This window comes from Lissotriton helveticus, chromosome 2_1 (assembly GCF_964261635.1).
Source record: "Lissotriton helveticus chromosome 2_1, aLisHel1.1, whole genome shotgun sequence".
Classification (NCBI taxonomy): Eukaryota; Metazoa; Chordata; class Amphibia; order Caudata; family Salamandridae; genus Lissotriton; species Lissotriton helveticus.
This window is the reverse complement of record NC_136059.1, coordinates 1,874,327,494-1,874,399,582: the sequence shown is the minus strand read 5'-3', so window position 1 is coordinate 1,874,399,582 and position 72,089 is coordinate 1,874,327,494. Positions and strand designations below refer to the sequence as shown.

At 45.2% G+C, this 72,089-nt stretch overlaps 1 pseudogene; it reads left to right on the top strand.

Annotated features, from left to right (window-relative positions):
* The first annotated feature begins 17,081 nt into the window (after positions 1–17,081).
* LOC144820334 (proteasome subunit beta type-6 pseudogene) lies at positions 17,082–49,834 on the top strand (annotated as a pseudogene).
* Positions 49,835–72,089: the final 22,255 nt, after the last annotated feature.

Here is a 72,089-nt window from a genome sequence, read left to right as displayed (position 1 = left end):
CCGTCCATCATCACCTTTGGTTTTTCTTTGTTCGCCCTGAGTTGGCAGGGTATGCTCAGACGTGAGTCCCTTGCTCACTTTGCCACTGGAGTTAAGCAAGCCCGGCTGAAGACGGCTGTAATGCCAGAAACCGGTCCTGGGAAGCTTGATTTCGGTCCAGGGAAGACATGGCTTGGCAGTTCGGGCTGGACTGTTCCCATGAGGCACAGGGTCAGACTGATTTGCATATGGCCATGTCTGAACTGGGGTGGCGAGTGAGCTAAAGAACGGTGATGGATTAAACCCAGATCAGTTGACTGGGGGTGAGTGTTTGTATTGTCAACGCTCCGTCCATCATCACCTTTGGTTTTTCTTTGAAACTAAATGTGGCAAAAACTACTTTGTGGACTCTGGCATCTCAAAAACAAACATTTACAATGCAATAGGTCTCACATTTGTGAGAATTTGAGCCATTGGCATTGTAAATGACAATGCCTTTTATTTACGTATTGGTTTTGAAAACATAAATAAAAGGCATTGTCAACGCCATTAAGAGCAGGGGCACCTCCCTTTGCCCCAGGAACAGACATCTGCTGTATAGCACTCACATCCTCGCCTGTGCCTGCCGCCAAAGTAGGAGCTGGGCAGGTGATCACGGCTTGTTGTTGCCGCCATTGCCATCACTTTTCGGCTGGCCTGGAGCTGCGGGTACCCTGAGCGAACGTCCATGGATGGTTGCAGCATTCCCCCCTCTACCTGCTGATGAGTGCTGCGATGTTTTGACTGGGGGGCTTTGCCGAGACCTGTCTCTCTAGATGCAATTTTACCTCCAAAAAATACATCAATTTATGCCGTAGATGCCTTCAGGATCACAACAAGGCTCCAAGGTTAATTGATGGTTATGTGCTTTACATCTCAATAGTAAATCCAAATTATCTCAACAACACATTTATCAAGCCTCCAGATAAAAGTATCAAATATACCAGATACATCATCACATCAAAGCAATGCAACAGGCAAAAATTCATCTAAACATAGCATCCAACCCTCATTGAAACATGGACTACAAACAAAGAACAAAAGAAACAGCCACGTCTTCCCTGGCGCACAGGTCCACATACATACTGCTTTATACAAATTGATAGCAGGATTAGATCAACCTGTTGACCAATATAATCCATCAGTAAACTAAATATTAGTGTAATCTAAATTTGCCAGCTACCTTAACAATGGTCAACAAAAATCCCTGAACTCTAAAGGGTGCCAGGATTCCAAAAGGAGTAAGCGGCCTGTCAAATGCGCTATACAAACGCACTAACATTGGAAGCACATGGCTTCAGGAGTGATTTCTTTTCGAAATGCAGCAGGATATTGTCAAAGAGAAAAGTGAGTTTTGGCAGGATGGACATTATCACCAAGTTAACCCGGCAGAATATTGTGAGTGGGAGGTTCTGCCATCTTTTTAATAATGCGTTTATCTCCTTTCCTACTCTTTCCAGATTAACAGCCGCTATCTTCTCAAGGTCCTTAATTATTTTAATCCCCAAGTATCATTTCCTCCACGCATTTTATTTCTCCACTGTCCTGATTCCATATCATTACTTCTGTTTTTTCTTCATTTGCCGCATATCCCGCCAGTTTACCAAATTCCCTTACTTCAACCAAGAGATGAGGTAAAGTTGATACTACATATAAACCATAAGGTTGTCTGCATAAAGCAAAATCTTCCTAGAATATGCCCCAATTTTAAAGGTTTTAATCGCTTCATTGAACCTCAGACTTTGAGCAAAGGGCTCTATGTACAGATCAAATAATACAGGAGACAAAGGACAGCCCTTTCTTGTACCTCTCTCAATTCGCACAGGAGAAGACAGGCCTTCATTAACACCTTCAATGCTAGAGATATTCTCCCTTGGTGCTGTTCTCCCTTAAATCCCATTGTTCATGACGAGCTCAGCTCGTCATGAGCACACGAGCAGTGTACTGCATGACGAGCTGAGCTCGTCATGAGCATGGAAGGGGTTAACTAGAATCTTTGCAGTTGGAACGCCATAGATTTTAAAAATAGTGTATCAGATTTCCACCAAAATGGTCAAATGTGGTCTTTAAATACTTCCAATTGACTCGATCTAATGCTTTTGCAGCATCTAGTGTGACAATTGCGATAGGAACATTACATGTTATAGCTAAATCTATAGAGCCTAGCAGGGAAAGATTAAGCTCATTTATGAACCTCCCAGGTAGAAAGCCATTTTGATCTTGGTGGATCAGCAGCCCCAATACCTTATTCATATGTGCACAAGAGCTCCAGAAAATATCTTATAATCATTATTAAGTAATGGTATTGAGCGTAATGATTGACAGTCAGTCGGATTCTTGCCTGGCTTCAAGATTAAGGAGATTACTGCCTCGTTCATTGTCACTGGGATGGGGCCCCCATCTATCAAGATTGAATTAAATAGCTTTACCCACACCGGAATAGTCTCTTCCTGTATCAAAGAATACATCTCCATAGGAATCCCGTCTGGGCCCGCAGCTTTTCTCTTTTTTTTGGTTTTTCAAAATGTCCAGAATTTCACTGCCATCTATTTCTCGTCCTAAGTAGAGGGCATGATCAGCTGTAAGTTTAGGAAGCTGCTTACTTAAGAGCCATCCTTGTATTTCTTGCTCATTTACCTCTAAACATCTGTATACAGCTCCGGAAAGAAGTTAGTGAACGCAGCTCTGATTTTTTCACTCTCCTCAACTATAAGTCCAGACTCCTCTTCTAGGATTTTGCCTATAAAACTTTGATTCGTATCCAAACTTCATTTCCAGGCCAACAACTTTCCGCAACATACCCAACATAACCCTTGTATAATATCCCTGGATCTGCTGACCTCCCACTGTTGAATTACTATCTCCCCCAATTTAGTTCTAAACTTCAACCGTAGCCCTTCAAGCTTATCTACCCATTCCTTTCTTTCTCTTTCCAAACCTCTGTTGTCTTTTAATAGGTTTTCCATTTTGCATATCTCCTCCTCTATTGTGTTAAGGTGTTTTTTCTCTTCCCTAACCCAGTGTACTGTTACATTTTTGACAATACCTCTCAACCATGCCTTGTACGTATCTCACACCGTGTGCACGGTAGCTGACCCCCAATTCCATGTAAAAAAATCCTTTGTGTCATTCCGCACCGAGTCTATTATCACGGGCTGTGGCATAATCCTTCTATTCATCGAACGCCTTCTAATTGTTTGGGTATCCTTACACTCCTTTTTTAATAACAATGCTGCATGATCCGAGAGATGTATGGGCATATGGTCTATCCTGGCTACCAACTCCACTTCTTTCTTATCGATAAACACATAATCTATCCTCGAGAAATGCCTGTTCTTTTTACTGTGAAAGGAGTACCCCCTAGCTTTACCTTTAACTCTGCGAAAAACATCACACAAGTTAAAATTCTCCATCATATCTAATAGATATGCCCTCATCTTAGGGGAACTAATTTGTGTCCTAACTGACGACCTGTCAAGATCATTTTTCAATGGAACATTGAAATCCACACCAAGAATAATAGGAGATTGAAAGTCAACTAGATTAGAAAAAAGCTTACTCAAGGGTGATACGTCATCTATATTTGGGCTGTAGTAACTCGCTAGTGTATATGTCGAGAGCTGTTTTAATCTCGGCAATTGTTCTTCGCCCTCCCTCATCTGCTTTATATCTGAGAAGCTCAATCCCTGAGTTCGCCCTTAATAATATTACTATCCCTTAAGTACACTGAGTTTGGTCCGTAGATACCCACTTTCCAATCCACCTTTGTTTAGACAAAAATTTCCCACATTCTCGCCTCAAAAGGTGTGTCTCCTGCAACATAATTATTTGGACATTCTGATCTTTTAAATATTGCGCTATAATTCTCTGCCTTCTTTTAACCCACAACACGTTCACATTCCAGCATAAGATCTTTCCTGTTCGTGCTTTTCCAATACCCTTATTCGATATCTCAGCGGACCTTGTTTTGATTATTTAAAACAGGCACTCATTTTATTGACTTGAGGACAAAACATTTTAAAAAAATTTCAGGCTCCACCACGAGATCCTCAGGGCTCTGTTGATGCTCTATAAGGGGCCCACCTCTAGGGCGTGGCTTGGCGCCGATGGTGGAGGTCGCCTGAGCGCCGAGCTCCATGATCGAGCCTCCATTAATCCTGACATAATCCGCCTTCGAACCCCTGTCTCCCCTTGCAAGACGGGGGACAGGGTTCCCCTGCATCGGAGCAATAAATCGCTGCTTCGGTGGCCTGAAGGACTGGGCTATTTAAGGCCCAGCGGTGCCAGGGGACAACACCTAGAACCTTCGTGGGATACCTGTTCTGGCGCACTAAAGACAGAGACACGGGACACTTCCTTGTGCGTCAAAGATCAGGGTTTATTACTGCAGGGAGGCAAAAGTCACAAGAAGTACAACAGAGTGTAGGTTCTGAGAGTCTGCTCTCCTTGCATATGTGAGTCGCTCTCTTTTATACAGGATTTTGTCATTGCACAATATGTAAGCAAAAGGTTACAACTCATTTCCCACAGTAAAGTTCAAAGGATCGCTTTCATGCATTCAGAGCACCGGAACATAATTACATTAACATCACCAGTTCCAACTGTAAAAGCACATCTTCCCACCATTAGGTACATTCCACTTGAGTTGTAAATAAACAAGAGAAAGAGACAAGAACAGCTGCGAGGAAGTCAGACAACAGGGAAGAGGGAGTGTGAGGATAATATTGGATGCGTAATCGTAGCCTAAAAGGACTTGATCCCAGCACGTGCGAGGCTGAAACAATAGACCGGCACGGCAGGATCACCTCCGGGCGGAGACAACTGCTTTAGCAGTGTCCTCCCCCTACTCATAAAAGACGCATGAAAAGGCATATGCTTCTTCGCTTGGGAACAAAAGGGAGTCACGATTCGGACAGTTGCCTGTTCGCTGACTACGTGAGGGCAAGAAACAAAATGGGTGCCGTATCTAAAATGGAACCCGAGCGTCCATTTGAAGAAACCTGTAATTGTAAGGAACTCTTCTGAGTAGTATGGCGAAAACGCGTACACTTACACAACTCGTCATTTACGGTTCATTGATACCCCATTCGTCCATATTCGGCGGTGCCCAAAACGTCGTAACGATTTTACGGAACCTCAGACGCTCCTTTTGCCCTCATGTAGGCAAGAACTAGTCGAAATCGATCTCGATATTCATCAGATCATTCAGATGTTGTTGGAACATAACTCTATCCATCAATGTCTCCTTGGAAACAGGTGGCCTTCTTATACACGTTGTAGCACAAAGGCCACATAAGGCAGGACCACACTGTACACAAAGACAACACGTGAACACAAATGTCACGACAACCCCTATAATCATCAGAATCTTCCAACCCCAAGTCGACATTAGACCCCAAAACCATCCTAGAAGCGTCCAATCTCCTTCGTCCTCGTGTATGGACTCCGAGATTTTATGCAACTTTGAGATGGCTTGATAGACAGTTGGAGCGTTATCAGGTATAAAAATGCAGCAGCTCGAATGGATGACCTTACACACACCACCTCTATCTGCTAGTACAACGTCTAGAACCATACGGTTCTGTAACGTCATAAGCCTATCCGCTTGAAGCTCTGCTGTCAGGTTACCAAGGGCACTTGCAGTTATGTTAGCAGTTGACTCTACTACACGAGTTAACTGTCTCAGATTTCTGCTATTGACTATGGGGCCCCAAAACGGTAGAAAACCCTTGAAGAAGTCTCCTGCTTCTTGACCGGAAGTATCCTCTTTACTAATGACACCTCTCACAACTCTGGTTTTGTGATAGTCGGCAGCAACAGTGAAAGTCGGGGGCAAGAGATTTGCAATATAGCAGGTACCTGAGAAGTCATGTGGTAACCACGTATATGCTCGGTCATAACATACAAAATAGGTACCCTTGGCAGTCAGAAAGACAGGGGAAGAGAGCATCGGTAGAACGTAAGTATCCACACAAGCACTCTTCCCAAGCTGGGCTCTTGGATTTCGGCCACGACCTTGCAGATAAAAGTGGCCTAGGTGAGGTACAATCCAGATTGGAGATGAGCTTTTAAGCTGCCTAGCACCCACTGATATACTATACTCAGCCTCACTAAGGTACTTATAGGTTCGCACCTCCTCTTCTGGGATAAGTGACGTATCGAAGATATCTCTATTTAGATCGGCAATAGCTATCATTAGAGACTTGTGATACGGGCCAGGACCAAAGTTTGCTGAGCGTGGCTCTCGATGGGGGTAGGAATCTAGTGAACTACGGAACATGGTTTGGAATGCCCGAACTGACCCTTGGGGGCTGTACGGAAGGACCAAGTATGGGATACCCCTGTCCATTGTATGTGGCATTAGCCCACACACCCAACAGTTTGTAGTATTTACCACCAACTGATGCTGATGCAAAAGTTGCACAAAGGAATTGTTTCTAAATTCCGCACGTCTGACTTGTTCATGTTGAGGCAGTAGGTGAAAAGAATGTGGAGAAACAGTAGAGACGAAATTTAGATCATGAGAAGGAGAGGTGGGTAAGGCAGAAGGCAGCAATGATAGAAAACCAAAATATACTCCACCCACCAGCAGCATAGAAACAGTTAGGAACAACGTGAAAACCTGTAATAAAAAACACTTTGTCCGAAATGTGCTGTACAATTTAGATCTTTGCACCGTCTTTTCCTCTATCTTCGTCAGCTTGGAGAACTCCATCCTCTAACAACCGTCCGCAACGTTCTTGACGCACTTCGTTCTGGGTAGCGATTATCAATTCCCAGGGGTTCCCGGAAATCGACAAAAGAAATTGACCTAATGTCAATAACTGCTAAACAGAAGGACGTGCACATGCGGCCCTACGGCCAACCCAGATGGCAGGTTTTAATCAGTTAAATAATCAATTTCATATACGTCTCCTGGCTGTTCTGGAAAAGAAATACATACATAATAAAATGTCCACAATGGTCAAGGCAGAATGTGAGGGGATATTTTGAAATCAGAATGATAACAATTTATTCATCTTTATTGCGTGTACGAAGAAAGTATCGGTTTCTTCCGGGTCGAGTCTGATCTTCAAACAGTGGATTGAATGGCGAAAGAGTGTTCGATTGCCCGGGCAATTGTTCAGTACTTGTATTCCCCAATGTTGAAGGAAGGGAAATTGTTTGAGAGGAATCAACAGGGGTGTCAGATAAAACTGAAGTGTTCCCTATGGTCTGAGCTTCGCTAAATGGGACAAAGCGCTGGGGAACATCAGTTTCAGACGAGAAAAAACCTTTACGTATCCATGTGTCTGCCGGCAGAGGAAGCGGAACCTTCTTGGTGTGGGTGGCATGCACCCAGTGTTTCCGTCCCTCCAGTCGAACCGCCGTCCTCGTTGCTAGTAGCACCTGGAAGGGTCCCACAAATCTCGGCTCAATATGGCGTTTTCGTCCGAAATTTCTAGTGAGGACCCAGTCCCCTGGTTGGAGCCGGTGACCAGGACCCTCTGTTTGTGACGGCAGAGCCTCAAAGACCTGTTGATGAATCAAACTCAATTTAGCAGTCAGATCATATAGATAATCAATTAACATTGGATATTCAAGTCTGTTCAATTCTCTAGGCCTCGGAACCCCCCAAATGTTCGCAGGACGGCCGAACACAATCTCATATGGGCTAAGCCCTACTCGAGAGTGTACAGTAGCCCTGGTCGATAAGAGAGCTAGAGGCAAAGCGTCAGGCCATGATAAACCAGTTGTTGCCTGAATTTGAGCAAGTTTTAGTTTCAGGGTGCCATTGTATCCTTCCACCAAACCCGCTGACTGAGGATGATTAGCACTATGAAATTTCTGGGATATTCCTAAACCACGACACACACTCTTCATCACGCTTCCCACAAACTCACTTCCGTTGTCCGACCATACAATCCGAGGCATGCCGTACCTGGGGAAATACTCTTTGAGCAGAATTTTAGCTGTGGATAGGGCAGTATTATCCTTAAGAGGGTAAGCCTCAATCCATCTGGAGAACGCACAAACCACAACCAGCACATACTTTAAATTATTGCATCTCTCCATGTGGATGAAGTCTAATTGGATAACTTCGAAAGGACATGTAGGAGGGGCAAAATGACCAGGTGGAGTGTGGGTGCCCTTACCGGGATTATGCATCAAACATACCATGCAATTCTTAACCACTCTCTCTGCACACTTAGTAATCCCATCATTCTTCCATACAGGAGACAACAACTTGCATATGCCCTTCGAGTTAATATGTGCTGTGCCATGGGCCATTGTAACAACAGCAAGCACATATGCATCCGGTAACATCCATCTCTGTTTCTCTGACAAATCAACCCAACATCCATCCTCATCTAATTTTCCCGTGCTTTCTTTCCACTTAGTCTTTTCCATTTCAGTGGCCTCATTCTGTATTTCCTTCACACTCTCCACTGTGTCCTCACACATACTAGTTTCCGCAGGCCATCTCACTGAACTTGTAACATACATTCGGTTTGTCAGATCTTTCGCTGTCTCCTTAGCAGTCTCATCTGCAAACGCATTACCACGACCAACATCATCTGTCACTTTTCGATGCGCACTACATTTAATTATGGCCTCCTGTTTAGGCAATGTGAGTGCATCTAAAAGGTCATTCACAAGCTGTCCATGCTGAATCTTTGTGCCATGCGACGTTAAGAATCCTCTTTCTTTCCACAATCGCCCAAAACTATGTGCCACACCAAAAGCATACTGGCTGTCTGTGAACACATTCACCCGCTTTCCTCTGGACAACACACACGCTCTCGTCAAGGCGACCAACTCAGCTGCCTGAGCCGAGTTCTGATTTAATCTCGTAGATTCCACAACCGTTCTCAGCGTCACTACAGCATACCCAGTCGTCACATCACCATTCGGTAACTTAAAACAGGAACCATCAACATACAAAGTACCATCGGGATCTACCAACGGAGTATCTTTTAGGTCAATACGACCTTTCGTTTCCTCTTCGGTTCTCAGATAACAGTCATAAGGTGCTACATCACTCAAATCCGTATTGATCGGCAATAATGTTGCTGGGTTCAACACATTACACCGTTTTATCCGTATGTGACTAGCCAGTAACGTCAGCTCATACCCAGACAACCTTGCGCTCGTCAAATGTTGAGTTTTCGTTCGGTTCAAGAGAGTGTCAACTGCATGCGGAACCATCACCGTAAGCATATTATCCATGACCAGACCTGCGGACTGTCGAATGGACGCCGCAGCTGCCGCTGTTGCTCTTAAACAACTCGGCAAAGCTCTAGCTACTGGGTCTAAGGTCGAAGAAAAATATGCGCATGGGCGCTGTTTGTCACCAAATTGTTGCGCCAGAACACTCAACGCACAACCATCCCTCTCGTGAACGTACAGTGTAAACGGCTTACTGTAATCAGGAGTACCTAACACAGGAGCCGAACACAACGTATCACGTAATTCAGAAAAACCTTTTTGACACTCTTCAGTCCATGGCAAAGGAGTCGGAACATCCTTGCACGTGAGAGCTAACAATGGTTTTGCCAATAGTGAAAAATTTGGGATCCATTGTCTGCAGTATGACGTGATACCTAGAAAGGCACGTACATCTCTCTGAGTTTTTGGCACAGTCATTCGGGTAATCGCTGCAATTCTCTCTGGGGTCAACCTTCTCCCTTCTTTTGACAATAAGTGACCTAAGTAGGTTACTTCTTGGCAACAATATTGCAGCTTGGAAGGTGACACCTTGTGATGTAAGTCACATAAATGCCGCAACAATGATACTGTAGCAGTTCTACAAATATCTTCGGTATCAGCGGCGACCAACAGGTCGTCAACGTACTGAATCAAGGCTGCGCCTGCCGGTAATATAAATGAATCAAGTTGACTTTTAAGGGCTTGACTCTAGATCGACGGACTCTCGCAATAGCCCTGTGGTGCGCGTTTCAGTCTAAAACTGTGACCACCTAATGAGAATCCGAATAGAGCTCTGCTTTCCTCAGCAATCGGGATACTAAAGAAAGCATTCTTTAGGTCGATCACCGTGAACCACGAGGCAGACACTGGAATCAGGGTCAACAAAGTCGTGATATCAGGGACCACGGGGTATTGTGGAATCACGATTTTATTTACTTCTCTCAAATCGATTATGAAACGGTACACAGGAGGTTTAGATGAATCAGTTCGTTTTAAAATGGGTAACACAGGACTATTACACACATTTCCCCGAGTTTCTTCAACGACATCCTTTTCGATCAGATCGTGTACAATCGTTAATAGCGCCCGTTCTCCCTCAATGGAGATACGATACTGTGGTATACGTGGCAATCGCACATTTGGTTTCAGCTTGATCATATAAGGTGGGATGTCCAAGAGACCCACGTCATTGGGACCTGTGGCCCATAGAGACGCGGGAAGGGAGCTCAATTCCGGTGGGAATTTATCGATCGACAAGTACATAGGAGAGATTACTCTCCAACCTAATGTAAGCTCCACTCCTTCAGGAGAGCAATACAAAGTCACGTATAACCGTTTCAGCAAATCCAGACCCAAAAGATTCTCACCACAACCAGTAGATAGAATCAATGGAGCCTCCAGTTCACGAGGGCCAATTGCAAGGGGCAAAGGGCTAGATACAGGATTGCTAACAGGGGCGCCAGAGAATCCAACGGAAACATTTGTTAAGCCGGACAAAGGTGCGCCAGGGAGTTTTGAATGCATGATGGAACTTTTCGTCGCACCAGTGTCCAGCAGGAAAGGCTCAACTACGCCAGATGTAGCAACTGCGACGTAAGGCCCACTCTGATCAACCGGAACTGATACTACTCCCTCTCTCTGTCGGTGGCTGTCCTAGTAACGGTCGTTTACAACAGTCTCATGTTCAACGTAATAGTCGTCTGCGTAATACTGCGCTGATTTATCGGACCTTACATTTCGCTGGTCAAAACAATTATTCGCGTCCGAGGACGTAGTAGGGCGCTCAGTCTGATTTTGAAAGGCACCGCGACCTCTACCTCGAGATGCTTGTTGAGGACCACCACGACCCCCTCGTGCCGACACACCATTAAGGCGGTCACGCAAAGCGGGACAATCATATTTTATATGTCCCTCTCTTCTACAATATGCACACTGGTTATACCCAATCATAGGTCTAAAGTCAGAGGAGTCAGGACGTGACTGTATTCTGGAGGATTGTGATTGTGGTCTATATTGCTGTTGCAAATCAGTGTGATTTGAACGCGGAGGATACGCTTGCTGCAACAAAACCTTCGTTTTGAGGTCCTTCGTTTTCTTATCTACACGATCACTTTCTTCTTTTTCCCTATTCTCATAATATTGAGCCGTTGCTAATATCTGTGCAGTGGTTGAAACAGCCCATGCACTTTCTGAATTTTTCAATTTGTTGCATAGTTCAGGCAACAAATTCAACACGAATTTGTCAACAAACAACCGTTGGCCTCCCTCAGTGACCATATCCTGACCACTATGATCGACAAATGCCTCTTCGAATCTAGTAAAGAAATCAGAGACACTCTCGTCCTTCTTCTGCTTACAAGCTGCTAATTTATCCCAGTTTACCCTCATCGCCGGCATAAGCGTTTTCATGAACGTAATTATTCTCTGGGGCAGATCCGAAATTACCTGCTCAGGCTTAGCCCCACCAACTTGTCGGCGATCAGCCGCTATTATTGCAGCCCAATCACCGCCTAACTCATTCGCATGATTTTCCTGACGAATTTTCGCCCAAACCGGCTGTGGTACAACATTACCGAACAGCATGTCGATGTCGGCGAGGTTCATAATAGTAGCATCTACCAATTGAGACAACTCCTTATAGTAACCCGCCGGATTCTTGCGTGGATCAGGCAAGGACTGTTTGACCTGCAATACTTCTGATCGCTTCCATGGGAGGTGTATCCAAACTCTCTGGAAATATGGAGGAACCACAGGATTAGCATTAGGATCACCTGGCATCTATACTGGCGGAACTTCTCTCATAGGATACTGACCAGGAGCCGCTTTCCAAGTTTCTAAGTCGTCATCATTAAATGACACACGAGAAGGCACTGTGGATCTAAAGGATAACAATCGCTCTAAGGCACGTCGTACATCGCCACCTACAATCATACCGTTTGAAAATTGACTCTGAAGTTCAATCATATCGGGCGGTACGTTATCTAAATTGTCATTATACCATTGTTCCCTCAAAAAGTTACACATTTCTTCGAACACGAATCTCTGTGTAGGCTCATTAAACTGAGAAAACGTCTCGAAAACCATGCGTGGAGGGTAGTTGGCAGGATGTCTTATCCACCTATGTGCCAATGTCACTAACGTCTCTTTCTCCCTTCCACTAGGGATCTGACTCCGTCTTTGGGGATTTTCAGAAGTATCGGATGGAAATAACTGACCAAAAAGCGGTGAATAAAGGGTAGCAACAGTGTTAGGGATACGATTACGAACAGAAGGAGAAAGGAGAACAGGAGCCACAACGTTTGAAGTGAAGGCAGACACAGCAGAAGCAGGCAAGATAGTCGGGGTGGCAGGGACAAGAGGCTGAGAAGGTACAGGCAAAGGAGCAGTAGGAATAGAGACAGGTGGTGGGACAAACGTAGGACCAACAACTGGCTAACCCGCAGCCGCCGGAACAACAGGAGGGACAACAGGAGGAACAACAGGCGGAACTACAGGAGGAACTACAGGGGCCGTAGCACCCTGTGCATAAGGGGGCGGCGATTTCATCAAATATGCTAACAAGGGATCCTCCTTTGAATCCTCTTCTTTCTTATCCTGACTAGTTGGTAAAACCGGATAACATTTGTCTATCCTTATATGATGTAATCTAGTAGAAACTTCTATTTCTTTTTCTTCTTTATCTCGCTGACATTGTTGTACAACTTGCATTATCGGGACCATACCGTCTCTTCGATTCTTTTTAGACTGTTTGATTTCTTTCTGCTTGGCCTCTTTACGCCACAACCGAAAGGAATCAAACATAGCTGGCCTAGCTTTCTTTTTAAACAATTTAGCTTCAAGATTATCTAAAATCACAAGTTCAAAACTTCCGTGTGGTGGCCAACTAAGGACACCATCTTTTTTCGTGTAACGGACCCAATATTTATTATATATAATAGGGCCCACACCATGTCGACTATAGAGCTCATATATCGGAGTTCCAACTGGAGGTATCGGACACGAGTCCTCCAACCGGGAATCCTTGTTGCAACATTTAAAGAAACCGAGAAAACCACTATGGCTAGGCATCATGTACACTAACCTAGTATCAAACTTCAAGGGTTACCGAAGCACTAATTCTTCGTGAAAAACAAAACCCTCGGTTTTTGGCAATTGCAATTGTCAAATAACAACTAAGAACCAACAACTAAGAACCACAAATGCACTGGAATTATGCAAACAACAAAGCTTCAACAAGCTGTAACAACAACTAAGGACTGGGAGCGACCCACAAATACTTAACTGAGGGCTTCAATGGCGTCACCAGGAAGGCCCGTCTATCGTCTCGCTGTACGAAAGGTCTACGCCAGGCGTCAAAAACAGGTCGACAGTCAGGGCATCGGTCTGTCGCAGCCGTCAGGAGGCGGGAATCTTCGCGGGAAAAATCTTCGGACCACTTATTTCGACAACAGGATCGATGAAGCGGGGTGCACCTTTTCCTCGGAGATTTCACACGAAGTTCCTCACAATCGTCAGGCTTTGGACCGGTACCGCCGATGTCGCCCCGCGTTGGGCGCCAACTTAAGGACTGGGCTATTTAAGGCCCAGCGGTGCCAGGGGACAACACCTAGAACCTTCGTGGGATACCTGTTCTGGCGCACTAAAGACAGAGACACGGGACACTTCCTTGTGCGTCAAAGATCAGGGTTTATTACTGCAGGGAGGCAAAAGTCACAAGAAGTACAACAGAGTGTAGGTTCTGAGAGTCTGCTCTCCTTGCATATGTGAGTCGCTCTCTTTTATACAGGATTTTGTCATTGCACCATATGTAAGCAAAAGGTTACAACTCATTTCCCACAGTAAAGTTCAAAGGATCGCTTTCATGTATTCAGAGCACCGGAACATAATTACATTAACATCACCAGTTCCAACTGTAAAAGCACATCTTCCCACCATTAGGTACATTCCACTTGAGTTGTAAATAAACAAGAGAAAAAGACAAGAACAGCTGCGAGGAAGTCAGACAACAGGGAAGAGGGAGTGTGAGGATAATATTGGATGCGTAATCGTAGCCTAAAAGGACTTGATCCCAGCACGTGCGAGGCTGAAACAATAGACCGGCACGGCAGGATCACCTCCGGGCGGAGACAACTGCTTTAGCAGTGTCCTCCCCCTACTCATAAAAGACGCATGAAAAGGCATATGCTTCTTCCGTGAAGCTTGGGAACAAAAGGGGTCACGATGCGGACAGTTGCCTGTTCGCTGACTACGTGAGGGCAAGAAACAAAATGGGTGCCGTATCTAAAATGGAACCCGAGCGTCCATTTGAAGAAACCTGTAATTGTAAGGAACTCTTCTGAGTAGTATGGCGAAAACGCGTACACTTACACAACTCGTCATTTACGGTTCATTGATACCCCATTCGTCCATATTCGGCGGTGCCCAAAACGTCGTAACGATTTTTACGGAACCTCAGGCCCTGGGGGCCCGAGGAGAGCCGGGGGCGCGTTGACCGGGGGACCTCCGGAGCCGGGCTCAAAATGGCGCCTGCGAGGTAGAATCGAAACCCCGAGCAGCTGGGACTGCGGAGAGTCTTGTGGGCCCCTAAGATTCCCAACGCCAGCACCTGAGCTTAATTTCATAGACCGCGGATCGGCGGGACGTCGGAGGAGCCGCGTTGGTGCCCCACAGAGAGAGGGTGCTCGGCGCTTCACCGTCGCTGGCCGCAACTGGGCAGGCGGGGTGGCCGGATTGTCCCCCCGGGACCCATCGGAGGCGGCGGCGCTGCTACCGAGGAGCGACTGGAGTGTGGCGCAGGACGGCGGTGTACTGCGAAGTACACTGGGCCCCACCTGAACACCGGCAGCGGGGGTCGTGGGCTGCCCTCCCCCTCCCCTGAACTATTATCCGGCCTGAAGCGAGGGTGGAATCTCGGGATATCCCCGATGGAACAAGAAGTCTGCTCCCTGGCTCACCCGCGGAACACTGTGCAGGGACCCTCTGACCCCCCCTGCTTTTTGCTGCACCTGGTGAGTCTCCTGGGGGGTCGGATCTAGAGCGGTTGCATTGCGCCAGGGGAACCCAGAGTGCTGAGAACCGACCATAACGTGGCGAGCCCTTCTGGCTACCCCTTGGATCCCGCACTGAGAGAGGGAAGAGCATACTGTGAAGGAGGTGGTCTGCAGCTGGCAAAGGGGGCCCGAAGGCTGCAGGGAGGGCATCATAGAGTGGAGGAGCGTTGTTCCAACACGACGCTGCAGCACGGCTGCTGGAGGGAGACCACAGGGGACTTTGTGAGGGTGCACCTAGAGCAAACGGAACACTGAAGGACGATGAACGCATGGCACCTTGGCAGATCTGGTCGCTGGGGTAAGGCGTAAGGAGCTGAGAGCGGTCGAGTGCCCTGGAGTGGACATCTCTGCGTGGGGGGCGGAGAGAGGCCAGACTGCGGCTACGACGAAGGGAGCACGCAGACGAGAGACGCTTGGAAACGCTTATTAAGGATTTGGGACGTATTTGTGTGCTCCCCCTCCTCCCTCCCCCTCGAATCCCCTGGTCTCTGAACTGCTCTTGAGTGCCTAGGAGGTGAGCGAGCAGGGCAGCACTGGGAGGCACGGTCCTATCGATGCTTCCAACGAGAGTTGGCGGACTGATCCACTGGAATTGGGGGCCACATTACGAGTGACCTGTGACACAACTGTCCCAAGAAGGGCACTGAACTGCTTCCTGCCTGATTGCGATACCCAGCAGGAAAGCCGGTATTGGCTGCAAAACGACAATGCTCTAAATTCTTGACATCAGGACACTGTCGAGAAGCGATCTGTTCCGCTTGGGTATGCTGCAGCTGCTGACCGTGTGACTATACCTCTGGCTAGCCCCACCTTGGGTCGGTGTATTGTGCTATTACTGGTGGCCCCCTACACTCATCGCGCCTTGACTGTGATTTGCATAGCGGAGAAGGGGAGAACTGGGGATCGACTAGTTGGGCGGAGTTCCTAGAGTTGGGGCCCCATTGGCTTCTCCGCCGGCGGTGAACCGATTGACGATCCCCCGATATGGGGAAGCCTAGGGGGAACAAGGGCGGCACCCAATCAACATCGGACACTGAGGCAGCCGATAAGGGGTAACCATCTGACCCCGGACAATTGCGGAACCCCCAATTGCAACTTCACTTGGACTGCATCTTGACCGCGCTAGCAGACACCCGCACAGTGGCCACGGGGCTGGGAATGCTGAGGGCCGACCATGGAAAATTGTCTGATAGGGTCAAGACAGTGGAGGACACAATCCATACCCTCGAGCCGGAGCATAAAGACCTCAAAGCCACCATGACCGATGTGCTGGACCGCATGGATGTGCTAGAGAGGAGAGCAGAGGAGGCCGAAGGGTGCAATCGGCGGAACAACATCCGGATAGTCGGACTGCCGGAGAAAGTGGAAGGGCAGGACATGGTATGTTACCTCGAAAACTGGCTCCGGACGGTGGTGGCTCCGGAGGGTTTATCCACGTTTTACACATTGGAGCGGGCGCATAGGGTTCCGGCCAGGCCACCGCCACAGGGCCGGCCCCCGCGCCCGCTGGTAGCCCGGTTGTTGCATTACCGGGATAGAGACCTGCTGCTCCAGCAAGCACGTGGAAACGGTCCCTATCAGGTGGAGAATAGTAAAGTCAATATTTTCCCTGATTATACGTATGAAACACAGCGCAAGCGGACCTCTTTCCTGGCTATAAAGAGAGAACTAAGGGCTGAGGGTCTACAATACTCCCTCCTCTTCCCGGCTAGGCTATGAGTGATTCTGGACGGAAAAACTAGCTTCTTCGACACACCGGAAGATGCCTGAGCCTGGTTAGAACTCTACAAATCCGGCACGACTGTCCGAGACCGAAACCCAGGAATGAGCTCGGAAGGCTTACCACTGCGGAAGTCACGACCGATCCGCAATCGGCGGAGGGGACTGCGAAGGCCTTCACTGTCGGAGACAGCAGCAGAACGGCGAGAGGTCCTAGAGGTGGTGACAGCCCTGTCGGGTGCACACAATTCTCCATCGCGGGATGAGGTGGAGTCGGAAAAAGGCGATGATCATTCGGATACTGTGGGCTCCGACACGGACAGTGTGCCCTTGCCCGTGGTTACCCCGGCAACAGCGGAGGGAATGCTGGATGAAGGGTAGACACACCCGGTGAGCTGTATGAGGCCGCTGTAAAGACTGTGGCGAACTGACTGCTGTGAACTTTGGAGGGGAGTCGCTGGCTATAGATGGGGGATGGGAGGTCATGGCAATGTTTGTTATTTAGGGCTCTATCGATCGGCAGGGAGCTTGGGGATTGGGCGGCTGCCCGTTGGCGACCAACCCTCCCTCAGTGCCCTTAAGGCACTCCCGCAGTGACCACTGCTGGGTTAGGCAAATGCTGGTATTTGAGTGTGTTTGGATGGGAACTAGCCGGAGGGCACTAGGACCTGTTCTGGGGAGGAGGGGGAGTTGGGGCTGTTTGGGGACGTTAAAGGGAGGGCACATCATCGATGTTGACATGTTGACACGCTTACGAGGTCTAGAGAGCGGTTGGAGGGAGGTGCACAGGACATTATGGGACAATGGGTGATTCCGCTAATTTGAGATGTATAACCTGGAATGTGAGGGGGCTTCATACCATGACGCGATGCCACAAGATCCACGCTTACCTAGTGCGCAGGGGGGTACAGATCGCATTGCTACAGGAAACACACTTGACGAAGGCCGAAGGGCTGGCATTGCAGCGTAGATGGAGGGGTCAAGTTTACAATACTACATACTCAGCATTTGCTAGGGTTGCGCTGTTGTGGGTTAGAGCGGGGATCCCGTTTCAGGTAACCAAGCAGGTTATAGACCCGGAAGGGAGATTTGTAGCCATAGAGGGGAAACTATGAGGTAGGGACATTGCTTTCTGCAGTGTATACGCGCCCAATGTCGATCAGTTGACCTTTCTAGCGAGACTATCCAGATCCCTGGCTCATTTCCTCGCCGGACCATTATTGATGGGCGGTGACTTTAATTCGGTGACTGACGTCTCTCTTGATAGATCACACCCCCCCTGGCGGACTCTCCGCAACGCCGCACAGCCAAAGGCAGGTTAGAATGGCAAACGAGATGGGGCCTGCTAGACGCCTGGCGCACTCAGCATCCGTCTGATCGTGATTACTCTTATTACTCGAGTATGCATGAGCTCCATGTAAGATTGGACGCGATGTTGTGCTCCCCGATACTGATACCGGCGGTAGTGCGAACTGAGTATCTGGCGAGGACAGTATCAGATCATAATCCTCTCTTACTTGCTTTGCAGTGGCTGCCTAGTGTCTCGAGTGTCCCCACTTGGAGATTGCGTCCAGAATCGCTGGAAGATCCTATTTTTCACAACGCACTAGAGGAGCGGATTACACAGTATTTCGAGGAAAATGCTGGCACGACTGCGGCAAGGGCAGCGGAATGGGACGCCTTCAAGGTGGTCATAAGAGGGTTTTGCATAGGGAAGCATGTGGGGGTACGGAAGGTACTCCTGGGTGATTTAGATAAGGTTGACAGGGCACTCAGTGAAGCAGAACTCCTGAGACCAGGTCACCCTGAGCTACAAGAGAAGGTTAGCGCTGCGAAAGAGGCAGTGGCAGCAGAAACAGAACACTTGCGTAGCTTTGACTATAAAGCGTACACAGCGCGAAGCCTCACAAAGGGCGACAAAGCAGAGACCCTGTTGGCTTGGCTTGCTAATCCTGCGAAAAGGGGTTCCCCTATGGTGTCCATGCGTACAGCGGGCGGTGCAGTGGTCTATACCCAGGATGAGATATCACAGTGTTTTGTGAGGTATTATGAATGCTTATATACCAGTAAATTAGCGGCCGACGTCCCGACCATGGATCTCTTCCTGGAGGGGCTCTGCTTCCTGACACTGGATCGAGAACAAGTGAAGACACTGGGTAGGGACATAGAGCTGGGAGAAATACGAAGTGCCATAAAACGCATGGCACGCAATAAAACCCCAGGTCTGGATGGATTGCCCATAGAATTTTATGGGACATACGCTGAACATCTGGCGCCCAGACTGCTGGAAGTATAAGGAAGCGAACCACCTAGGGCGACTGCCACAGTCTATGCGAGAAGCCTTGGTGATTCCATTATTAAAGCCAGGGAGAGAGAGCAGTGATGTGGCATCATATAGACCACTATCGATGCTGACCACTGATTATAAACTCCTAAGTAGCATTCTGGCATCTCGACTACTGCCGTACATGACCACACTGGTCCACGAGGACCAAGCTGGCTTCATTCCGATGCGTAACACGACCACGAACATACGCCGATTGATGCGGTTGCTGGAGGGGGACCATGTAGAGGCAGCCAATTATATTATCGATAGACATAGAGAAAGCGTTCGATAGCCTTGAATGGGAATATCTTTACAGGGTGATGGGACGCTTCGGAGTGGGGTACGACTACCTGAAGTGGACGGCGGTGCTTTACACATCGGCGGTATCCAGAGTGAGAACGGGCACGCTGATATCGCCCCAGTACCAGATGGAAAGAGGTACGAGGCAGGGTTGTTCGCTGTCTCCAATGCTGTTTGCATTGGCAGTGGAGCAGTATGGCATTCTGGGCGACTCTCCCACTGTCGCACGCGGGCCGGATAGCACTACTAAAGATGGTGGCGCTTCCAAGGCTATTGTACTACTTTAGGACACTGCCGGTGTGGGTGCCTGCCGCTACCTTCAAACTCCTCAAGTCAATGATAGTGTCCTTCCTCTGGGGGACGGGACGCCGACGAGTGGCACAGACAACGTTGGTCAGACCTAAAACGGAAGGTGGATTGGTGGTGCCAGACTTTGAGTTATACTACCTGGCAGCTCAACTCCAGATTTATACGCAGGAAATAGCGCGCAAATTCAGAAGACCGGAGCTTAAAAGGGGCCAGGCTATGCCTCGCCATGTCATATCTTTCATAGCGTTGCAGCAGAGGCTGGACCTCAGGAAGAAAGAGCGATCAGATTGTGCTGGAACCGCACACAACGTAGAGCAGGCGTACTTCACCCGTATGCCCCCGAAATCCCGGATGCTAACGGCGCTGCCACACGGTGGCGACTGGTCGCAGTTGCAAGATTGGGAGGAGGCGGGAGTCCAAGTACTGGGGGACCTATACAAAGATGGAACGTTGTTGCCATATCCGACACTTTCGGAGAGGTTTGATCTGCCGAGAGGGGGCTTTCTGCTTTCTGCATACAGCATTAACACGGGCTATACAGTTGCATTGGAAAGAGGGGCTGACAGAACCAAAAACAACATTGGCTTGCCAATATACTATGATGGCAGCGGGAACTTTTAAGGCAGTTACGTGCCTCTACTCCAGAATGATTAATGAAGGGCTACCACCCCTGGAGACGTTGAAGGGGAAATGGGAAACGGACATAGGAAAGGATATTCCCGAACCGGCATGGGCGCAGATAGTGCGGAAAGCCTGGAAGAGCACACGGAATGCACGATTCCAGCTGGTGCATTTCTATATCCTCAATCGAGCATATTTGACTCCAGGGAAGATCAAGAAATACTTTAATATAGAGTCCGCAGCATGCCCCAGATGTGCGAGAATCAGAGTAGAATTAGATCATATGCTATGGACATGTCCAGTGTTGGAGTTATATTGGAAGGAGGTGAGAGATACTCTAAATGCGGTAACAGACAGGGGCTTTGAGTTTGACATGGCCGTAGGGATCCTGCACTGGTTTCCCCATACCCCCAGGACCAAAATCACAAGTACATTTATTGACATGGGGCTTATACTGGCGAAGCGCGAAATTACACGACATTGGAAGGGGACAGTGGGGCCCAGTGGCGCAAGATGGAAGAACGAGTTCCTCAAGTGGGCTGGGGCTGAAAGCGACTTGAGATTCCGAAATGCGCGTAGGCAACGCAATGAGAAGGCACTAGAAACGGCTCAAGCGTGGGACGCACTGGCGCAGTCGCTGCGTGATTACGGGACACTAGAGGAGGAAACGGAATAGTAACAGGATTGATGATCTTCCCCGAGACATGACCGGCACATCATGCAGGACACTACCTGATTACCCCTATGCACACATTTAGTAACGACTGACATTACATATAAGCATCGATGATGGGGTTCCAGGGTGGGGGGTGGGTACACTGGGAGCTCATTAGTAAACTGTGACAGGGCATGTTGGGGCCAGCCCTTAATGGGGGTTATGAACATAGTCTGGATTGCAACATTAGTTCACTGCTGAGAATGTAATTGGGGGAAACCATGACGTGAGCTTGGGTAGCATAGGAACTGCAATTTATTTTGTATGATGTGTGAAACAAAAACCCAATAAACATTTGTTAAAAAAAAAGGGGCCCACCTCTAGACAACCCCAAGTCTGGTCTTAGGAAACTACACAGACTTTTGGGGTAATCAAGCGGGGGAAGGAAAGGGTAGGAACTGCAGGGAGGGAAATCTGGGAAGAGAGAAGAACACTGGATAAGCACAACGTCCACAGATAATAACTGAATACAACAGTGATTGTGGTGTGTAACTGCCTCCTAACCTCACCTGAAAAATAAGATAAGTGGAGCCTAGACCATAGAAGAGAGCGGAGGACAGTGGCAAGATCACTTCATCTTTTCAGGGTTTGCAAGACAAAAGGAATAAGAAACGTTTATGTAAGGAATAACTGTGATATTTACATTCTCATGGCATGCATCTCTCCTATTCCCATGACACCTACCAATGTGGTTGAAATTAGGTTTTGGCGCCGAGCCAACGATGGCGACGTACCCTCTCTGACCTCTCTCCTAGAGCAAAATAAAACAACAAGACAATCGTTAAAGTGATGTAAGCCAGGAACAATAACCTCTTGTTCCTATTGCTATCTCAAATGGAGTAATACATAAGAAAGCAAATGTCGTTTTCTCCTTCTGTGCAAACATGCTCCTCGATACTAGGAGCAATACGAGACTTCTCTGCAAGAGATCCTAAAATCGTGGACCCCGACCACCAGAGGAGTAATGGAGCCAAATGTACTGAAAACCCAATCGCAGGCACGATATGAAAGACTATTGAGAGATAACCTATTCCAATGGATGATTCATACAACAAAAGAGTCAACCAAAAGGACTCCTCTGCACAAGACCCTCAAACAAGTCTTAGCCAACAGAGGAGTTTCTGGCCAATCACGGACTATGCAGAGTTGATTCCGTGCAGACCTGGGAAAGAATCACTGTTCTTCCATGAAGCGAAAGTCAAGGACAATGGACGACTTTAATCTCGTCCAAGCAGAAAAGTAAGCCCTCTGTAGGAATGGGGCAAAAGCACTCTTACCGCTTTAGTGAAAACGAAGGATTACCAAAGGAGCCAGCTGAAGCCGCGGAACAGGAATTATCGGCACCGTGTCTTCCTTGAAATCCCCTCTAATACTGTTCCGGGTTTGCGTAGCGTCACGTGCGGCGTGACCTGCACAGCATGCCGGGAATTGTAGTTCCTGTATTGAATCTCCCTGTCACTGCTAGCCGCAACTAAAGCAGGCAGTGTTTACCAGCGGCCGGGAAATCGCGACACTCCCCACCACTTGTGCTCCCTCCTGTGAAAACCCTCCCAAAAAATATTTTATAGGCATCCTTGGAACCTATTGAGCTTATGCTTACGGTGAACCAGCATTACATGTATTACCATCACCGCCTACCTTCTATCTAGTACTTGTGTATTCCCTGATTTCACTTCCTGGATAAAGTTATCTACTTCAACTGGGTCTGAGAAGTTTGTTTATTTATTTATTATCTTATATAGCGCCTGAATCACCCCCTGGAGGGGTATCTCTGCGCTTGTGGGCAAGTAGGGGAAGATGCCGATGCTGTGGGAGACCTCTAGAATAAAAATGTTTTCAAGGACCTTCTAAAGCGGAGGTAATCCTTGCACTGCCTAAATGCCAACGGGAGCTAATTCCAATTCCGAGGGGCAAGGTAAGAGAAAGTCTTCCCCCCGGTCCTAGCTTTGCAAATAGGCGGTACTTTAAGAAGTGATTTTGTGCTGGATTGCAGGCCTCTAATGGAGTGTAGTGACTCAGCTTCTCCGTCAAGTATGTTGGCCCGTTGCCATATACTGCTTTATGGGTAATGCAGCAGATCTTAAATAGTATTCGCTTGCGCACCGGGAGCCAGTGCAGTTTCTGCAGCAGGAGATTTGACAGAGATCTATAGTGGGCGTTCAATACCGGACGCGCTGCTGTAGTCTGCACTACTTGCAAACGATCCAGTGCAACTTCATTGGCTGAGATCAGTAATGCATTACAATAGTCCAGTCGACTTATAACAAGAGACTGGACAAGGGTCTTCCGAGTGTGATCAGGAAGAAATGGAAACACACGTCTCAGAAGGCCTAATACATGGAAGCATGAGCTAACCATTTGAGACACCTGCTCCTTCATATTTAGGCTCTGTTCGATGCGTACCTCAAGATTCTTTACTGATGACTTCGAAGCGGGGGGACACCCAGCTCCCTGGGCCACCATTCTGGTGTCCATAACAAGGTGGCTTCTCCAAAAAACATAATCTCTGTTTTCCTGGCATTTAGCTGGAGATAGTTGGTACTCATCCACTGAGATATTGCTAACATGCCGGCAGAGAAGTTGGGTAGGGCTGTGGTAGAATGTTTGTCAAAGGAGAAGGTGAGCTGGGTGTCATCCGCATAGGGTATTGGAACAAATCCAAATGTCCTCATAAGGTTGGCCAAGGGAGCAACGTAGATGTTGAATAAGGTAGGGCTTAAGCAAGATCCCTGTGGTACTCCCTTGGACAACTTCTTAGATTTGGACATATATGGGCCCAAGCTGACTGTCTGGGAACGGTCGGAGAGGAAGCTGGTCATCCACTGCAGTGCCTTATCTTTTAGCCCGGACTCCTCTAATCTTCTGAGCAGAATTTGATTGTTTATAGTGTTGAATGCCGCAGAGAGGTCTAAAAGCACCAATAAGGTGGATTGACCTCTGTCAAGTGATATCCTAATATTGTCCGTGACTGCCACTAGGGCTGACTCCGTACTATATTTTGGCCTGAAGCCCGATTGTGAAACATCCAGGCAATTTGACGCTTCGACATAGGCTGATAAATGTATGTTAATGTGTTTTTTCAGCATTTTGCTCAGGAGCGGGAGGAGAGATATAGGTCGCAGGTTAGAAAGATCTTTCATGGAGGCCTTGGTTGTGAATTTTATTCTGCCAAATCACTTTTAAAAAAGCCGGGAACCTCAATTGTACAGATGCCCCCAGTTTCTTCAACTCATCAATTCTGTTGCCCAGTTTCCACTGTCAATCAGCTGTCTCCTTTGAGATATCTGACCTAACTCTGTAGGACGCACCTAGTGCTTGGTAAGATTTTTCTTTTAGCGCTAGCCCCAGAATTTTTTCTTTTACTGAGTATGAGAGAAAAATTACCAGGATCTTTTGTGGTTTCTTTCGACCTGGGTGTAGTTTGAAAGGATCTCTATTCACTCGCTGGATTTCTGCTTCTAAGTTTAACGAGGGGACCTCCTGCGGAAACGAACAACTCAGCAAATTTATCACAAATTATTTTATATCTGATCCTTCCAACCCCTCAGCTACACTCAGGATTCTAATATTATTTCTCCTGCCATTATTTTCCAGCCTTTCAAGCCTTTCCGCTAGTACCCTCTCTCTTTTTTCAACCGCTCCATCTCTTGTGTATTTGATTGCGTTTTAGCCTGTAGATCTTGGAAACCCAACTCCAATTCTTGCGTTCGTATAGCAAGACCTTCTATCTTTCCTTCCAGGCTCAGACATGCTCCCTGAATTTCCCCCTGATTTGCCTCTGAAATATCAAAACGTTCTTTAATCTCCAGCGAGAGGCAGCACAGCATCTCCTGCATTGCATCCTTGCTCTCTGAGATACTGGTACTATTAGCCACTTTCTCCGGAGTAGATGGACCATCGCATCCCTGACATTGTACTAAGACATTATCTCCTTCATCACAGGCCTCAGACGGTAATCCCTCCATACACAAAGGCGAAAATCTATTGTGCATTGTAATCTCTGAGAGAGCTGGAGAGATATCAGGCTCACTGGAAGGGACGGTCTTTGCGCTGAACTTCTTTTCCCTGTTCTGCTTTTCTCTTCCCAGAGTATTTTTTCAATCCATGCTGTCTGTACCACCCTCCGTACCTTTAAGCTCAGACCTAAGCTTAAAATAAGATCTCAACAAGGGGGTGATTTTCTGAAGATTTCTGGCTGTGGCTAATTGTTTCTCCTTTAGCGGGACAGTGTTCTCTGATTTAGTAGTTACTTTTTTTTTGGGGGGGGGGGGGGGGTGCAGATCTTTATTAAGGCCAGTATTTATTTTACCTTTCCTCTGACTTGCCTGTAATTTTACCGTAGGTTGCCAGGTGATTTTTACAATCCCTGCAGCCTCCTCCAGTACCCAGGGGGAACAAATACGTGATGTTAATGTATAGCGTCTTTCCAGTGGGGCCTGGGAAATATCTATATTCTTGGGGTAATTTGCCAGTGACCCGCTAGCCTCTCCTGCGGAGTCTCTACCCTTAGAGCAGTATGACCATTTGTACCCATGTGTTCGTCTCACTTGCTTCCCTTTTCATGGTTCAATGGATTGCCCACATTTAATTTCATGTCACCTACCGTCTTTCCAATATTTAACTGTTCAGCCAGATTTGCACAATTCCTTTTTGAACACCAGCTGCCTGCGCTGCTTGTGCTGACTCTGCCAGCTCTACAGTCCTCACTTCCTCGCAGCTGCAAAGCCAGGCAAAGCACTTGCAGCGCACCTGCCGCCACAAACCAAGAAGGAGATCCTGGCGCCACCATTCGCTTTCAGAGCCTCAAGAACCTCCGAAAATCCTCCACTGAAGGGATTCTCCCCGCACTCACCCCGCCGCCAATCAAATGAGCTTCACCGGGAAAAGCCGCGACCAGAAGGGGGAACGGAAGACAGATGGCAGCGGTAAGCACAAATTAAAGATTCACGGATCACCCCTCGCTAAGCTCCCGAACGGCGTCTCAGTCGGCAGCCATGTTTTCCTCCTTCCGCCCCTGCCCCCACAAAACGCACTAGATTTCTTCCTTCACATGGGCAAGCCGAGGAATATGCCTCTCATGGTAAAAGCTGAGACGGAAAGTGGAGGTGGGAGGTTTGGGTCTTCCTGACTTTCAGATATACTGTTGGGCGTTTTAGCTTAAAAACAGCAGAATGCTTTTACAAAGACCTGATGACTCTCTAATAGGGGCTATGACTCTCTAATAGGGGTTATGTTTAAATCCTGCACTACTTCAAGAATGGAACCCTTCTGTAGCATAGAATTCACCTCTATGTCTACACCCTTCTGCTGGTCTAAAGTAAAATACAACTCTCTGGGGGAAACAGTCTGAATGGATACCTCAAGAAAATCTATCTTGAATCCCTGAACGGTTTCTAGAACCCATGGCTCCTGTGTAATTGTTTCCCAAGCCTGGGAAAAAATCTGAGACGGACCCCCACTCTTCCCAGGGAAGAAGAAACAGGAGACATCTTTGTCCTCACTCTGGAAACTGATTGAGCCTTGTCCAGGTGATCTGAATCCTCTTGCACAGTAGGCTTGTCCTCTTTGTGGGTAGAAGCACACCTACACACCAGACTGAAAGCCCCTCCGAAGCCTCCTTGTCTAAAATGAGGCCTCTGGGAGGCTCGGCGGGATAAAAGGCCACTTCTGCCTGACTAAAAACACCATGGTTAAAGACCCTATTCATGTTGGTTTTGGCCTTGTCAAGGGCCATGAATGTTACCAAAGAGGAGCCCTGGGGTTCTCTAAAAGTTCCCTCTCACCAAGGTCACACAACTTCGGCTTGATCTTCATTAAAATGACCCTACGTCGCTCGGCATTCCGAAGAAAAACTAATGCCCTTTGGCTCCCACCCGTGAGTAGTTTTACATCTACAGGGATCTTATTGATGTAAGTCTCCTCCGTCATGTCAATTATTCTAGCAAGGGGACCTAGCACATCAAGGAGGCTGTCCTGGAAGGCTTTAAGGGACCTTTAAATCCTAGGATCCCTGCCAAATTTAAAGAGAGAAATAATGAGCTCTAGATCCAGGTTAGGGGTTAGGCAAACTTTTTCCTGGATCACCGGCATTGAGCACTCAGCTCTCTGAATATTGCGGGCTTCTTCCTCCAGAAGGTTTCTGATCAATTCCTTGATGAATTTTCCCACATAATCACTGAAGCCACCTGTCAGTATTTCTGAGGTGCCTATTATTTTGTGGGAAAACATTTCTTCACAGATACTGCGCCAACAACCAAGGCAGAGGCATAGCCATAATTTTCAAGGAAACCATCCGCTGCACCATCACCAATGATAACCCCACACCTCTCATTGAACACATCAACTTCATATTACAAACTGACATGAAGAGCACGATAAGAGGGATCCTCGCCTACAGACCCCTGACACCCTGAGCAACATTTTGTGACGCTATACCCAACCTCATCACCCCCCCTAGCAATCGACTCTCACCACTACATCCTACTTGCCGACCTCAACTACCACATCGACAAACCCATCAATACCAACTCCATCACCCTCCTGGGGAAGCTGAACAACATCGGCCTCAGCCAACTGGCCACCAAACCCATGTACAAAGCCGGCACACACTCAACCACATTTTCACCTCCAGCGAAAACCTACAAAATCCAACAAGACCCCGAAACATGCCAGCTGGTACACCCAGAACTCAGGACCACAAGGCGCTTCTGCCACCAACTGGAGAAACAATGGTGTGCCACCAAGATCCCAGCTGACAGAGCAGCTCACAAAACAACCCTCAGCAACTATCAATGGCACATCAAAGAAGCCAAGAAAGCACCCATCACCACTCGCGTCAACTTCGCAGCCAACAACACAAAGGAACTCTTCAAAATAGTCAAAGAATTCTCCAACCCAACAGCCTTAGAGAAAACCATCCACCCCTCCCAAGAACTCTGCGACACCCTCTCAGACAACTTCCGCAGCGAGATCAGCAACATCTACACCAATTTCAACAGTCAACCCACCACCCTCAACTCCAATGATCTCAACCAACCAACGAACACCAGCCAAACCATCCCCATCTGGTCACCGCCCTGACCTTGTCAACCATCATGTCTTCCATCCACTCCGAGGCACCCACCGATGCCCTACTCTCACCACCTCTACAACCTCGCAATGAACCCAATCGGCACTCAACTCACCAGCATCCTCAACACCTCCATCTCGACAGCAATCTTACGGGATAGATGGAAACACACAGATATCAGACCCCTCCTAAAGAAACCCTCCACTCACCCCAGCGATCTCAAAAATTAACGGCCGATCTCTCTGCCCCCTTATTCACCTAAAGTACTTGAGAAAGGCACCAACCAGCAGCTCACCGATTCTATGGAACAAAATCGCCTACTGGGTGACTCTCAATCAGGATTTCGTGCCAACCAGAGTACTGAGACCACACTGATTGCCACCACAGATGACATCAGAACACCCCACCCTGACCGTGGAAAAACTGTGGCCCTGATCCTCCTCGACCTCTGCGCACCATTTGACACAGTCTCCCTTCAACACCCTCATCAACCGACTTTACAACATAGGCATGCAGCAAGACTCCCTCAGGTAGTTTGCCTCCTTCCTTACAGATTAACACAGAGCATCCCACTGTATCCCTTCACCTCCGCACCCAAACACATCATATGCGGCGTGCCACAAGGATCATCCCTCAGACCCACCCTCTTCAACATCTACATGACCCCCCTCGCAACCATCGTCCGATACCACTGACTCAACATAATCTCCTACAATGACGGCACTCAACTGATCCTCTTGGTCACTGAGTACCCCTCCAATGCCAAAATCAACTTCTGCAATGCCATGACCAACGTAGCCAAATGGATGAGAGACAACTGTCTCCAACTCAACTCTGACAAAACTGACGTGCTGATCTTCGGGAAGAACACCTCTGCATGGAACCACAGCTGGTGGCCTGCAGAACTTGGACCCACGCCGACCGACCATGCTTGCAACCTCAGCATCATCCTCGACAGCCAACCAACCATGAAACGACAAGTCAATGTCGTTGCCTCCTGCTTTCACACACTTTGCATGCTCTGCAGACTCTTTAGATGGATCCCAACCAACACCAGAAAGACTGTCACTCAGGCTCTTGTCACCAGCCACCTTGACCTCAGCAACGCCATATACGCCAGTATTTTCGGTCCTTCACTATCCCCTTGGAGTTAGACAGAGCCTCATCCTCTGTAAGGAGGTCATACACGTCCAAGTCCCCCTGGCCTAAGTCAAAAGTTTATTAGTCTAGGGGCCCCTCATTCGGACGTTCTTACTTTCTCATGTTAGAATCTTGTGTGCCATTATGTGCACCTGACATAAACATGCCGCTTTGGACACCTTTCAAATTTGTGCCACGTAGGACACCCAATACCTTCAAGGTGCCTAGACCTCCTGATGTCTTTGAGGTGCTTAGCCCTCCCATGTATTTTGAGGTGCTTGGACCTCCTGTATTACTCGGAGAAGAAGCCTTTTTAACATTCTTTGTCTTCTTTACTCTCTTGCCCCCTTTCTCGCTGCAATCAGAGTCTCCTCTGCAGCGGAACCACGATCAACCTCCTCATCAGACGCCAGTGTCTCTTCTTACTAATGACTTGACCTAAGGTCTTGCGTACGCAAGAACGCATCTCTTGCTGTATGAGCCTTTTGATTAAGTTCTCATTTAATTTAGTATGCAGGACTTCAGGGATATCAATCTCCTGATCTGACATTTTTTTTCTATATAAATATATAAGGCAGGAGGTACTCTTCCGAGCTCTAAAGCGATTAATATTAGTAAATAATAACCAAAGGGAGCTTTTCCAGATTAACCTTTTGGTTACCCTAGTTACTACAATGATAAAGGAGAGGTTCTTATTCCATCCTTTTTTTTTTAACTACTGGATGGACAGCAATGCCCTTATTAAAAAGGACGAGGAGGGCAAACTCAAATCAAACTACAAAAATCAGGCACTAGAAATCCGTAGGAGTTGCAAGGCAATGAGAGGTGTACTGGAGAGACAGCTGATCCCGGAGACACTGCAACTGACTTTGTGACATCACAGTGTCTCTTGGTGATCAGCAGCATCCCACTTAGTAATAGGGATGTAGCCCAATCCAAAATGTAGGCCCGATAAGCGCTGTGTCGGCAGAGCCATTATGTTGTACTTTGTATAAGAAGACACTTGTAGTCTGGATGTAAGTTTCTTGAAGTCTTCTTTAATAATCCATGTCTAGCAACATCAAACAGGGATCATGCAGGTACAACTGTAATCCAGCTCTAGTAACTCCTATGCCAGCCCCTGCCAGCCCCACCAGGAGGAGCCTGCCTAGCTGCTCAGCCCATCTCCAACTGTCACACACTCATACACACAGGCACCCAGGCATTCCATTCATCACAGGCACACCAACATTCCGTCACCATCTCTTGCTCTGGCTGAGCAGCTAGGAAGACCTAGGCTGATTCACATAGTAATGTAAATCTTAGAATACAACATTATCCCTTTCCTTTAAAAATGAAAACAACACTTGCAATCTTCAAAGAAAGGAACTATAGACAAAAAGCGAAGATGTCCATATCTAAGGGATGAAAAGAAAATGTAAAACATCACCAAAGAGAGAACAAAGCTAAAAAGAAAAGATGGGCATGGTATTGACATATTAAACATGCATCAAAAACACCATCTTCACTAATGAAAGTTGTTAAGATTCATTCATTAAATATAAAGCATCACACAATTGCAATATGGGAAGGAAAAATAAGAAAAACAATGGAAAGCAATATCACATTACAAATAACACCGTCCTTTCCCAAAACAGAACAGAACATTTAAAAAGAGAAGGGTGGACACACCCCACGACAAACACCAGAGGCAAGAAACTAACATCAAGGGTGTACAAACACTACCAACACACGTGTACCATAAAATGGATCACATAGAGAGTACACACACAGTGAGGCGCAGGGCGACTTACACACAGCAACATCTGAAGCACGGGGCGACTTACACAGAACGACTTGTGACGCGCAGGACGACATACACACGACAACACCTGAAGCGCAGGACGACTTACACAGGACAACACGTGAGACGCAGGGCGACTTACACACAACAACATCTGAAGCGCAGGGCGACTTACACAGGACAACATGTGAGGCGCGGGGCGACTTACATACATACAACACGTGAGACGTGAAGCGCAATGCGACTAACAAACACACCACAAGAACATGGGAACCACCCACCAAAACCATAACCACCGTCAGCTAAAGGGGAAACCAGTGATGTCCACCCTCGCAGAGACATAAATATCCCAAGACATAAATATCCCAAGCTGTAAAAAGCGTAAAACTGTGGCATCACTAAAAGAATTAACACCTAACACAAATCCACAACCACTAGAAGAGGTGGTCTAAACCCCACACCGGTGAGCGATCTCTCACCTGAAACAAGACAAAGCAAAAGTGCTAGCGTAAATGAGATAAAATAAAAAAAAAAAAAACGTACACTGCTATTCAAAATTTAGCATGAATTCCGAAAATCTCATTGACTCGTTCTGTTCTTTTCTAATATTCCAAATTAGCATGAATTCCGAAAATCTCATTGACTTTTCTAGGTTCCCTGTAATACTTCCCAGATCCACTGTTATACTTCACAGATCCATTAGAAGGCAGAATAAACCTTTGCAGTACATTGAAATGTAGAAACGTCACCGTATCTGTAATGACAGAAGAATCCCCCGACGTGAAGAATGACGAGTTGAGTGTCCGACACTTACATTTTTAATTTTCATACAGCAGCCGTCTGCCATAACATCCCGCAGTCCCGTAGAGGAGAAAATGTGTGCACCATCCTAGGCAATCGCACACCTCAAGATTGACAGAACCTCACGATAAACCACAAGCACAGTGGGACCGGACAATGTTACTTGGTCAGACACAAAATGGAGGCACGTTTTGGCGTAGTCCCGGAAGGCTCACGGCACGTTGGAGTGCCAAAACGTCGGGAAGATCGTCAGAACTGAGGCAGACCAACACGTCAGAGCTCAGATGATGCATGACACACTGATGAGCAAGCTGCTCGCGAAACAGAAGAGCAGGTAGGCGCGTGCATTGTTTTTTTAATTCAAAGGTGTCAGTCAGTTGAAAAGCTAGTTGGCCGAGGGCAAAAATGGACAGAAATATAGTTTGCTTCATAGTTTTGTCAAACCGTGCACAGTAACCAAACAGCGTGAAACAGGATGTGCCACGACCCCCTCTGTCCACAATAGTCAAATATAACTTTTGGCCACAGAAGTGCGAGTTTCCGCACATCCAACACGTGTGCACTTAACTCCAGATCGATAATCTTGCTCAGGGTCACACCAGTATCCTCCTTGGAAAAAAAATTGTTTCTGATATTGTAAATAAATCCGAGTCCACCATACACAAGTTAGACATAACTCAAAGTTTCCACTCATCCATTGCTGAAAAGCTTACAACAGATAAACCGTTTTTCATAGTCATGCCTTTATCCACTTTGAAAAATGACCATGTCTGTGCTAAAAAGGCACAAAGCTTAACGCCACAGCAACGCTCCTTGCTTCACAGAGTTAATCCATAACTCAAATCTTGATCAGCCACAGGCGCTCCTTACTACACAGAGTTAGACATAACTCTAAACTTGACCAACCACAGTTCTCTTGCGCAGTGGATACATCCATACTGCAGGGTAAAAGTCTACACCAACATACCCAAACTGCAAACAGGCCATACCTGTGGACAAGTCCATGGAGTAGGATCAGGCAACAAGTTGGGGCTGTCCGATGACAGGACACTGGTGGGGCTGACTTGCCTGTTACTCCATACTTTTTCTTTCTTTTTTTTTTCCTCTGATGTTGCGCTGGTTACACTGTTTTCTTAGGATTCTCTGGATTTGTGTTCAGTCCTTAAGTACGCTTGGGTCTTGGTCCTTGGTCCTCGTCGCCAAAAATATGTTGTACTTTGTATAAGAAGACACTTGTAGTCTGGAAGTAAGTTTCTTGAAGTCTTCTTTAATAATCCATGTCTAGCAACATCAAACAGGGATCATGCAGGTACAACTGTAATCCAGCTCTAGTAACTCCTATGCCAGCCCCTGCCAGCCCCACCAGGAGCAGCCTGCCTAGCTGCTCAGCCCATCTCCAACTGTCACACACTCATACACACAGGCACCCAGGCATTCCATTCATCACAGGCACACCAACATTCCGTCACCATCTCCTGCTCTGGCTGAGCAGCTAGGAAGACCTAGGCTGATTCACATAGTAATGTAAATCTTAGAATACAACACATTACCCAGCGCTTTCCTCGAATATTGTTTTCCTGGTGTCTCAAGCTTGTGGGATGCGTTGGGTAAAATTTGCCTTCAGTGATGAGGAGCAAATGGCAGTCGCTGGCTATCCATGCGGGGGCCGTTGCCATGAGGAGGCATGGCCCTCCCCCCGAGCAAAGCCAAGCAAAGGCAATGCAGGACCCACAACGCCTGTGGGTCTGCGAGCGATGGGGGTAGAGGCTTCAAGAGGTGCCTGTGAAAGCCCCGAACAATGACCGGAGTCGGTCCCCGTGACAGATTTAGAGGTGTTGGGGCGCCTCTGAAAGACCTGAACAACGACCGGAGCCGGCTCCATGTCCTGCCAACACTATCGGCAAGGCCAGACTCACGATAAGAGGGAGAGTGTTGGAGGCTAAATGGAAAATAGTAAAACATCCTTAAATCCCAACGTTAGATTAGAATGAAACAGGAGGAAAAATAAGCTAGGGGATGTTTCCATAAATTGGAAACTACCCAAAATGTTAATAAAAAGCATTAAACAAAAATTGATAAAGACATTGAATGAAAGGCACTTATAAGTGTGGAACTGCATTTAAAAGAGGCAGACTGTTACGAGCATGAGTCTGTTATAAGCCTTGAAGATTCTGTTCTGGAATAGTTTCGATATGATGTATAACTTTAAAGTGGCTGCGTGAAGTGGCATTAAACAAATAATGCATAATGGTAGCCTCTGGTCTTGTAATGAAATTGCTAATGAGCAAAGTATTGTTAAACTATACGGTAAAGAACTCTCTGCTCAGAGTGAATTATGCCCAACCTGCATGGTGAAGTGGGTGAGAGGAGGAAGAAGGATGTGGCAATATGCCCAATAAAGCCAACTTCTTAACTGAGGAACCAGATTTGAGTCTCTGCATCAAATCATCATCCTGTGATTCTGGGCAAATCACTTAATCTCCCTTGTGATTTAAAAAAAATATATATATTTTTCAGTTAACACAACATAAACAAGAACACCCAATAGGCATCATTACAGTGTATGTATACAGATCGAGGACCTCATTATCGGCACTTAGGACTGTAGGCAGCATCAAGGGAGGAACGGACTCATGGGGAAGAAACACAATAACAGACAAGTAAAACATTGTGGGGAAGTAGCCAAGCCCGGCACATCTGTAGGTGGTGAATATCCCTAGTGGCCACTCACTCCCTCACCATCAGACCCCGACCCAACTGGTGTACTCAACCCACCTCCCTCACTATCAGGCTCATCATGGGAGGAAAGCTCCCCTTCTCCTAGCCCTGACGCACACATGACTCGCCAGGCGTATAAGTTGTCCTGCAGTTTCTCGTCCCTCCAAACGAGTTGCATGTGAGTTTACTCAGCCAGGGACCACTCCCGGACATCCCTAAGCCAAATGGGCACCTCCGGAGCCCTGTGCCCCATCCAAGTAATCGCCACTCTGCGTCTGGCGAGCACCAACATTAATTGTAAGAGTTTATATGAGAGGTTCCTTTTCTTGGGTCTGGGGACTAACGCAAGCAGAAAATGCAGGGGTTCCATCGCTATCCGAAGGCCTGTAGCTGTGACTATGCGTTCCACCACCCCCAACCAGAAACGCCTAACCGAAGGACAGTCCCAGGCTAAGTGTAGGAAGCCCGCTCTCTCTGCGCTACATCTAGGGCATCCATCTCCTCTATCCCCAGAGATACGCCTCAGGGAAACTGGGGTTAGGTAGGTGCGGTGTAAAAAATTAAAGTGTATCAGTTTAAACCGTGCTTTGCACGAGACCTTGCGCGTGAGGGAGCCTATGCGCTTCCACTGCCCCTGTTCCAGTGTAGTGCCAAGGTCTGCCTCCCAGGCCGCCTGGGACGGTGGCACCGGGAGGGTGTAATCCTGTTTCATGGCCCTAAACAGAAGAGAGATCAGTTTGCACCCCTTGCCACAGGAAAGAAGGATGTCCAAGGTGTGAGTCAGTGGTGGTGCGTCCGGGTACTGGGGCCAGTTAACCTTCACCACATCCTGGAGTCCCCGATAGTGCAAGTATTGTCCCCTCCCCAGGCCGAAGGCCTCTTTCGCCTGCTCATAAGTTGGGAAGGACTCGTTGGGGTAAAGGTCAGCCAGAACCTCGCAACCACCCTCCCGCCAGGAGTAAAAAGACATGAATTTCTCTATGTCAATGAAGGGGGCCAGTATCCAGACTGGGAGCTTCCTATGGAAGGGTGCCCTCCGTAAGACCCTCTCAACAAGCCGCTGCCAAGTGCCGGCCGTGTGAACAACATAAGGAAGAGTCGCCCCCCTGCCCTGCATTATGGCGACCTGTAGCAGCTGGACGTCCGCCCTACCCGCAAGGAGGCGCGTCTCCCAGTTGTCCACATCCGTAAACCTACGGGCCGTATGCTGCAACTGTGCCGCATAGTCATTTAAGTCGAAGCGTGGCGCTTCCAGACCCCCTCCTCATAACTGCGGACAACAGTGTGGAGTGCTACCCTACCACGCCGACCCGCCCAGAGCAGAGAAGTGAGCCGCATATTGAGAGTGTGGAAAACTCGTTGGGGGAGACGACATAGTGAGTTCTGGAGGATATATAACGTCCGAGGAAGCATCACCATCTTGGCGACGGCCAGCTGTCCCATCAGAGAGAGTGGCAAAGAATTCCAAAAGGACACCGACTGCTGTAAGGACGTGAGTATGCGATCCACGTTCCGGGCCAGCAGCTGCAAATCTCTCGGGGGCCACCTGTATTCCAAGATAGCAGAACCCCTCTCATTCCCATCGCAGCCCGAGGTCTGGTAAGTCTCCCAAGGGCACCGAGTCAAGGCCCGCGAGCGGAAAAACCAAAGACTTACTGCGGTTAAGTCGCAACCCTGACGCCTTGCCAAACCAATCTAAGTGGTGCAGTAGTATCGGCAGTGCCTCCCTGGGAGCAGTCAAATAGAACAATGCATCGTCCGCATATAAAGAGATGATGTTGCATGTGTCCCCCACCATGATACCCCATTGTTCCATATCCGTCCGGACTCGGATAGCAGAGGGCTCTTTGGCCAGGGCAAACAGGAGTGGCAAGAGGGGACACCCCTGGCGTGTACCCCGTCCCAATCGCCATTCCTCAGACCGTGCGTGCGATAGCAGTGTTCTCTACGCAATCACATTCAGCTAATTTGGAGTTATGTGTTTTTTATTTCACCGCATCAGTGTTCTCCTGTAGTGGTTACTATTTAACTGCAGGAGACACACATTAGAGACGTTTATGGAGCCGAGTGTACTATCCCTGTCGGTTCAGAATGTGGAAATATTGAAGCAAAGACACTTTGTGGAAGGGGGCTCATCCTGGGGTTCCTGCTCTCCTCCCAAAAGATCAAACAATACGGAGGAGGAAGGGTCGGAGGGAAAAAAATATTTAAAGACCTACCCAGGGTGGAATCCCCTATTGAATCAGTTCACTACCACAAACACACACTGGGGGTCCTCCCAAAAGACCCCGATGAGGGCAAAATTAGGATTTTAAAAAAAAAATCTTCATTCGTGATTGTACCAGCAAAGCAAATTATACATCGAACATCACACATTTCTAACAATCACGTTTTTCCAGTTTTCGCCCCAACAACAGGTATCCCATTTATAATCATCTTCCTTTTTACCAAATACACAGAGTTCGTATAGTAACAGCGCACCCCTCCCGGTGTGCTGCAAACCATATCTACATCCCGGAAGTTTGCATGAAGCTTTCTTGTTTACAGAAATAACTACGGAAAAAACCTGTACCCTTCCGCCCCCACCCCAACTATCCCACCCTCTACCCTCCCGTCTCCTGGTCGCTGCGGTCGCTTATGTAAGCAGTGCCCGGGATCCTCAATACTGACTGCTCCGGTACAGTGTTAGGGAGTGGTTATGATCATCAGACCTTTCGCCGATACGATTGGTTTCCCATCATCCATACCTATCGTGTGCCTCACGGTCTATCTCCCTGGGACTGTGGAGTGTCCAGCCCTTCCAATGCCAGTAGCATAACCTCCCAATCTAAGGCCATTAGGTCCTTCTGTTTCCCAGTGTCCTCCTCCTTCTTAAGGGTGATACTCTCCGCCCGGCCCCATTTCACCACATCTCTCTTCCACGTCTCTATACTAGGTATTCTGGGGGATTTCCATCTCATTGTCAACACTCGAACCGCCAATAGGGGAGCCACATCTATAAATCTCAATTTGGCCTTCAATGTCTTGGGGCGTCCGCGAGATCCCACTAAGCAATATAGGGCGTTCTCATGTACCTGCATATGTGTAGTCTCTCGCAATATCCCACACACCTGTACCCAGTATCCCCTCAATTGTGGGCATGACCACAGCATGTGGAGGAAGCCCGCCTCATCTTCCCTGCATCATGGGCAATAGTGGGGGGGAGTCGGGGAACATCCGGTGGATCTTTCCTGGGGTTAGGTACGCCCTACGGAGAACCATAGTCTGGATGAATTTAAATTTCACATTCCGTGAGACTCGTTTGGGGTGTTCTAGTATCGTCCGCCAGGCGATATCTGTTCGTTCCTCCCCAGTATCTCGCGCCCAAGTATCTCTAAGTGTATCAAGGGATATGGCCGCATGCGCTCGGACCCCGGTGTATAACCATCGCACCAAATGACCCCCGGTACCCATGTAATACATGAGATGCACTAGGTCATGCTGTATTGGTTGGGTTCTTTGTGGCGCCCAAGTGGTCCGGATATAGTGGGACACTGTAGCATGCAGCAAATACTGTCCGGCGGAGGCCCCGGTAGCCCGTACAAAAGTGTCATGGTGCAGGAGGACATCATCCCCAAAGAACATCCCAACCTCCTCAATCCCTGCATCCGTCCAGTGGTGTAGTGTTCTCCTCGTGAGTCTCCCCTGTGGCGTCGGGATGCCTAGCAAAGGTATATTCCCCGCATAGGGTGTTACTGATGCAGTGTAAGCTAGGGCCTTCCTCCAGCAAACAAGATGAGGATTTTGAAGATAAAATCAGAAGAATTGTATTGGAAACGATGGTGGGCATACATGCACCTGTTAATCCACAGAAACCGTAGCTTATATCTTCTTCTGGATCTGACTCTGAGGAGAAATAATCTACTATAGACCAATACGGAAAATATATTGACAAAGAAATATTACTAGAAAACATTATCAGACTGCATCACAATATAGGTTGGAAATGCCATCCACTTCTTCTGATACAGTCCTCAAATAGTTTTTGAAGGCTCCTTAACCAGAACTATCTAGATTCAACATGTTCTGGATGTTTCAAAGCATGAGTGGAACGATCTAGATAACATTTATGCGACCATATTAATGTCTAGACTGTACTTACTAGACAACATGGATAAAAAGATTCCAGAGACTAAGATGGCGTATTCTGTGGTAGCTAGTTTGGTCGGGCACACTTATATTACAGTTGACAAGATCCTCAAGCAGCAAATGGACAAATAGATTGATTCCACAATCAAAAATAGTGACACTGGAGCACACCTAGCCACGAGAGTGGGGATATATGGTGCATGTACAAGCCAGTCTCTCATTTCTGAAATTTTAGAAATTATTTAGAGCTGTACAAGAGGGAACTGAATGTTCTAGCTTACTGTAGGCAATCAAGAAACAAGCCAAGTTCCTTTTGGATGTCTCCTTTGATGTGGTGCATGCTTCAGCTTTATCAGAAGGAGCTAATGAGGAGACAAGAAAAAAACTTTTTCCTGGCATATTGATTCCTTTTAAAAGTGTACAGCTTTACAAATGCTTTTTGAGAGAGTGTGGTTGTTTTGAGCATAATTGAAATACAAGCTACATTATTTAAGGAGAAGAAACATTCTACCTCCTTCAGACAACCTACTATGCTACCGTAAAACTTTCAGTCTTCATAGTAATCTCCCTTTCGTCAAAACTCAGTGAAATCATATCACATTACTCTGGCTTTTCCAAAAGACAGAGAAATAAGAATTTCAAAAATATCTTAGATCAAAGTCAAAACCTCTTTCTCCAAATAAACATCAGCGATCCTAACTATGCAGAGGAAAGATGTCCACCCTTTGGAGGCCAAAGGAAGCACTTCAAGATGGTGCAGGAAATATCCACTTCCATTGCTTGAGTCTTGTGTGTGATCAGAAGGGGTTCTCTCATCGAGTTTGCTACTAAGCCACCATAAACTGGGACCATAACTACTCTGTGTCCCTCAGACCCGATCTAAAATGAAGCCATGTACAACACAGTAAGGATTATGGAAGGAAGAAATTATTCCTGTACCCTAGAAAGAAAAAGTAAAATGGTGCTATTCTTTTGTTTGCCTAGTACCAAAACTACTGGGAAAGTTCAGACTAATTATCGCCCTCAGGAAGCTCAACAATGCCATCAAGAGAATACCTTTCAAAATGGAAACTCTAAAGAACGTAATTCCCTTAATCATGAAGGGGCATTTCATGATTACTGTTGACCTAGAAGATGCTTATCTATTTGCCTATCTACTTGCCCTGTGTCCCTGCCAATCGGGTTCACAGGGCCTGTGTTCTTTCCCTAACCTGCACCATTGTTTTCACAATTGGCACGACTCTGGCCTACCTGAAAGTCCCTTGTAAGGGTTACCTATGGTAGCCAGGAAAAGGCCTCTGAGGGGCGCAGCGTGTATTTAGCCACCCTCAGAGACCTCTCACCGGAAACATGCACAACTGCCATTGCAGCCTGCATGTTTTCGTGCAGCTAAATGTGAAGAGTCAACATGACACACATCTATGTGTGCCCTGCCTGCCCAGCACTGCATGAGGCCTAGGTAAGTCACCGTTAAGGGAGGGTGCACTATACCTCATGTGATGACTTTTCTGCATAATATGTGATGCCCAACAAGTGACCTCTCATTAAGCAAAATTACATTTCCTGGACTCTGGAGGTAACTCCTTAGCCTCTAAGATCATAGACCCTCCATCAGATGTTCATCATGTTCTTTTTGTCCCTTTCTATAACTAAATATATCACCTTGGGAACACAGTACCCCTTGCATGTTTCCAGAAAATTCCATCATGAGTTTTTAAATACCGCAAAAGCTAACCCAAACAACATCTGAAGAAATTGAAAACAGTCAAAAGACATGGCGAATATAGTTAATTTTCTGCGTTCTTGATGCAATGGCACCAGATGGTAGGCTGAAGAGAGAGCTATCATTGAATACCACTCCGCTCCTTTACTTAATGTTACCATATTTTCACTATTTAGATGAAGAAACCGATCCACCACTATGTTATTATTCAGTCCCCTAAAGTCCACACCCAATCTAATCTTTCTGTTGGCACATCACTCAACCACCAAGAAGGAAAACTGTACAGAAGACTCCAAAGGTTCTATCATTTTCACCTCTTGAAGTGTTAGCAATTCATTTTTCACCTCTTCCCTAACCATCATCAGTGTAAACCCCATCTTATCTTATTGTATCTTGAGAATGTAATTTTCCTTATTAACCAGATATATAGAGTTCATGGCTACCCAGCCAAAGGTTTCCCAGTGCTACATTACTGCATGGATACCAGAGAATGTCCTGATTGCTGATCCTAAAGTCCATGGTTAAAACAATCAGGTTTTAATCTTCTTATGGAAGCCTTTTTATTGGATTTCACATTTCATACATGTCATACAATAAGCATTCTCAACTGCTGTGTTTTACATTTAATTAGTCCTGTTATCATGACTAGTGGTAGTAAAGGAAGTCATCAAGGAAGTTAATCTTCTTATGGAAATTTGAGAGTGATCTACATGCTCTAAGATCCGAAGGGAAAGAGTTCCACAGCTTTGGGCCTAAGAAACAGAAGGCACAGCCTCCTTGCCTGGATCTCCAAACACTGGGCACTGAAACTAGACCCGTGTTACTTGAGCTCAGAGGTCGGTTTGGTGTATACGATAACAACAGAGATCTTAAGTTTCTAGGACCAGAGTTTGAAGGGCATTTGTGCACGTAACTTAATGCTTTAAATTGGATCCGCCGCTCAATTGGGAGCCAGTGTAATCCACGAAGCATGCAGGCAGTGGAATGGTATTTGGGTGGATGGAGTAAGTCTAGTAGCAACATTCTGCACCACCTTGAGTCTCCTAAGGTATTACTTAGGGACCCACAGGTAAAGAATATTTCCACGGTCAGGCCTTGAGATGACTAAGGTCTGGATGATTGTTCTCTGAGCCGAATACGGGAGAAGCCCTAGAATCTTTCTAAGCCATCTCAAGTTGCCGAAACAAATGGCTGACACTTTGATAATTTGGTGGCTCATAGAAAGATAATCATCTAGACAGACTCCAAGGTTCTTGACTTCGGGGGCTGGGGTTTGTAGAGCACCCATTGCAACTGACCATAGATGCGGACCCGACAGGTGGTGACTATTGCCTAGAAGAAGGAACTCTGTCTTATCTCCATTTAACTTTAATGAATTAGTATTTATCCAAGTGGAGACTTGTTTGAGGCAGCTGTTCAGAGCCTCCGCTGTATGCTTCTCCTGGGTTGAAAGGGAGACAACGATCTCAGTATGGTCTGCATAAGATAGATAGGTGAGGCCATATGCTTCTACAGTGTCCGCAAGGGGTCTTACATAAACATTGAATAGTGTTGGGCTCAAAGTAAAGCCGAGAGGGACCCACATGGCAAGTGATGTAGTATAGAACAGTACTGCTGCATGTGAACTTGAAAGACACAGTCCTTAAGAAATTAACTACGCCAGGACAAGGCCAACTTCTGTAGCCCCATAACCTTCAGTCTTTGGAGAAGGATATTGTGGTTCATTGTATCGAACGCTACACTGAGGTCTAACAGAATCAATGCAGCTCTGCTACCCTTGTTAAGCTGTTGCCATTTAATTTTGTGAGAAAAGCTTTTCAATTTCCAAACTTTCCCTTTAAACACTTTTGAAAACCTTTCTAAACCTGCAGTTTTCATGTCTTTGATTGTCCCTATCCCAAGTACTTTTTCTTTGCTGTTAGGGTGTCAAACAAAGCACAGCACTCTTTGAAACTTCCAGCCTAGAACAGAAGGCCCTTTTCTTTCAACAGAAAGCTTACACACAGCCTTTCTGTCCTTAAATTTAAAAAGTAGTAATGACAGAATAGGTGACCTAGACTCTGTAATTATTTGCAGGCACACCCTAGTTGTAATCAAGTAATATTCTGGTTGAGTTTTGCACATTTGACACCCTTTAACATTCTATATCACATCACGTGAAGTATTTTTCATATCACCTATGAAGGTCACTCTACCTACTTTAAAAGTGTTCTTCTTTTTCTAACAGCTTAGCAAAAATGCCCAACTATACTACAGTATAAATGTTTAGTGTTAGTTGCTGGCTTTTTTTGATTGAGATGTGAGATTGTGATTTTGACATCTGCAACATGGTGTTCCTTTTTTACGTACAATTTATTTCCAATTGCTGTTCCTATTTTTGTATTTTCCCCTCTGTAATCCCGAAAAAGCCCTCTGCTTCATGTTTCCTTTCACCTGGACATCTGCTTTTGCAATAACATTTTTCAGAGGTTCTTTAAAATATAGCCATAATGTATCCTGTATAGCTTAATTATTAGTATGCATAACAATCTAATCACCGACACATTCATCATGAAGATTGCAACTTATAGCGAGATTTCTTTTAACTAAGCCTTATATAGTCTCACTGGGTTCCTCGTTGCAATGAAAAAACTTTTGTATAGGCACAAATTGATGGTTCGAAATGTGCATTCAAGTCAGAAAGATCATTTAATCACTTTCAAGAGCTCCCAATATTTTCCCATCTGTTCATATAAGCACAATCCCTCAGGACCCAATGCATGTGATAATGTTTTATGTTTCCTTGCTGGAGTAAGAATCAGAGGTCATGCTAAATTATTGAAACATTATTCAAAAAGTACTTTTCCCATTGTTGTCAACCCATAACAGGAACCCTAGGAACTTATAACAAGCGTTAGTAAATGCATTAGTTTCATCTATGTGACTAATAATAGGCTTTTCTTGTTGTAAGTTGTAGCTTGCTAAGTAGTTGTACAATATAAGTTACAGATAGTCTGGTAAAGTGTTATGACTTATTTATGCGCAAAAAGGCAATATAATGTGCTATTACTAGTGGTATTATAAAGTGGGGAGATTATGTAAATGGTGAAGGACAAAGATAACAAAACATATACCTAATAAGTAGACTTGAAAGTGATGCAACTATACGGAGAATAGATAAGGGTGGGTGAAAAAACATGCAAGTACAGTGTAAGGGCTGTTTTTGCAAATCCAAAAAAGCAAGAGACCGAAAACTAGATGAAAAGGTGTTTTTTGGTTATTGTCCATTGTTTGAGCAGCTGTACAATATAAGTCAAAGAAACACACTGAAAGTGAGATTATTGTTTTATTGAGGTGGGCAAGATTTTTTAATTCATTACAGATTTCTCTTACGAAGTTTTTTTAAAATTTTGCACCCACATCTGTTTTTATTATTGCGTAAAAAAACTAAACTTAAACATGAACATAAACTTTGAAACAATAATGAGCATCGCTTTGCTATCCAAGGAATTCCATGAATTAACCTGTCCCAAATATTTCTGTCTTCATCGCTTGATGAACACTGATACTGATCCCCAACATGAGAGCATTCCTTAGATGGATGCGTCCTGACATACCATGCCTTATTATACATATCACCACTTAGCACTGTGGATCCAGGCTTGAGGGAGTGGGGGGAGTTAGAGAATTGTTATATATATCATCACTTAGCACTGTGGATCCAGGGTTGAGGGAGTGGGGGGAGTTAGAGAATTATTGTGTTTACTCATATCTATGCAAAGAAGATACCTTACTGAAAAAAGAACAGCGGCACAAATCCCATATATTCACCTAACACGCTTGCTCACAAAGACAAGCTTTGACACAATGCGACAACAAAGCCCAGTAGCTGGAATTTTCGAATTAACTGCTCTTGAAACTATACAGCCTCCTTTCCCAGCCAGTAGAAGGAACAGGCTCCAATCACAAAACTCGAGGAATACTTTTAGAACAGGCCCATGACTGTGTTTACAGTCCAAGACTCTGCAGCAGTTGTCTGGTGCTGTAATGTTACACAGAAACTGTTCCAAAGGATAAAGGAGGTTAAAACAGCCCTTCATAGCACCATGGAGCGGGTCCGTGTAAAGCACTGGAATAACTTTGTTCTGGTTTACGCTACATTATGTGCAAACAACAAACACATGACTGTAATGACAGAGGTATTGTTATTGTTTGGGCTGATTATGACCGTTGCCCACCACCATCTCGGTATATGTTGCTGTCACTCGAACACCTATGATGTTCTTTTTGTTTCCGACTTTTACCTCACTTACTAGTAGGGCTTGCCTATGTGCTTTGGCATGATCTTATGCCTTCTTGCATACTGCTTTTGCTTCTTTTCGGGCCTAGAGGCCTATGCTCGAGCGAAGCCATCTTCTTTTCTGACACTATTCTGCCGAGCTCTTTCAGGTGAAAGGTAATGTTTTAGTTTTCATGTGCTGTTCGCTAGCAATGAACCAGCAGGGACCGGTTCTTATCGGTGGAATATATTCTCTTCGCGCCGGAGACGCAACAAACGCTTGGCCAGCTGCTGTTGTGTGCCTGGTACGAGGTGGTACAGGAATCTTGTGAGAACGATAGGTGGGTTCTTCTAGAAGCTTCGAGAAAGAGACGTACTCTATATTAGTGAAAGCGGGTCCAAGTGAGAGAGAGTTGCTGATCTGGCTGTTTTGATGATCTGATGAAGCATCACGCTGCAGACGTGTAGTCGTGTTTGTGGAGCAGAGAGTCCTGACCCAATCAGAAGAGGGACAGAGCGTTGGATCCTAATAAAGAATGCCTAATATGGCGAGACGTTCCATATAACTTTCTAACTATATCTTTCATTTTTCAGGTTCTATGTATGTGTATGTGTTAATGAATGATTGTGATATTTAGTTATTTCTTTTATTTGCCTTGTCATCCTTTTATCATGTAATAAAGTCCCCTTGAATTATACATTAGTGTCCTTATTTCTTGTGGAGGAAGACGGGACCCCTTTTTGACCAAGTGCTTACGGAGGGACGGTTTAATTCCCCTCGAATGGGTAATTGCTGATTCGGAAGGGAGATGGTCTCTAAAACAGGAGCATTCAAATTACAAGTAAACTTACCCCCAATATAGTGCAAGAGGTATGTACTGATTTTCACCGAAAGGTGTTGATGTCGCGATTGCCGAATTGATTCCCCGGAAGGGTGCTGATTTCGCGTTGCTTTGCTGATTCACCGGAAGGTGTTGCTGTCGCGATTGCTGATTTGATTCCCCAGAAGGGTGCTGATATAATTCCCCAGAAGGGTGCTGATTTCGCTTTGCTTTGCTGATTCACCGGAAGGTGTTGCTGTCGCGATCGCTGATTTGATTCCCCAGAAGGGTGCTGATGTAATTCCCCGGAAGGGTTCTGATATCGCGTTGCCTTGCTGATTACGTTGCTATACATATCCTCGGAGCTATGATTTAATATATCTTTATTATTTCTTTCTTCTATTATATCTTTAGTTATTAGTATTATTCCTTTCTTAGGTAAGTATTATGAAAGTGTGGTGTTTGCAGGCATTCTAAGAAGGGACTGTGATGAGTAATGACCCCATAGACCCTATATTTAGCTAAGACACCCGATTGTGAGGAAAATATCGGCCATTACAATGACACAGTAGAAAAACAATTGTATTAGCGTCAAACACATGACACCGAAAAAATTCTATTTTTTTAGCAGAAAAATATCCTAAGGAATGTGAAAATTAGTTAAAAGTTCCACCCTCTAAATGTGTGCAGCCAAGGGAAGATAAGTATCGGTAAACAGTAACTGCTGTGCAGCCTTAACGCAAAGACTCTTGGGCCCGGTACCACTACACCTACTGCACCATTCAAATCATGACGCTAGTGTCTGCAAGATACCTGCACATATGACTGCCTGTTTAGTAGTAACATTTAGTAAAAATCTGTATTTAGTGGGGGACCCTAGAGCTTTTGGTCCCAGTACTACTGCACCTGCTGCACCATTTAAATCAAAGCAGTTTTAATTGCAATTGTGACTGCCTATTTAGTAGTAAAATATAGAAATATTAGGTGTTTAGAGGAGTTCTGCCAACTTTAGGGCCCAGTGCCACTGGGCCTGCTGCACCATTCAAAACATGACCCTATTGCCTGCAAGGTAACTGCACTTGTGACTGCCTGTTTAGTGGTAAATTATAACAATATTTGGTGTTTAGAGGGGTTCCTAGAGCTTTGGGCCCCGTTTTAACTGCACCTGCTGCACCATTCAAATCATGACCCTAGTTCCTGCAAGATAACTGCATTTGTGACTGTTTAGTAGTCAAAGTTAGCAATAATCTGGATTTAGCTAGGTCCCTAGAACGTTTGACCACTGTGCCACTGCACCATTTCAATCATGACCCTATTGCTTGCAAGTTAACTGCACTTGTGACTGCCTGTTTAGTAGTAAAATATAGCAATATTTGGTGTTTAGAGGAGTTCCTATAGCTTTGGGCTCACTGTCACTGCACCTGCTGCACCATTGAAATCATGGCCATAGCACCTGCAAGATAACTGAACTAAAGACTATTTGGTGTTTAGAGGAGTTCTGACAACTTTTGGCCCAGTGCCACTACATCTACTGCACCATTCAAGTCATGGCCCGAGAGCCGCAAGATACCTACACTTGTAAATGCCTGTTTAGTTGTAAAATATAGCAATAATCGGTGTTTAGTGGGGGGCCTAGAGCTTTTGGTCCTAGTGCCACTGCACCTGCTGCACCATTGAAATAATGACCCTAGTATGTGCTAGATAACTGCACTTATGACTGCCTGTTTAGTAGTAAAAGTTAGCAATAATCTGTATTTAATGGGGTCCTTAGAGCTTTTGACTACAGTGCCACTGAACTTGCTGCACTGTTCATATCATGCCTAGTTTAACTGCAATGTAACTGCAATTGTGACTGCTTGTTTAATAGTAAAATAGAGCAATATCAGCTGTTCAGAGGAGTTCGAGCAACTTTTGGGCCCGGTGCCACTGCACCTGCTGCACCATTCTAACCATGACCCTAGTGCCTGTAAGATAACTACATTGGTGACTGGGTGTTTTGTAGTAAAATACAGCAATAGTTGGTGTTTTTGAGGAGTTATGACAACTTTTGGCCCCAGTGACACTGCACCTGCTGCACCATTTCAATCATGGCCCTATTGCCTGCAAAGTAAATTGCACTTGTGACTGCCTGTTTAGTAGTAAAATATAGCAATAGTTATTATTTAAAGGGGTTCCTAGAGCGTTGGGCCCCAGTGTAACTGCACCTGCTGCATCATTGAAATCATGAGCCTAGTAGCTGCAAGGTAACTGCACTGGTCACTGTTTGGTGTTTACAGGAGTTCTGACAACTTTTGTCCCCAGTGTCACTGCACCTTCTGCGCCATTTAATTCACGACCCTAGAGCCTGCAAGATACCTGCGCTTGTGACTGCCTGTTTATTTGTAAAATACAGCAATAATCAGTACAAATCACAGTGAAACAGCGAGCCTATAAATCAGCCGCACCTCCCTCGTAATAACCCAAATAGAGTCCAAAGGTCAATAGTTTTAAGCCAAGTGGCAGGCACTTCCACTTGCTTCCGCTGTTTCCAGAGAGCGATCCAAAGACCAAGGCAAATCCTTCCACAAATGTGGAGTGCACCACCTACACCAGTTTCCACAGTAAGTTAGTCCACCATGTCCATACAGTATATCATATGTTCTTTATGTCTCACAAGAAGTAGCATAAAAACAGCCAACGCGTTTCGTCCACTACCTGTGGATTTCATCAGAGCATGATAAATTATCATATTGGTATCGCTGATGTGTCGCCAAAGAATCTTCTTAATAAACAGTCTTTACTGAGGTGCCTAGAGCTTTTGCTCCGGTGTCACTGCACTTGCTGCACCACTGAAATCATGACCCTAGTGCCTGCTAGATAACTGCACTTATGACGACTTCCTGTTTAGTTCTAAAATTGAACAATAATCTGTATTTAGTGGGGTATCTAAAGCTTTGACCACAGTGCCACTGCACCTGCTGCACCATTCAAATCATGTCCCTTTTAACTGCAAGGTAATTGCAATTGTGACTGCCCGTTTAGTAGTAAAATATAGCAATATTATCTGTTTCGAGGAGTTCTGATAACTTTTGGGCCCGGTGCCACTGCACCTCCTGCACCATTGAAATCATGACCCTACTGCCTGCAACATAACTGCATTTGTGTCTGGCTGTTTAGTAGTAACAGTTAGCAATAATCTGTGTTTAGTGAGGTCCCTAGAGCTTTTGATGACAGTGCCACTGAACCTGCTGCACCATTGAAACCATGCCCCTTTTAACTGCAAGGTAACTGCAACTGTGACTGCCTGTTTTGAAGTAAAATATAGCATAATTAGGTGTTTAGAGAAGTTCTGACAACTTTTGGCCCCGGTGCCACTGCACCTGCTGCACCATTTCAATCATGACCCTATTGCCTGCGAGGTATCTGCACATATGACTGCCTGTTGAATAGTTAAACATACCAATATTCGTGTTCATTGGTGTGCCTAGAGCTTTTAACTGCGAGGTAATTGCAATTGTGACTCAGCACAAGATTGCGGCCGTAATGATGCAGCAGCAGTGGGGATCAAGTGCAGCCCCGCCTGGGAGCCGGACCGACCTCTGCCCCAATTGGATGTGGCGGGAAGTCAGTACTGAGACCACAATTATGGCTGTGGAGTTTATGGGAGTTGTCATTAGAGCGTACTCTCAAACCACCACTAGAGCTTAAATCGCAAATACGCAAGCCATTGCTGCTGTGGTAACCTACCAGCTTGGATTCCATAGCATTGAGCTCAGCGAGCCCCCTCTGATTCACACCGCTGCCAACCTCTTCAAGGAGATGTGCTACAGGTGTCGGGAGGATCTCATGGCAGGAATTCTTGTAGCTGGATGGGACTCCAGGAAAGAAAGGCAGGTTTATAGTGTTCCCCTGGGTGGAATGATGGTGCGTCAAACCCTTTTCCATTGGTGGCTCCAGCAGTTCCTACATCTATGGTTTTGTGGACTCCTCTTACAATCCAGGAATGATAAAAGAAGAGTGCTTGACTTTTACTGCCAATGCTGTTGCTTTGGCAAAGGAACGAGATGGCTCCAGTGGTGGTGTGATTTGTTGGCTGCAATTACAGAAGCGGGAATCGAACGGAAAGTCATCCTTAGCAATGAGTGGCTTTACTTCAATATTGATTGAGAGACATTCTCCCCTAACTCTTCAAATTTGTCCCATGTTCGCTGTCCTTGCGGTGCAGCTGGACCATCTTTTGAGTTCTTTATTTTGTTATTTTGATGTGTTAAAATAAATGAACTGTTTAGTAGTAAAATATAGCAATATTATGTGCTTAGGGTCTGGTGCCACTGCACCTGCTGCACCATTCAAAACATGACCCTATTGCTAGTGGCGTAACAAAGGCCCCCACGGCCCCCGCCGTGCTGGGGGTCCGATGTCCAGGGGGCACCCTCAGCATACTACCCTGATGTGACTTCTCCTGCTGAGTCCGGAGGGGGGCCCTCCATGTAGTTTGCAGGGGGAGCCCTCAAGTTTAGTTACGCTAGTGCCTATTGCCTGCAAGATATGTGCCCTTATGACTGCCTGTTTAGTAGTAAACTATAGCAATATTGGTGTTTAAAGGGGTACCTAGAGCTTTGGGCCCCAGTGTAACTGCACCTACTGTACCATTGAAATCATGACCCTTGTGCCTGCAAGGTAACCACACTTGTGACTGTCTATTTAGTAGTAAAATTCTGCAATACTATGTGTTTAGTGGGGTCCCTAGAGCTTTTGTCTTCAGTGCCCCTGCACCTGCTGCACTATTTAAATCAAGCCCATTTTTTATTGCAGGGTAACTGGAATTGTGACTGCCTTTTTAGTAGTAAAATATAGCAATATTAAGTGTTTAGAGGGAAAGATAACAAAATGTAAACAGTAAATGGTGTGTAGCATTAACCAAAAGTAAAATTGTTCTAACCACCAACGCGGATGGGAATGAGTAGTTAGGCAACAGGACACTGATAAGAGAGACATAGAAGGGAGAACAGGCTACAACCAATAGAAACGGAGGAAAGTAAACTGGCAAGCATACCGACCAATATTAAAATGAAGGTGGGATGTAAGTCCCTTCCAAGATATACAATTGATTTCACAAGCACAGCGTGAAACCTAAAAATAGTTGCGGAAGCTTCAAAGTTAACTGTTGTACTGATGCCATATTTTTATACTTTGGTTGATAGCTAAATATAAATTAAATCCCCTTCTATGTTTTTCTTTTCCCAAATATAACATGTCTTGCCATACATCAGTAAAGTAAATTGATCCCGCTGCTTCAGTTTGCTGCTGCGTAGTGCACAACCATGCTTGCTCAGCTTGCACTGTTTGATTTCACATAGCTGTGTCAGCTCAGGCGGTGACGTGAGGTCACTACCCACATTGTTAACATCTGCAGCTCTCACGCATGATGTGATCTGAAACAAGAGACTTTCTCACAAGGCTGTTTGCGAAGGGTGGTAAGAATACGCAACTTCTCTGGTGAGCCAGGGGCTGACGAAGGAGGTGCTTACTAGGGAAACTCAAAAAACCACAGTGGTGGTTAGCAACTGTCTCACAACTATTTAGTTGTATGGTTCCTCAATCATAGTTTTACCACCGTTCTCCCTTTCCTATACCTTTGTTTTTTTCACATTCCTTCTATCACAATTGTGTGTTTTGTTCTTTCACTTATTGGATTCTTTGACTACTCTGCACTACTGTCTGTACTTACTGGCGTCCTGTCCTCCTGTTCCTGCATCCTCCAGTCCCTGGATTCTCTCATCTCTATGTTCTCCAACAGTATAAGGTTTTCTCCTACAGTCACCAAGTTCTCCGATTTATGCGAAGGATTTCCGGTACTTGTTTGGCTCGCTACCGAGATTCCTCTAGTGAGACCTAATAAGTTGCACACTGGAGTATTCTGTATCCAAGGGCATAATTGTGTGTTCTTGCTAATGCTGACATTTACATACGCATAATGAATAAATCTGGTAGTTTCTGTGTTGGATATACCTTGGCCTGACAAGACATACCTATCTGAGCTGCAACCATTCCATCAAGGAGAAGTCACTTTCTGTTCTTTCTCTCTCGCTCTTGATTCCATAGAGAGCAGTATTTTCCTAGCCTTTTGTACAACTTGTGCTCAGGTATCTTTCTTGGTGTGGAGGCTCGAGGATTAACATTGAAATAGTAATCCACCAATACAAGACACTCACAGCTTTCAAGACTCAAAATCAAATGAATTATGTTTCTAATCCCATCCAGACTTTGGCACATGAGGATTTGGAAGAAGCTAGACAATAAAGACCTTTCTAATTAAGTACAATCATCAAAATAGAAACCAAGAAGGAAGTTCCAGCGACCAATATTTTATGAGCAAATTCTAAAGCCATAACTTCTAAGAATCTTCCCAGTACAAGAAGCATTCTAATTATATTTCAGAAGCAACTCTGCCTTCTCCTGAAAAATATGACGACGATCCTCAGAAATGTCAAGCCTTTATGGCTCAAGGTAAAATACAATTCATAACTCAAAGTCAAGCATTTCCCACAGAAATATCCAAAGAAATGTTTATTCTTTCACATTTAATAGGATGAGACTTAACATGCTCCACCGTCTATATGATTAACAACCGCCCAAATGTAAATAACTTACCAGTTTCTGGCGCTCTTCGCACAAGTCTTTGATCAAAGACAAACAGAACAGTCAGCTCATATGGGATTAATAGTCTTGAGGCAGGGAAATTGTGAATTAGTGTCCTGTATTAGTCATTTTCCACAATTTCGGGCAGAAGCCAAATGGATGGATGAGTCCGCTCTGGCAGCTTTTTATAATGGCCTTCATGAGCAACTAATAGACACATTATCTGTTGTGGTCAAGCAACCTTCCATTAATGATGTATTAATTAACCTACCCTTTTGGATAGTGGCTCAACACTGGAACAAAGATTGACTTCTACTTATATGACCATAAGACTAACCAAGAGGTTTGCAGAACAACCCATGCATCCTGTTTCCCATATGACCAGGATGACCAGGATGGAAAGAGAGGAAACACAAATAATTCCTTTTTTTATATTTCGGCAGAGAGAGACTTTTTGTAATTATCTGTCCTCCATTACAGGGGAAATTAATTGCTCAGTCATGACCGGCAAATCTAGAGTGAACTTACATCATTCTCCATTGTTTGCAACCAATAGAGCTCATATTCATGTAATAGTTACTGTTACTATATAACAAGCACCAGTAACAACTATAGCGATGATCGACTGTGGGGCTTCAGCATGCATTATCTCCTGAAGGTATCTGTCAGAGGTTTGTCATAAATCCCCTAGGCTCACCCGCATGACTGTTGACTTTGAAAGCAAACTCAAGAGACCACTGGCATGACCCTTGTTAGACAGTCTACAATACATTCATTGTCACACAACAAGCTAGTTAGATTGGTACCTGGCCGTTTGTCCTGAAGAATACCCATTCAAATTATATTGTGGTTTGAAACATCGACAGAGTATTAACTTGGTCACCCATCATGTGTATCAGTCATGTTTCTATGTTGTGTTTAATGGAAAATTAATAAAACGGCATATGTGGAAAATGTCACCCATAGACTGTTGGACGCCTTAGCCTTGAACCTATACGTGTCTGTTCTTTTGATTAAATCTAGTTTATGTGACCAGTGTGGGTTGTATATCATTTTCCAAGCACCTTTCACATTTTTTTTACCCTTTCTCTTGCACTATGTCTTTCCTGGGAGCACCTATTACCAAACCTGTCTGTTGGTTTTTTTCTTTGTCCACAGATATATGTATATGTTACTATTGAAACGCCTTTCATTAATTGATATGTTGAAATTTGCTTTGGCACTCTTTGCGACTCCCAGAGACAAGATAGCTTTCTAATGAATCTGGAGGGAACATTGTGTACTAAGTACGGCTATTACGAATACCTGTTTATACCTTTCATCCTGTGCAACCCCCCCATCAGTTATCCCACAGTTCATCAATGACATGTTTCGAGACATTTTAGATACTTTTATGGTCATGTATTTGAACGAAATTTTGTATTATGAGAAACACTTGTATAACTAAGGTAACATAAGAGCAAGATTCTTCTCAGACTATGTCAAAATTCAGCGATCTAAGAAGCAGAGAAATGTATTTTTAAAGCTCAACAGCCATCCTTTTTAGGGTGTTATCTTGGACAAAGGTGTTCAAACGGACCTCAGTAAAGCAGGTCTGAAAGATTATGTGTTTTGCCAATTTTTATAGAGATTTTCCTTTTTTTTAAAGCAAATTTGTAATGATTTCACAAAGGAATACACCAGCATTGTATCATAAACCCATGAAAGTCGTGGATTACATATGAGACTCTGCGCAACCCATCGGACAGATACCATTAAAATACAGTTATTTGACAAATAGACAGTCCCGTCAACGATCAGCCCACCTCCCCCAACCATTTCCCCCACAATCTGCGATATTTCTTGGGGCACCCACGTGCGTCATACATAACCTTCTCCTGCGTGGCGCACCAGTCCACTCCAGTCCGCCATCTTCCGACACTCGGGGGCTCAGGGCATTTCCATGAGGCCCGATGTCTCTCTTAGCAACCACCAATGCTGTAGTTAGAAATACTTTATTGTTCCTAGACCCATCTAACCCATCAGTAATACCCAGGAGTGTGTGCTTCGGGTCATGGGGGACCTCCCACCCCAAGATTTCAGTAAGCTCGTCCTCTATTTCCCTCCAGAGCCGCGCCAGGTCGGGACAGGCCCACACCATGTGAAGGAAGTCCGCCGGATCGTGACCGCATCTAGTACAGGCTGGGCCGGACTAAACACAGCCCGATGGAGGCGCGCGGGGGTGAGATATGCTGCGTGTAACTAGTAGAGCTGGACCAGGCGCAGCCTAGCGGATGCGGTGACTGTTCTAGGAGCCATAAGGGCATCACGCCAGTCCTCTTCCTCTAGGGGCCAACCGAGGCCTCCCACTGAGCCCGCAGTTGGTCTAAGGAGGTGGGAGCATTATTAATAAGTGTACGATAGACACGTGAGATGTCACCCTTCCCCAGGTCCCCAAACATCTGAGCTTCAGGTGGGCTGTGGCGGGGAGCCGTGTGCCAGTTGTAAGGTGTGGGCAAAGGGCATATCGCAGCTGCAGGTACCTATAGAATTGTGATTGGCACTGTGAAAATCTGTTTTGGAGGTCTCCAAAAGAACGCAAATGGTCCCCCACCCACACGTCTCCCAGCTGCGAAACACCTATGAGGTCCCAAGCCTTGAAACCCTGCAGTTCGTTCACTTCTTTGAGCCAGGTCCCATTCCACAACGGAGTACGCTGTGTCAGCGTGTGTGTCTACATGGTGTGCCGCAGTGCAGCCCTCCAGGCCAGCAACACCGAGCGCGTCACCTCGGGGAAGCGAGTGGAAATAGGGGCTCCGTACATCATAGACTGAATCTTAGAAAGGCCCAGCTCTCCCAACTCGAGCCTATAGGCTGGGTCTGACCAACCCCCATTGAACCAGTAATGTAAGGAGAGAAGTCGCGTAGCAAGGTAATATAAATTTTGATGAGTCATTCCTAGGCCCCCGTCAAACGAAGGGATCCTACAAGTATTCAGCGCCAGTCAGGACCTACCTTTCCCCCACAAAAACCTGGAGGCTATACAATCTAGTTCGCCAAACCAAGTTTTAGGAAAACACAAGGGGGTGTTTTGAAGAACGTAAAGGAAGCGGGGGAGGACCATCATTTGACAAAGGGCCACCCTTCCCATGGGGTTCAGGGGCAGCGACTGCCACTTCTGGAGGTCCACATTGGCACGTTTCACCAGAGGAGTAACGTTGAGGACCCAGCTCAGCTAAAAATATTTAAAAGATTGACGGCAAAGAGGTATTACAGATTGCCAGTCAAAGCATTCTGTGGACAGATGAAGGGGGACCAGAACCGATTTATCAGGGTTCAGCTGGAGCTCGGAGACCCGTTCGAAGGAGTGCAAAATGCGAAGACAATGCTGTCCCGATTGGGCAGGATCTGCTACGTAGATGAGGACGTCGTCCGCATATAAGGCAATTTGTCCGGCTTGGTGTTGGGCCATTCCCACCCCCGCACGTGCTCACACGACCGCATCAGGGACACCAAGCCCACATCAGGGACGCCAAGGGCTCCATCGCCAAAGCGAATTGCAGAGGGGAAAGTGGACAGCCCTACCTTGATCCCCTGCGAATAGAGGAGGGTTCCGATAGGACCACATTTACAAGGACTCGAGCTCTCGGGAAGGCATACAGAACCCTGACCATGGCTCGGAACCAGGGACTGAGGCCCATCCTCTTCGAGACGTCTCTGAGAAACCCTCAATCCACTGAGTCGAAAGCCTTCTCGAAGTCTACCAGAGGAATCGCCAGGTATGGCGTTAGGAGGTGACGGTGGGCCAGAGTGGATTGCAATCTACAAAGACAATGCAGGGTTCCACGTTAGGGCATGAACCCGCACTGGTCGGGATGAACCGGTGTGGATAAGTGGGGTTTAAGCCGCTGGGCGAGTATTGTGTCGTACACTTTGATCTCTGTGTTAATGAGTGAAATTGGGCGGTAATCAGCACAACGGACGAGGGCGGCTGGGATTAGGCAGAACCACAATGGTGTCCATGTCCGTTTCACAAGGGAAGGAGCCCTTCTCCACCACCTCCTGATACAGCCCCACCAGGTGGGGTATAAGCATGTCCCGATAGTGTGCATAATATTCCTGGGGGAGACCATATGGACCCAGTGTTTTGCCGGAGGAGAGAAGGTCGATCGCCTCCCTAATCTCCTCGCAGGTGATAGGGCGGTCAAGGTCAGCTTGGGTGGTGGGGCTACACAGGGGAGGCTGCCACCGCCATCCACCAGCAAATCCGAGAGCGAGAAGGTGGTAGGTCAGGCCTCATAGAGCTGATGGTAGTAAATGGCAAAGGCCTGTGCCATATCCATAGGGGAGGTGCACAGCGAACCGTCCTGTGCCACAATCTCGGGGATTATGCGATTCGCCCTAGGGTATGTAGCAAGGTTCTGGTCACCCCAACCGTACACCCTAGTCACGGATGAGCGCCAAAGGAGTTTGGCCTCGTCCAGCGACAGCTGCTTGATCTCTGAGCGAAGCCGGGCTAGAAGTCTCGTATCGGAAGCATCAAGGGATCGGGCCGGGGTACGCCCCAGGCGCAGAGCCCGCGCCTCCCGCATGGTAATTTGCTCCAATTGGACCTGCCGTTGGATCTTGAGCTGGCCCTTAGTGACCCCGCTAATCGTGGCCTTGCCCACCTTCCTGGCTGAGGAGACAGACCCTTAGTTAGAAAGGAAGTAAAGCCTGAGTTCCCGCCCCACCACCTTCCGAAACTCTTTATCCTGAAGGAACCAGGCCTTTAACCTCCATGTCCGACGGGCAAAGGCGGGGGGGACCTGTACGGATCACCACTGGGGAATGATCGGAGATACCTCTTGGGAGAAGTGAGACGTCTTGAATCAGGAGGCAGTCCTTTGATGGAACAAAGATGGTGTTGATGTGAAGAACTTTGTAAATTTCGCTCTCAGGGAATACTTACTAATATAACAAAGAACTTGGCACAGAAGCTGAAATATGAAAAAGACATCTTTATTAAATACAATTAAGTGAGGCTACGTCACCCAACTGCCTTAGCAATTGAATGATGCAGTCTGCGGAATGGTCTCAGCACAGACCTTTTATACCATTTATTATGCCCTAGGCACACATTTTCTCTTTGAAGTACATTATTGTTGGTCACTCCCAGGACGTGCACACAAAGCTCTGTATGATGACAAACCCACTTTTCAGTTTGTCCAGCCCAAAATTAATCATCAAACAAACCCATAATAAACATTCTTCTTTAGACAAGCTGGACAAGAGACCCATAATGAAAAGGCCCGCAGCCCACATCATAAATAGACCATAAAGAAGGAACAGAAACAGATAGGAGCAAGATAAAGAGGTGTGTGCGTGTAAAATACACATTGCAATGTCCTGCTCTTTGATCTCTATCTGACCAGCTGCCTAACAAGGAACTGGCTCAACGAGGTCAGCCTCGGGCAAGGGAGTCAGCTTTCGCCAGGTCATGCAGGAGTCAGCACAAACCCATGCTAAGGTTATGTCCTTAAATACTTGTTCTGCCACAGTGAGGGCCTACTGTAAGGGCAATCCACAAAATGGCCGCCATTCACAAAATGGAAGCCAAGGGTACCAAGACGAAAATGACGATTTGTCGGTGAAATCGTTACTGGAATATGACGAAAATGCTTGTACATAGTGTACTAGCCATTCTCGGTCTTTTGATACCAAAATCGTCATGCTACGACAAAGTTTATTACACGAGTCCAGAATTTTCAGTACCACAGACGCTCCTTTTGCCCTTACATAGGCAATAACCTATACTCACGCTAGTCTGAGTCCAGGTCTATATTTATCAAATCATCAAGATGTTGCTGAAGCATAATCCTATTACTTAGCGACTCTCTCGGGACAGGTCTCCTTACACACGCAGTAGCACAAAGGCCATATATGGCAGGACCAAATAGGGAATGCCTCTATCTGTAGTATGTGGTACAAGACCACACACCCAACAATTAGTGATGTTCACTACTAACTGGTGTCGATGCAGAAACTGTACAACAAGAATTATCAGTAAACTCTGACCTCCTAACTAGTCCATATTCAGGTAAAATCTGGAAAGTATGCAAAGAAGTAGAAGTAGGAAGAGACATAGGTTGGGAGGTGGGTACAGATGTGAATTGGGCAGCAAAAACAATACAACCCATAAAAGACAATGCCATGTTTAAAAAAACACTAGAAAACACGTCATTAGGAACATATAGACAAAGTATTGACCGCTATTACAAATAAATCATAATTTTCCACAACCCTAAGCAAAAGGTAAATCCTAAAATTATCTAGTAACATTTTAGGTCTTCCTATGCCTTTCTGTAGTTCATTATATGTTCAAGTGAAACAGTGGTGACCCTCATTAATGCTCTGAGGTGAAAAGGGGATACTCTTTCACAGAAAATGGACTTTATTCTGCTTTTACTAAACAGAATACTACTTTAAAATAATGCCAGCAGAACAATAAAATCATTCTCCTAACACGTAGTCTATACAATCACACGGAAACCTCTTGTGAAACCAACTATGCCCAGAGTCTGTTCAAAAAGCCTCTCTGGCAGACTTCTATTGTCCAATCAAGTCTGCTCCCGTTGTTGCATGAGCCTTTGGATTCAGGCCTCCCATGCTCTTGATGTTCAGTATCTGTTGGAGTGCCCTCCTGGCAAACACTCATAGCTCATTCACAAAGTCTCAATGTCTATAGGCTGTGCACCGTATCTCTCCTCTGCGGCAGACACTACTGATATTGTGCGCTTCATTGGTCAATGGGCACAGATCATCTTGGGCAGACCCGGGACCATTCTAAGACTCCAACACTCATCATTCAGTGTCAGAGGACGCTCAGGCCGCTCTTTCATGGGCACCAGAATGGAGTGCCTTTTGCCACTCTTGGATCCTCCGGTGCACTGCACTACTGTTGAAGCAAAGGAAAAAGGGGTGCGTGTGTGGCCAAAAACTCAGGCCAAGGGGCTCAAGGGACTGCACACTGTCAGAGGTTAACCAGCACATAACAGACGCTCTTTTGCACTGCTCAGGGGACTGCACACTGTCAGAGGTTAACCAGCACATAACAGGCGCTCTTTTGCACTGAAATCTCAAGGGACTGTGGCAAAACCAGCTCCTTCTTCTTTTCTGATGTTGAACGCCTTCTGATGAAGCAAGTGCGATGCTTTAAACAGTTCATTGTACAACAAGTGGACTGCAAACAGGTGGCCTGCGATCTTCAAAGGAGTGGCCACACGCCATGGGACAATTCTGCGTTGAAATAGACTGTCATTCTTAAAGGCAATACAAAAACAAAGGCAATAGGCAAAACAGTGCCTCTAGGCTCTTCAATTGGGTTTCCGTGTGAGAGCATATCTTTCATCATCATAGCGACATGGGAATTCTATCTGAATGGATGTCCTCACACATAGTGGCATCGTATAATTGGGTAAACACATTTTATCTCAATTATTACATATAAGTGTTCCTAAAATCCTCATCTAGAACATCTCAAAAGCGGGATCACATACATATTATCATAATAATTGTGCATCAGGTGGGACTATGCAATACAAAAGCTAATTATCAAGATGTGGAAACAAATGACAAGAACTAGAGAGTCCTGCTATTTCCATTATTTAAAATACATCTGGTTCATTAAAATTAAAGCAGCAGAAAAAGGAACTAAAGACCAAATTAGAATAGGCATTGAATTTGTCATATTAAAAAAAACGTAATGTGTCTCCTATTGAGGTGGAAAGCTTATCTTACTATAGTATTGAGTCAGTTAATCAGTCCTAACAGTCCTAACAGTTAGGCTGGAAAAACATCAGATTAGGTCTAAAGAAAATTCTTAGAAACCAGTCTAGTTATGCAACAGGGAATTATACATAAAATGGGGGTCCATGGTACATTACTGAAATCTGAAAGTGCAAACCTGAACACACTAATAATAAATAAAAGTTGACTGGTGAAAGGAATACAGAAAAGAGAATAGGACACAGCTAAAATCCCCAATAACTAGGCCTGATGTGCTTGGGTGATAGTCAGGCATGTGACAAAAAATTAAACCTGGTTTCTTTTATGGTCCAGAGCCATAGGAAGGCCACTTAGGAAGCAGAATAAAAGTGACTAATGTGATATAGAAATTAGGTCACCATGTACAAGAGTCACAAATCTATAATTTATCCTTACGTCCAATCAGGATATATAATTTTAGGGCTGCCTGTTCCTTACAGAAAAGGGCAGTATCGTGACTACAAATGACACAATTTGCTGTTTATTTTTCTTCAATACTTATAGCCAAATTTGACATACACTGGTGAAGTGTTGTCTGTCTGGTTCACAATATGTAAAGAAAATCATATCTGTGAATTTTAGTATCAGCGAAACTTTTACCCAACTGTTGACAGCGACACGTATCGTCATACATGTCCCTCACAACAACACAGGTGAATTTGTAATAATTTCTTAAGCGGCAACATACAACATAAAACATGCAAAAACGCACAAAACGGACGTCAAGCCATCAGATATATTCGCTGTAAAACGATAGCATATATAAATGAGCGGTGACGCATAATACCGTGTAAGGATACCCTCCTGTTTGACAGTAGATCACCAATAGTGGGTATCTGCTGTCAAATACAACTTTCGGACACACAGAACCAGCAAGAAAAATTAATGATAGAACGAAATACACAAGCATGAAAAACGCATGGACATTTCTTTTCAAAGGAGTTGCGCAAAAAAAAAAAAATCTCATTTCAACCAACCAAACTCACGTGTCTTGTATTGCTTAAAATCCCCCAGGCAATCCATGAATGATCTGTGAGCAGAAGCGAAAAGGAAAAAAAATACACAGCACACAGAAGAGAGACATTTCTTATAATAAACAGACATCAATTGTAACTTTTAAGCAGAAGACAAAACATGATACATATTAAGAAACACAAAAATAAATTTCCATTACTTAACTGTTACCATCTTGTCAGTCACCTTGCAACATGAAGCCTTTTTAACTTTTAGATGTAAAATCCTTTCCCTGACACCTAAAATTAGTCTTGTGCCACAATCTCCATGATAAAAAAACTTCTTAATTAGTAAATCGTTCTTACTTATTCATGTAGGCTTCAAAATTTTAGTAAAAGGCTGCATCCTATTTTTTTTGTCTAAGACTTAATGCAACACTTCGTTTTCTGTCAAATAAAAACGACTAGCAGACATTATTTTGTAGAGCAAAAATACAAATGTCATGATGTTGGGACTTTTAAAGAAACCTTTCAAGAAACCTTTTTTATATTTCCCTTTGGAATTAAGTCTTTAACTTTAAACCTGAAATTCCACCTTTCAGAGGCCTGTTTAGCAATGTTATTCTGCATTTCACAGAGACAAGGCTCGAATTTAAAAGGTCACAATGTCAACATGACAAAGACAGAAGGCCTACTACATTTACTGTGAAGTGTTCACACATACCAGTTTTTAGAACAAATGTTTGGTACCACCCTATACAATGGTACTCATTTTAGCAACCTAACATTGATGAACGTCTGAAATGGGCCCCGCTAAATTTAGAACCTTCAACCCTGATATTAAACACAAACCTCTGCACCGGGCACATTGGCTCACCTAGCTATGAAAAACAATCTCAATAACAACCCGCAAGTTTGTATTATACCCAAATGTATGCATTTACTGAAGCCAGAGACACTTTCACTATGGTAAATGACAAGAATCTGTGTTAAAACCCCATTTACCTCAATTTCGACTTTTATCTTTGGGGCACTTAAAAATAAATATCCTATAATTGTTTTACATATTAATCATCCTCAGGATGTTCTTTACACGTTACAGATATTTGACATTAGTCATATCTCATGTAAATCCTTGGAAAAATGAGTTTTTTACACCTGCGCCAAGTGAAAACCAACATGCAAATTACCTAATTACACCGTAACACATAACTTAAATCAAATTTTAATACTAGGAGGTCATAGTATGAGTATTAAGCTTTATAAATATCAAAAAACGATTTTAAAAAGCACTTATTTTTTTCTCAAATAATTTATCCATAATTAATAATTTTTCGTTCAATGAAACCAATTATCTGTTTTTATGATAACTCCACATATAAAGGTAAGCTGCATCCCTTGCCTATCATTTTTAGATGCATTCATTTATGCGCCTACGCACAAAAAGCCTAACTTAAAACATGACATTTTTCGCGCCATTTTTAAAGGGCAATCAGTATTTTCAACAGAACCAAAAATATACTTTGAAAAAGATGTTTTAAGAGAGGAAAACCGTATTTGGAATGTCTTCCAGTGATACAAAGTGATGAACCTTATTTTTGTAACCCTCTAAAACACTATTCTGAAATGAAAAAAAAAATCCAACTGTGCTAAGTCCTGGGCTAAATAAACATTCCAATATTATTCATGGTCTTTGAAAAACAACATCTGCTGCCTTAATGGCAGGAAAGGCCCTGCACAAGGCTGAAACTGAAACCTGGGCACGCTTTCAGTCTTACTGAAAACAGACATTTAACGTTTTTTTTAAAAATGCGCGTGCAAAAAGATGCATTTAAATCTAGCAAGAAAAAATTCACTTTTTTAAAAAAGTGTTTGCCTTTTACATGTACACAATGCATGTAAGTAAAAAAAAAAAACTACAAATTCGTTTTGCTACAAAAGACACAATTATTTTTGAGGCCTTCATATTCCTAGTGAATGTGAATTTTAACTTATCTTATCTATTTTAAGCATTTAACAGTTTGCACATATGCGTTTTTGATTAGTCTGTAAATTAAATAGCAACATATAGCGATTTTAGCATGTGACATAGTAAATTGCTGGAGTGTTATTTAATTTCTACTTAATATTAATTCATCTGACATTTTTCTTAACAGACTGAAAACATCAAGACACCTACAAACACACATTGAGAGCTCATTGCAGACATAAAGAGAAAGTATTCAAACACTCAGGACACACAATACAGCGCTGTAAGCTATTACTGAAGTTACACTAATGAGAAAAACCACATAGACATTGAAACACACATTGAACCCACAAATCGACACTCAGGACGAAAACAAAGCCATTTGTAAATACTAGCTGTGAGTCATATTTACAAGAAGCACGTCGCAATAGGGTTCCAAAAGACTGCAAAAAACATAGCCCAACAGACTGCTGTATGTGCACGAAGCCACAATACACTTAATTCACTAGCTTTGGCTGGCAGAACACCAAAAATCGTTCTGCATATCTCCATTCAATAAAACTGCGCAGAACAAAGGATCCTTGTTTTGTATTATGTCATATTTTAATTCCCTGGGGATACAAAATCACCAAGGAAGAAATATGTTTTTAAATCTAAACCTATTTAGATATCCCCTTTAGGGGAAGCCGGCTAATCCAAACGTATACAAAGTTGGCCAACACAAATCTCCAAATTTGCTAAGATCAGGCATCTTATAGCTCACTAATCTAGCTTCAAACTTCAAGGGGCTATCTCTATCGATACACTCGTAAATATACAAGACCCTCGGTTTTTGAAAATTGCAATATTCAAATAAAAACTAAGGACAAATCAACTAAGAACCAATCAAAATCTAAGAATAAAAGAACAAAGGACTGGGAGCGACCCACTTATACTTAACTCTTACTTTTACTAATCAAAATATTATCCGGATTCTAACTGTCAAGTGCTACATGACCTAATGGTCTTTTTAAGAATACTCACGCCAAAAAGGTTATCAGTCAGGAGTGACATCATGTGGAGGATCAAAAATCAGGAAGGTCAGAAATATACTGGGCTGCAGAATTAAAGAATCTCCAGAATCCCCGTGCACAGAGTACCTTCTTAGTAGAATCTTGTTCTGTCCTTCTCAGTTTATTTCAGTCTCCTGGCACGATCACTCCCACAGAAAGTCACTTCTCTGATGATTCCCGCGTTAGGGCGCCAACTGAAGAACTTTGTAAATTTCGTTCTCAGGGAATACTTACTAATATAACAAAGAACTTGGCACAGAAGCTGAAATATGAAAAAGACATCTTTATGAAATACAATTAAGTGAGGCTACGTCACCCAACTGCCTTAGCAATTGAATGAGGCAGTCTGCTGAATGGTCTCAGCACAGACCTTTTATACCATTTATTATGCCATAGGCACACATTTTCTCTTTGAAGTACATTATTGTTGGTCACTCCCAGGACGTGCACACAAAGCACTGTATGATGACAAACCCACTTTTCAGTTTGTCCAGCCCAAAATTAATCATCAAACAAACCCATAATAAACATTGTTTTTTAGACAAGCTGGACAAGACCCATAATGAAAAGGCCCGCAGCCCACATCATAAATAGACCATAAAGAAGGAACAGAAACAGATAGGAGCAAGATAAAGGGGTGTGTGCGTGTACAATAAACATTGCAATGTCCTGCTCTTTGATCCCTATCTGACCAGCTGCCTAACAAGGAACTGGCTCAACGAGGTCAGCCTCGGGCAAGGGAGTCAGCTTTCGCCAGGTCATGCAGGAGTCAGCACAAACCCATGCTAAGGTTATGTCCTTAAATACTTGTTCTGCCACAGTGAGGGCCTACTGTAAGGGCAATCCACAAAATGGCTGCCGTTCACAAAATGGAAGCCAAGGGTACCAGGACGAAAATGACGATTTCGAGGTGAAATCGTTACTGGAATATGACGAAAATGCTTGTACATTGTGTACTAGCCATTCTCGGTCTTTTGATACCAAAATCGTCATGCTACGACAAAGTTTATTACACGAGTCCAGAATTTTCAGTACCACAGATGCATGCCTGAGTGTGGTGCTCCACTGAGGTGCGTGTAAATTGTCTAGAGTGCGGGTGCCAAACATGCCAGGCATCACATACACCCAGGGATTCAGCCCTCGCCACCAGCTGTTTTGCTTGTGCAATCCTGCTAGGGGTGGGGGCCAGTTGTGTCCAGGTCATGTGCGGAGACTGCATTGAAATCGCCCCCAAGGAAAGTGGGACCCGGAGGCCAGGAAGCCTGAAGGCCAGCAAATTTGGTTAGGGTAGCGTTCAGCATTGGAGGGGGGGAATAGAGTGATATGAGGTTGAGGCGATGACCATTCAGCTTGCCACTAAGGGCCACCAAGGTGCCCTGGGCATTGAGGGTCGTCTGTACTGTAACAAAGGGAAGGGAGCGCTTCACCAGAATCGCTACCCCGCGAGAGTTGTGAGTGAACCCCGAATGCCAGGCTCTATCATACCCGTATCGCACCAAAAAGGGGAAATGGTTTCCCAACAGGTGTGATTCTTGCAGCAACAGAATGTGCACCCCCAAACGCTGTGCATACCGTAGGACAGCCATGTGTTTGAAACGATCCAAGAAACCATTAACATTCCAAGACATGATACACAGGGAGGTGGTTAGCGATGGTGCGTCAGGCATAACGGCTGTAATAGTGTGGTAGTGGGTCCCTATGGGAGGAGCATGGCAGTTGAGGCGGACATCGTCTGGCTTACCAAGGTGTCTGGAGTGGAGTCTACATGTCCCAGTTTGCGCCAACTAGAGTGTTGTGTGAGTGCTGGTGTGACAAAACTAAAAAACAAGATAAACAAAATTAAGAAAAAACATTCGGGGCAATGGCCCTGCCTCCCCAATCCCCCATACACTTCAGGAACGGAAGCATCTGTCGCCCCAACAATAAACTAGTGAATGAACACCCAAACTACAATGCTTAGAAATGGGAAAGCGTGGAGGACCCCTCCTCTTGTCAGGATGTGCTTGAACGAGTCCATCAGTAAGAAGGAAATGTTTCGATGTGTGAGGGCCGTCTCCGGCCGCGAAGCCAAGACCGCAGGCAGAGACCCCCTCAGGCAGGGTCCTTCAGGAGCATCGGGCTGTGGGAGAGATCTGTGTTTTTATAGAGAGTTTATAGACAAATCCTCACACATTGTGAAACCTATTACTGAGCTAACCAAGCAAGACCAGCTGTTTGTGTGTGAACCTAAACAAAGAAAAAGTTGTCATGATATTAAAAGAGGCTTTTACATCTGCTTCTGTCCTGCTGCACCCTGATTGTGCAAGACCTTCTTTTGTAGCAATGTATGCCTTGTACTTTGTAATTGGTGCCCTGCTTTCACAAGAATGTCCAGAAACGGAACATAGATCAAGTAGCTTACATCCCAGAAGCAGCGAACCTGCTATTATATGGCTCTATCGGCGGGTTCTATCAAAGAGATATCATGCCTATACAGAGCGCTGCGTGCAGATGGACTGCGACCACTGGAGATGCTCCGACTCCAATGGGAGGGGGACTTAGGTACCCATACCGACCAAAGAGTTTAATAGCAAACTAACTAGGACACCGAAAATGTCCAGAAATGCTTGCTTCAAATGAATAAGCTACTATGTCCTACACAGGACATACCTGACCCCTGAACGAGTGAGCAGATACTTTCATGTGCAAGATGCTGCCTGCAAAAAGATGTGACGCACTGCAGACCATATGGTGCATATGTTCTGGGAATGCCCTCAGTTAAAAGAATTCTGGACACAGGTGGTACAAACAGTGGGTGAGGTCATAGACAAAGAACTAACATGCACTCCAGCACGCTGCCTACTGGGTTGGTTCCCACATTCGACCAATGCAAAGGTTACAAGCAGATTCCAAGACCTGGCATACAGCTTGGCTAAGATGGAGATAACCAAGAATTGGAGTGCGAGAGGGGCCCTAGGATAGCTACCTGGCGAAGTAAGTTCCTGAGGTGGGCAAGCTGCGAGGGTCGAGTAATGATGCAGGAGGCTAAAAGAGGGCTACGAAATATAGAGATACCAAGGGCCGGGGAGGCATTGGTACAGGACCTAGAATATCCAGAACCAGAGCCCCCAGACGATGAGGCAAAGACCGCATAGGGTGGGATCCCCTGACATGGACACGCCAACCATAATTAATATGCACTGAAATACCAACTATCACACAAATATTGATAGCATACCACGCTGGAGCCACCCCACCCTACACACACACGACTAGAGAAGTACTAACACTTTTCACCCATCTTCACGCGCGAAGAGCCAACAATAGATGACTCAGGGGGAGTGAAAGGGGAACTCCTTTTGTTTTTGTTATTAGTGCATAATTACTTGAGAACACATATGACTTGTTGGTATAACAAAGGAACAAAGTGAAATGTGAGAAAACTACTTTCAAATCAAACAATGTGCCCTATGATTATGTACTAAGCTGATGCAACGAAGAATAAAATTAATAAAATCTGTTTAAAAAAAAACAAAAAAACATCAAGTAGCTTTCCATTTACAGTCTTACTTCCTTTTGCAAATTCACTGTTACATTTTGGTCGGACCAAGTAAATCAGAATTATTTTGAAAGAGCATGACCTTTGCTACTTAGGAATTCCTGTTGTTTACTAGTTTTTTCACAATTCCATTACATCACATACCGAACAGCTAAAAAGCATGGAAAGACAGATGCTTTTTCTTGGCAAGGAAAGGAAGACTCACTAAGGGCCATAGGTGTCAAGCCTTTTTCCCGTTCGCAAACGGGCCGATTATCAGAATATGCCTGTTTGCGAATGGGAAAAAGCCTTTTGGGATGTATCATCCCAAAAGGCCATCGCAAAATAGAGAATCGCAAAATTTGTGATTCTCTATTTTGCTAATGCAATTAAGGAACTGCAAATTGCGATTCCTTAAATGCAATTCTAGAAGGACCAGAAATTTGCTATTTGGCCTTAAGGAATCGCAAATTACCACCAACTTCAAGTTGGTGGTAATTTGCGATTTTCTAGAAAAAAAGCGCAGTTTTGCTTTTTTTAAAGTGCAATTTGACGTACATACATGCCCTTAGGGCTTGTATGTGCGCAAAATGTGCACACATGCATATTTCAGGGGTGCAATAGGGTGTCCTTTTGGCACCCTTGCAACCTGGAAATTGCATTCTCAATTTGCGATTCTCTAATTGGTAATCTCAAATTGAGAATGCCATCCCATTCATTCTTATGGGCCTCCTAGCCCATAGGGATGAATAGGAAGGTATTCCTTATTTGCAAACCTCAATTTGCGATTCGCAAATAAGGAATATGTAGGATTCGCAAAATTTTTTGCAAATCCTACATACATTGTATTTTGCGATTCTCTAATTGCGATTCCCAAAAAATCGCAATTTGAGAATCCCAAACTCTTTTTTGATACATATGGCCCTAAGTTAAAAGCAGATCCTTTGAAAAGGAAGATATATCAAGGACGCTAAATTCATGAGTGCAAAGGTATTCGTCTGTGAAAGAAGTTCAAGCTATAACAATTATGCTACAACACTCCCTGTGCTGGACATTTTTGAGGTATGAAATACTCTGAACTTAATAAATAATTTCTTCTTGTGGCCTAGATTCAGAACAAAGCTACTTTTCACAGTACAGTTGGAATATGTGGACCAATACCCACACAGCCCCAGTCCAGACTATCAATTGACTTTATTGTCAAATTGCCAGATTCCACAGTATGGACATTTTTAAAGGTTACAATTGACTATCTTTCCAAAATAGCACATTTGATTTCATCACCATGGTTTCCCAAAGATACTGAATTAGCACAGGTCTTTCTGAAATAGATATTTAGACTACATGTACTTCATGAGATTATTATCACTGATAGAGGAACTCAGTTTGTCTCCCGCTCTGGAACATACTGTTAAAACAATTGTGATCAAGGTATCTAGTTACCATCCTCAAACCGATGATCAGATGGAAAGGGAAGTAGAACAGTACTGATGCTATTTTATTTCTGACTATCAGGAAGATGGGGTAACATTGATTCCTTTAGCTATATTCACATATAGGAACGCTACACAAATTTGTTGAGGTTTCCCTTTTACAGTACTTATGGATTACACACCTGTGTTTGGCCTATCTAATTTAGTCTGGTAGACGTGCCCTTTGTACAATTCATTCCACAAGACTTAGCTCAGGTTCCTAAGAGTATGCACTCTCCTAGTTGCTAAGGCCACACATAAAAGGTTTGCTGGCCATCAGAGAGTTCCTTCTTCACAATATTCGGTGGATGATTCATTTTGGCTGTCTACTACACAGTTAGTCATAGCTGGCTCCCATTTTAAGTTCTCGCCATGTTTCGTAGGTCCTTTTCTTATTCAAGGGTTAGTGGGGAAGGCAGCGAGTACATTTTTCCTAATTGACATTTGGAAGAGCTATCCAGTTTTTAAAGTACAGTTGACTAAGGGCCCATTGAGATCCAGGCCTCCACCAGTTATGACACTAGAGCGTCATGCTGAATTTGGAGGTAGCCACCACCTAGACTCCATCTAGAGAGAAGGATTGTTCAAATAGTTATTTACCAGGAAATGTTGAAGCAGTAGGTAGATTTTTTATTTTTTTATTTTAAAGAGTTTTATATAGCGCTGGCTAGACCCGAAGGTATCAGAGCGCTTTACATGAGAATCAACAATGTAACAGAGAAGGTTCAACAATTACACAATACATCCCCCAAAAAAATAGGCAATACAATTAGGAGAGGAGAGAAAGGAGAGAGAAAAGTAGTGGGTGGGGGCAGGGGAGATGAGAAAGGGAGGATAAGGGAAGAGACAAAAGGAGAGACGGAAAGAAGTCTTTCTAAAGACCGAGTGCGTAGGTGACGACCAAGGAGGGAATCCACGGCCCATCTCCCCTATAGCTAAACCAAGTAGCTCCATCGGGCATCAAATAGTTCAGTCTCAATACATTGAGAAAGGAGGGAAGGAGAGACATAAATAGAGGGAAGATGGGGAGGAGACGACGGGAGAGATGAAAGGAAGTGCAACAATGTGGTTCAACAATATACCAGAAAAGGATCAACAAGTAAACATTATATCAAACAATCAGCAATACATTAGGGGAGGAGAGAAAGGAGAGAGAAAGTAGAGGGGGGTAGGGGAGGAGAGAAAGTGAGGATAAGGGAAGAGACAACGGTAGAGACGAAAGGAAGTCTGTTGAAAGACCGACTGGGTAGGTGACGACCAAGGAGGGAATCCACGGCCCATCTCCCCTATATCTAAACCAGGTAGCTCCATCAGGCATCAGACAAAATAGTTCGGTCTCAAGTGGCGAGGGAAGACGTTCACAGAAAAACAGGGTGGGGACAAAGGGCAAGGTGATGTGAGGGCAGAGGACAGAAGCTGGAAAGAGTAGGAGCGGAGAGTGGGGAGAGTTGGGGGAAGGGAGAGGGGGAAGATAAGGTCAGGAGAGTCGCGGGAGCGTTAGCCCGAAGTCCGGCTTGGTAGGTGATAGTCAAAGGAGGGAGCCCAAAGTTAATCTCCCCCATAGCTAGCGAGGTAGCTCCACAGGCATCATACAAAAGTATCTAGGTCTCAGCTTTTCTCCACAGACCTGTTATAGTCGCCATCATGGGATGTTTCAGCTTAGATGAGTTAGCAGCAGTGGATCTCCCAGCAGGGGTGGTGTACACGCAGGGACACATCAATGCTCCCCCTTTGCATTCAGCACCATGTGGCCCTTCTGCCTCACTTTCTAGTGCCCTACAGCCACCTCGCGCACCGCTATTGATCAGTGGTTCTCCTCCTCTCAGGTCTGCTCTCCTTCAGATTCCCCAGCCACCACCGATTGCAATCAGCCCACCAGGGGCCTTCCATATGAGTCAGGAACGTGCAATTGGCTACACTTTCCTTTCCTGGTTCAGTTCAGCGGTGCTACTCAGCACGTCTCACAGTGTGGGCCTCTGCACCCGTTCGGGCAGCCAAGTTGGCGGTCGGGCCCAAAATGGCAGTGTATCATCATGGGTCCTTTGTACATACTACTCACCTGATAAGAGAGTTCAACACACACTTCCACACAAGCCCAGCGAGTCATTCCTGCAAGAGAGGAGATAGTGTATATCTATTTCCAACCTTAAGGTTCTTGGAGAATTCTCTTTTTTGGTTTTAGAGCCCTTACAGGCTAATCGTGTGGCATGCTTCATCATCGGGCTCACACCTTATGCGGGTGTTGATATCAGGTGGGCTCAATCCCACTCTTAGAGGGAGTACTTTGTTATTTTTAAATTGCCCTTTCCTTGTATTTGACACAAAAGTTCATGTGAGGATCTAAGGGAGGTGTTAAAACTGCCTATATTGCCGGGGCCCTAGGGCAAATTGAAAAAAACAAAATGCAATGAATGCAGTATGAATATTGTTCACACTCTTTACTGGGAAATGAGTCAAGGGATAAGTAGTGGGATCTTGCAGGTCCTGAAGAAATTCAGAAAATTTAGACCTGAAAGGAACATGTTGACCTTATAGTTTGGAAATAGAAATACACTATATCCTCTCTTTAGGGATGGAACTCTGTTGTATGGTAGCATAGGGAGGATGAGTGCTACAGTTGCTTCCACATCTTAGTCACTACATCTAATTTGACTCTGCGTTGCGTCTTGACTTCAAAAGCAAACATTCCCATACTCTATGCCAGTAGGATTCCATAGTAACAACCTAAAATGAAATATTATTAAGGGGAAAACAACTTAAACAGAAGCTCACGGTCTAACCTCACAAAACCCTACTCTTCCCACCTTATCTTTAGTAAATATTTTAGTAATGTATGTAATGTGTTAAACTGTAATAACCATTGTACTGTGATTCTGTTGCTATCAAGAGCATTTGTCAAAATGTTACTGTACCTTGTTCAAAAGAATTGGACAACATAGTCTACATCAGCCTAACAGCCTGAAACTCTTGATGCTTTTATTACCCATTGGACTATTTAAAACCTTTTCAAAGTGTACAGATTCATAGTGTCA